We start from the raw sequence: 72,089 nt of genomic DNA, 5'->3' as shown, positions 1-72,089 counted from the left end.
CCGGGTGATCAGCTGATCGCTCACAGCAGCCGGCCGCCGGGTGATCAGCTGATCGTTCGGCCGCCGAGAATGTATGAGGGGTGCGGGGTGGGTGGAGCCGAGCGGGGCCATGGCGCTGAGGACGTCAGTGCCTCGGGGACTGCATGGCTGGGGACAGGTGAGTGTGTGTGTGTGTACATGTGTGACGCCCTGGACTAGCCAGGTAGTCACAGTTAGAGTCCCGCACAACACCTGTCCCTAACTAGGTGTCAGCAGCCAAACACTTTAAACCCTATTCACCCCCTCAGGGCTTGATAGGCACACCAGGGGGCGGAGCCAGGTGATTGGCCCCACCCACCGAGGAGTCCAGAGAGCCTGAGGTGGGAAAAACATCAGTTGGTAGTTAGTAGATGAGTTGTTAGGAGTGAAGGAGAGTGGAAGCAGGCCTGTGCCCAGGTCTGCAGCAGTCTGACAGGTGCCAGGGTTGGAGCCCGGGCACCTTTGCCTAGGAAGCATACGGAGGCCTCTGCCTGCAGGAGCCGGGAAGACGGCTCGGAGGAACCATGGTGGACCAGGACAGGGTAGTGGCCCGCTGGTACCGACCCGGGGAACCGACTGGAAACCGGAGCACAAAGGGGGGTACTCAGACTCTGAAACGAGGTCCAGAAGCTACTGGACTGAGTTAATTAACTGATTGCGGCCAGGAGTATAGGTCCTTTCCCACCCAAAGTCCCGACTGAAGACAACAGCCTAACGAGGGGGATAGAAAGCCACCGCTCAGGCAGAGAGATCCCACGGGCCAGCGTCTGCGGGCAAAGGGGTCCTCTGACATACACAAGCCGGTGAGCGGACTCCTGTATTGCAAGTTCAGGTAGTCCATCAACACTTAAAAAGGTGCAGGAGAAAGGCAAAGACCACCAACCGGGTGGGGGACCAGATTGCAGCCGACTGCGGACACCGACCACCATCATCTTGGTTTACCAGAGACTTGTGTGTGTTTCTAATCGTGAGTACACCAGTGCCCTCCGGCCGCCCATCTCCCTGCACCGCCCAACTACTCCCCCCCAACGGGTCCCGGGACCACCATCCCTACCCACGGAGGGGTTAACATCTTGCTGTGCAACATCTCCCCCGGTTGCCCCGTAACCGCAGCGGTGGTGTCCACCTTCACCACAACCCGTGGGTGGCGTCACGAACTTAACCACGGCTCCGGCCGTAAACCTACGTCCCCCAAAACGCCAGCCCCTTTCAGATCGGAGTGACCACAGGGCCCCCGGGTCCGGAGACGCTCGAACCACCCACCAGCGAGCCCGGATCCGGGCGGCTCGGTTGCAGCCGAGCCTGGGCCGTTCACATCGACTCTTCTGGCGTCACGAACAGGATACTTACCCATTCACTTACCTAGTGAAGTGCACCTTGAAGTGAAGTCAGCGGTGATCCGTTGTAAAAGTTTCAGAATTCGCCATCTTGCCGCCATCTTTTGGCGCGAAGATTCCCGCCAGAGTCTTCTTCCCCGCGAAAAGAACGCGAGAACTGAAGCCCCGCCCCCTGGGAACACGGCTGTGCCGAAAAGCCGGAAGTCGAAAAACGAAACTTGCCGGCCGAAGAAGAGAGTGTCGCGAAAAGACCAAGGGGGAGCAGATGGAGGATATCTGCTCCTGAACCCGATGCCGGCCCCGCGCCGACCGCTGGAGCGGCGGTGCCCGCGGGGGAAGCAGCCGGTGAGAAAGCTGCAGCTCCCGCTCCGATCGCAGCAGCGGCGGGCCCCGAGGTTCTGGTGGTGACTCCCCGTGCAGCAGCTGGCGGTGACCCGCCTGCCGCAGGAAGGATGTCGGCCCCGGCAGTCCGCCTGGCCATGACGGGAACTGCGCCCAGCTCAGAAGAGCTCCCGATAGCCAGCTCGGAGCCAGAGGGGGCGACCGACGAAGAGGCCGTGGCTCCCGCCCTGGATGCTGGAGCTGAGGCGGCATGGGATCGGTTGCTGCTGGGGACGGCGACGTGGTTGGAGAAGAAGCTGGCGCAGTTTTGTATCCAGGTACGGGTCAAGTCGATGCAGCAAGCTTTAGGTTGGAAGCAGAAGATGCAAAAGATGGTGGCTGTGGTGCGGGCAAACGAGAGGCCCGCCTCATGGAAGGCACCCCGGCAGGATAAGGCCATGCAAACCCTTCCAGACCCGCCGACCCGACGGGAGACAGGGCCCGCTCACGATGAAACCGGCGAACTCCAAATGTCCCAGCGCCCAGAAGAAACGGCGCCGCCAGTGGGGCTGCCCCAGATCTCCGTACAAGGCTTGGGTGTAAGGTGGGCATACATGGGTGCTCAGCTGCACGTCCGCCCCTCTCCGCCACCCTCTGACCATGAGGATGAAGAAAAAGAGTGAGGTAGCGGTTCCCGGCTACCATACTGCCCGTCCCCGTTGGGACTTTGTTGACTCCCCGTTTCAGTTTAACCCCCATTTACATACTGTATAGACATGGCTGAGAACTCGCAGGCCACCCAAAAACTTTTGGGCCTTGTAAATAATCCCGGACCACCCTTTCAGGTCCTACAGTTTCCGGAGAGGCTGGTTAGAGGAAGGGCCTGCGGCAGAGGAGGCCGGGGTCCCATCACCAAAGACACCGGTGACTACCCTCTGGGTCAGGGGTCCCCTGGACGTGGGGCCTCTGAGAGACTGCCGGGTAAGGAACTTATTATCCGGCCCGTGTGGGCAATACCCGGACCTGAACCCATTTCCTGGACTGGTTAAAAGGGGTGCTGACCTAGTTCTTAGAGGCAGCATCAGAGCTAGGTTTGCTTGGGTGGGCAAATGAAAGGACCCGGTTCCGTCCCGTTCCCGGTTAATAAAAATATTTTATTTTGGTAACGTTTAAGCAAAATGCCTCCCGTAAGGAATGAATACACAGCCTTCTTGATGTAAATATGTTAGTATACTTGTACATGTTTTAAAACGTTTTATTTTTTTCAGAAAAAAAATAAATGGTGGTGGTTGGACAGCCCGTGGACGGTCTACAGTTATCCAAGGGGGAGTGTGACGCCCTGGACTAGCCAGGTAGTCACAGTTAGAGCCCTGCACAACACCTGTCCCTAACTAGGTGTCATCAGCCAAACACTTTACACCCTAGTCACCCCCCTCAGGGCTTGATGGGAACACCAGGGGGTGGAGCCATGCAGTTGGCCCCGCCCACCGAGGAGTCCAGAGAGCCTGAGGTGGGAAAAACTTCAGTTGGTAGTTAGTAGATGAGTTGTTAGGAGTGAAGGAGAGTGGAAGCAGGCCTGTGCACAGGTCTGCAGAAGTCTGACAGGTGCCAGGGTTGGAGCCCGGGCACCTTTGGCTAGGAGGCATACAGAGGCCTCTGCCTGCAGGAGCCGGGAAGTCAGCTCGGTGGAACCGTGGTGGACCGGGACAGGGTAGTGGCCCGCCGGTACCGGTCCGGGGAACCGACTGGAAACCGTAGCACAAAGGGGGGTACTCAGACTCTGAAACGAGGTCCAGATGCTACTGGACTGAGTTAATTAACTTATTGCGGCCAGGACTATAGGTCCTTTCCCACCCAAAGTCCCGACTGAAGAAAACAGCCCAACGAGGGGGGATAGAAAGCCACCGCTCAGGCAGAGAGATCCCACGGGCCAGCGTCTGCGGGCAAGGGGCTCCTCCGACATACAGAAGCCGGGGAGCGGACTCCTGTATTACAAGTTCAGGTAGTCCATCAACACTTAAAAAGGTGCAGGAGAAAGGCAAAGACCACCAACCGGGTGGGGGACCAGACTGCAGCCGGCTGTGGGCACCGACCACCATCATCTTGGTTTACCAGAGACTTGTGTGTGTTTCTAATTGTGAGTACACCAGTGCCCTCCGGCCGCCCATCTTCCTGCACCGCCCAACTACTCCCCCCAATGGGTCCCGGGGCCACCATCCCTACCCACGGAGGGGTTAACATCTTGCTGTGCAACATCTCCCCCAGGTGCACCGTAACCGCAGCGGTGGTGTCCACCTTCACCACAACCCGTGGGTGGCGTCACGAACTTAACCACGGCTCCGGCCGTAAACCTACGTCCCCCAAAACGCCAGCCTTTTTCAGAGTGACCACAGGGCCCCTGGGTCCGGAGACGCTCGAGCCACCCACCAGCGAGCCCGGATCCGAGTGGCTCGGTTGCAGCCGAGCCCGGGGCGGTACACATGCGGACTGCGGGAGGGGGCGGAGTCGAGCGGGGAAGTGTCGAGCTCCCTGAACACGTAGCCAGGGTAAATATCGGGTAACTAAGCAAAGCACTTTGCTTGGTTACCCGATATTTACCTTGGTTACCAGCGTACACCGCGTAGCGCTGGCTCCTTGCACCCGTAGCCAGGGTAAATATTGGGCAACTAGGCAAAGCGCATTGCTTAGTAACCCGATGTGTACCCTGGTTACGAGTGCAGGGAGCCATACAGAGCATGTGCAGCGAAATCCAACGGATTGCGCTGCTCAAAAAACATTACATGCTGCGTTCCTTCAGCCCGGTGGAAGCAATGCAGCGTCGCCCAGCGGAAGCAACGTAGGTACTTCACTCGCAATCCGTCGTCCATACAAGTCTTTGGGAAGCAGCGGAATCCGTTAACAGATTCCGCTGTTTTCCAAAACGGCGGATTGCAACTGAAGGAAAACAACGCAAGTTTGCAAGTACCCTTACTTGACCTCAAACAGGAGCTGACATGTTCACTGAAGGATCAATATGACATATTACATGGCTAAATTTATCTAAATTATATGTACTGGGCTGTTTATGAATACAAATATATGAGAACAGCGCCACACCTTTCCACGGTATATATATGGTATTACAGTTCAGCCACACTGACTAAAATGGAGCTGAGCTGTAATACCTGACACAATACATTGACAGGTATGGCACTGCCAAAAAGCCGCTATGTTTTTCTTTTCCTAGACAGCCCCTTTTATGTCCTGTTTCACAGAAAATAAGCCCTAGCATAATTTTCCAGGATTTTTGGAGAATGCTTGAAATATTAGCCCTACTCCAAAAACAAGCCCTAGTTACAGTCAGGGTTCATGTTAAAGGGGAGTCAAACTGTGCAATTTCTCAGGGACCCCACTTTCGTAGGCACCCCAGCAGTTGTATTCCGAGGTTTAGGCTGTTTAAGGACCTTTGATGACTTCAAAGTCATGTGACATGAAGTAATCAAAGGTTTCTTAATTGCATGAGTGTAAAAGAATTTAACAGGAGACAGGCTAGTATGCAGGACTGGCATTAGGTGGAAAAGGAGCGCAACTAGGCAATTTCAGAGGGCCCCCATTCTCTTAGGGGCCCCAGCGTTTATATCCTGAGGATAGGACTGCTTAAAGACCTTTGTGACATCACATCATGTGACCAAAGCTCTTAATTGCAGGAGTCTAAAGCTGAATCGGAGACAGGCTAGTGTGTGTGTGTACATACATAGATATATACACATACATGTTACACAGGGTTTGGAGAGTTATGTTAATGTTCCAGAATGGAATATGAATATGTTTAAACTATATTTAAATAAATGTTGATTTTTTTGTTCAAGAATAAATTTGGATTGTTGTTCATGAGAAAACAATAAGACATCTCCTGAAAATAAGCCCTAGCCCATCTTTCGGAGCAAAAAGTAATGACACCTTGTCTTATTTTCCAGGAAACACAGTAGTTAGTCTCGTTCCATGTTGGTGTCATTCATGGTTGCCATGATGGATTTACCGGTAATGTCAATCAATATGTTAAATTTGGATTCCCCCCCCCCCCCTTTGTTTAAAAAAAAAAAAAAAAATATATGACCAGACCATTTTTCCCCATTCATGACTAGGGACAATTTTTTTTCATACATAAGATTTTAAAGGGAATCTGTCAGCAGGTTTTGCTAGCTCATCTGAGAGCAGCATGATGTAGGCAAAGAGATCCTGAAGCCAACAATGTATCACTTAGATTACGGAATGAAGCAGTTGTAACATAATCAGAGATTTTAGATTTAGCAATGCAGCACTACTGTGGATAAGTAGTTCATACTTTTTCCCGTGTGTCCTCCTTGTGTCTTCCTTTAGCATTTAGTGGGGCTGGCGAAAATCTCATCCCATCCATTCCCTATTTAGGGTCCAGCACTAGCGATACCTAGGGTCAGGTATCCCGTTCGGCACACAGGTGTAAAACCTATCTAGGGTGGTGTGGCACCAGTGGTAGGTTTGGTCAGGGATCACCATGTCCCCCTTTTCTATACACAGGGGTTCCCATCCCTTACCTTTTGCTGCTTGCTTGGTACTTCCCCATATCTAGTGTGACACAAGTAGCGTGTTCTGAACTACAGTTAGGTCCAGAAATATTTGGAAGGTGACCGAATTTTTGTGATCTTGGCTCTGCATGCCACTATTTTTTATTCAAAATGATGAAACTAAGATGCAATTGAAGTGTAGACTTTCAGGCTTAATTAACCCTTTCATCACCTGGCGATTCTCCATTTTTCGCTTTCACTTTTTCCTATATAGCCATATGATGGCTTGTTTTTTTGAGGGACGAGTTGTACTTTTGAATGACACCATTTATTCTGCAATATATTGTACTGGAAAAAGGGAAATAAATTGCATTAAAAATGTCATCCGATGTTCAGTTTTGCATTCACTGGGTGTCATGGCAGCGTCGGACTCTATTCACACCACAGAGTCTGACATAGAACCTGAGATCTCTTAGTTGCGTAGCCTGACTTGGGCATCGGCTGTATTAGCTTCACTGCTCTCCAGTCTAGCAGGAGTTAATTCATGCTGGTTTTGTGAACTGCTGTTAGGAGCTTAGGGGTGCTTCACACACAGCGAGCTCGCTGCCGAGATCGCTGCTGAGTCACGCTTTTTGTGACGCAGCAGTGACCTCATTAGCGATCTCGCTGTGTGTGACAATGAGCAGCGATCTGGCCCCTGCTGCGAGATCGCTGCTCGTTACACACAGCCCTGGTTCGTTTTCTTCAAAGGCGCTCTCCCACTGTGACACACAGATCGCTGTGTGTGACAGCGAGAGAGCGACAAATGAAGCGAGCAGGGAACAGGAGCCGGCGTCTGACAGCTGAGGTAAGCTTGTAACCAAGATAAACATCGGGTAACCAAGGTGGTTACCCGATATTTACCTTAGTTACCAGCCTCTGCAGCTCTCACGCTGCCTGTGCTGCCGGCTCCGGCTCTCTGCACATGTAGCTGCTGTACACGTCGGGTTAATTAACCCGATGTGTACTGTAGCTAGGAGAGCAAGGAGCCAGCGCTCAGTGTGCGCGGCTCCCTGCTCCCTGCACACACAGCTAAGCGGTGTGCGCTGGTAACTAATGTAAACATCGGGTAACCATACCCGATGTTTACCTTAGTTACCAGTCTCCGCAGCTTCCAGACGGCGGCTCCGTGCAAGCGCAGCGTCGCTTGCACGTCGCTGCTGGCTGGGGGCTGTTCACTGGTCGCTGGTGAGATCTGCCTGTTTGACAGCTCACCAGCGACCATGTAGCGATGCAGCAGCGATCCTGACCAGGTCAGATCGCTGGTCGGATCGCTGCTGCATCGCTAAGTGTGAAGGTACCCTTAGACTGCTTTGACCACTCACAGCCATCTTCACTCCTTATAATTTCCTGGACCCGGTTGCTGCTTGCTGAATATAGCTTAGCGTTGCTATGGCGATACCGGTCCCTATTGTGGTGATCTGTCATGTGCTTTCCTGTATGGTGTGGAAATATTCCTGTTAGTTTATCTCCTACCTGGGTTTGTATTGTCTCTCCCTTGTGTCTGATTGCAGTTTGTATGTGTTTTGTTTTTTCCCCTGTGTATTTGTGGGGTTTTCTTCTCTTGTCCAGGCCCTCTCTTGGGATGGGAGAGAGAGGTGTTAGTTCAGGGTTCAGACAGGAGTTAGGGTCACACTGGTGGTCCAGACCTGGCTACCATCAAACCTACCTCTTGGATAAGGGACAGCACAGGGTCCCTAGCAGGGCCAGGTTAGAGGCCCCTGCTCCAGTTACTCCTACACTCCCGTGACAAAAAAATGCAATTCAATATTTTGTTTTGTTTTTTGCATCCCTCCAATCTATCCTAAACTCTGCGTCCCACTTAATCCACCTCTCTCTCTCTATTCCCCAGCCTCGCCACTCTGCCAATCCCTTCACTGGCTTCCCATCACCCAACGACTCCAGTTCAAAACATTAACCATGACATACAAAGCCATCCACAACCTGTCTCCTCCCTACATCTGTGACCTAGTCTCCCGGTACCTACCTGCACGCAACCTCAGATCCTCACAAGATCTCCTTCTCTACTCCTCTCTTATCTCCTCTTCCCACAATCGCGTACAAGATTTCTCCCGTGCCTTCCCCATACTCTGGAACGCTTTACCTCAGCATATCAGACTCTCCCCTACCGTGGAAAGCTTCAAGAGGAACCTCAAGACCCACCTCTTCCAACAAGCCTTCAACCTACAATAGTCCTCAGTCCAGTACACCACTGCGCAACCAGCTCTGTCCTCACCTATTGTACCATCACCTATTCCCTGTAGACTGTGAGCCCTCGCGGGCAGGGTCCTCTCTCCTCCTGTACCAGTCTGTTTTGTACTGTTAATGATTGTTGTACTTATACCCTCTTTCACTTGTAAAGCGCCATGGAATAAATGGCGCTTTAATAATAAATAATAATAATAATAATAATAATAATGTTCACTATATGTTACGAGTTCATAGATACCAGATATGCATTGTTTTTTTTATTTACGTGGTGATAAAATTCAGAAATTTGGCAAAAAAATGAATAGTGCTTTTGTTGCCATTTTCTGAGATCCCTAGTTTTTTCATTTTTCGGGATCTGGAACTGTGTGATGACTTATTTTTTGTGTCTTGAGCTGTCGTTTTTAATTATACCATTTTGGGTAGATGTGATGTTTTGATTGCCTCTTATTTCAATTTATTGAAGTGTTGAGGCGACCATTAAAACGTAATTCTGGTATTTTGCTTTATTTTCTCGTAACGCTATATACAGATCAGGTTTATTTTATATTTTTGATAGATTGGGCATTTCTGAAAGCGGAGATTCCAAATATGTTGTTTTTTTTAATTATTTTCTTTTTAATGAGGCAAAAAGGGGTAATTTCAAATTTTGTGGGTTTTTTAAATTTTTTCAGAATTTGAAAAACTTTTTTTTACACTTTTTATTGTTTTTGCTAGTCCCTAAGGGGACTAGAAACTGATATGGTCCAATCGCTTCTGCTGTACAGAGCAAGGCATCAGCTTCACCACCACTCTGAACAGCAGAATTGCTGATCTCTTGTCACTTTCACAGGAACTATGTCATGACAATCCAGCAGCACGCATGATCACATCATAGGGCAGCCGATCAGGGCGGGGAATGACGCGCTTCCCGCTGGCACACATCATAGATTGACAACCGGATGTAACTGGTTAACAGATAAGCCTTTAAACCAGTTCCCTTTAAACCAGTATGCAGTGACCTTCTCAGCTCCCTCTAGTGGTGGCTCCTTACTGTCAGATCTTTATCCTAACAGCTGATCTCTATGAAGATTATTTGGAGCTCTGTATAAACACATTTGTGATTCCTAGAAATATTTATTAAGAAATTCAGAACTGAATATTGGTCCTTAAAATGCTGTCCTGATATTGACATTCAGTGTAAAGTCATTCTGATACACTGTGCTCTGCTGAGTGCTACCACACTTGTGGTACATGCTGCTTGTTAGGGGTTCTTGTCCTGTTGGAAGATCTTGCATGTTAGAGTAGCAATCCCTGTTGCTTCAAGGGATACCCATTGTAAGTTGCCACTGATCTAGGGTGTTAGAAATGGTTGGCAGCACTAGAGGTCTTCTTGGCATCTGACAATTCTAACCAGTTATAGACTTGGTAAAAGAAAATCCCACAAATATGTCAGTCAGATGTGGAAGAATGATGGTGAGGATTTCATAATTGGACGGATGACTCTTCCTGTGGTTGTTTACTCTTGATTAAAAAGATTGTACATCCTAAACTTGTCTGCCAAAGAAGCCGTCCTCATCACAGATAGAGCACGCTCATGTACGAACATGTGAGAACACACAATTAATAATACCATGTAGACAGCATGTCTGCTTCCATGACTCAGGCTTCTGGACTAGAAGAAACTACTGAAGGCTGTAGTTCCATCTGCACGGAATCATGTGTAATTTTTCAATAATGAAAAATTAGGTCAGAGCTCAGCAATCGCAAAATTTGGGACCTAGTCCTGGTCATGTGATGTCTTGTAAATGGATGACAATGATTAGTTGTGATTGAGGTGTAATAACCTGCAGGTAACGGGATACGCAAGGACTGCACGGAACCACGGGGGTTAATCAATGCAAATTTAATAATGTATTGCACAACACAGGTGGAGGAAAAGTGAGGGAAGGGAGCACAGCAGTAGAGATAATGCAATATACATACAACTACTTTGAATAACTTGTCAAGGGTAGGAAGCCTCAGATTGTACTCCCAAAAGCAAAACGCAGAAATCCTTATTAAACAAAAAAACGCAGAGTCCTTGTTACCTTACTTGCATAACACAATGCAGAGTCTTTTCCTATCTGTCCCTAACTAAAGTAGTGTGCACACTTAACTGCAGGTTTCAGCGTGGGGTACCTCGTCACCGTTGGGGCCCGTATTCCGCCGGCAGACACCTCTAAAGTTCAGTCTTTGTCCCGGATCTGTAACTCGCACGTGCTGCCTGACTCCTCGCTCTCCACATCCAGCCTCTTTGGATCGGTAATTTGCACGTGCTGTCTGGCTCCTCGCTCCACATCCAGCCTCTTTGGATCTGTGTCTTGGGGGGGGGCACCACGCAACACTCTAAGGTACTTGGACCTCGGAAAACAGGGCAGACTGAGGCCTTCTATCTTACAGCCCACTCCAGAAAACTCCACTCTGCAAAACACAGCCACAAGTAGACTCCTCCTCCTCCTGTTCCAGACTCAACCAGTCACTCGAGCAGTAGGACTTTTTGCCCGCTGTTCTCTGTTTTGACAGCAGGTGGCAGCATAACACAAGGAAGTCCATCAAACAGTCTTTTAACCTGTATATATATAAATGTTAACAGGTCTTACATTTACCCCCCTCTTTAACCTCGGCCGCCCCGGCCGATACACTCTTGAGGCACTCTGCAAAGGGGCACATGGTGGCAACTCCTGCCCTGCTTCACAACCTGTTGCTTGGGAGCCAATGTCGTAAAACAGGATTCAGTGACAGAACACACAAATTCATCTGCCAAGTACCGATCAGGGGGAATACCAGCATTAGCCCGCTCAGCCCGGCGTGGCACCACGGCTAACTCACCAGACGTCGGCACCGTATCAGGGAGTACAGTATTCCCGTCCCCATCTCTGGAGATTAGTGACTCCTGCTCTGCAGGGGTGGCACCTGTGTCTTGAAAGGATGGGGGTGTGGATCTCTCCCAGTCTGCTGGGTTGGTCGGGGCCCGCCACCATTCTTCATCGTCAGAGCCCTCTTCGAAGGTAACAGGAACAGGCACGGGCACCGTCTCCGAGGTACTTTGTCTGGTCCTGTCTTCTGAATAGCAGGGCCTCAGCATATTACGATGCAGGATGAGGGTGCCGCCTCTTTGCTCGCCTCTCACTTCGTATACTGATCCGTGGGGAGAGATTCTTCTAATCACAATGTACGGCTCTGTTTTCCAGCGCTCACTCAACTTGTGTCTCGGGTGTTTCTCTGCAACTAGTACTCGGTCTCCTGGCAAGAACGGGGCTTCACACACAGGTTTCCGCTGCGGGTGTGTCTTTTCTTGCAACCGCTTGGTGACAATTCGATGGATAGTCTCCAGCCGCCGACGGTGACAGTCAACCCAGGAACCTACGCTCTGACCTTCACTGATCTCGGGGGGAGCCAGGTTGAGCTCTTCTATGCCTTTTCCGGCTCTTCCAAACAGTAGTACGTATGGGGTGTACCCAGTGGTGGAGTTGACACGATTATTGTACGCCCACACGAGTTCTGCGAGATAGCCGGGCCAGTGATTCTTACGATCATCCTCCAACGTGCGTAGCATTTGTAGGAGGGTCCGGTTAAATCTCTCGCAGGCTCCGTTGCCCTGTGGATGATAAGGCGTAGTCCTTGACTTCTGCATTCCGTAAATCCTTTGCAGCTCTCTCATGACACCGCCTTGAAAGCAAGCCCCTTGGTCGGAATGTATTCTTTTGGGGCAGCCGTACACCCGGATAAAGTCATCACTGATGGCTCGAGCCGCTGATTCAGCTGTCTGATCTCTGGTGGGCGTCACCACCTCAAATTTGGAGAAGTGATCTGTCATCACAAGGCAGAACTGATAGCCCCGGTGGGAGTGGCCAATCTTCAGATAATCGATCATGAGTACTTCCAACGGCTCTTTGGTTACAATAGTCTGTACTGGTGCTTGCTGTGGGGGAGCCTTACTTAACTCGCAGGAACGGCAGAGTTTACAGGCCTTCTCTACCGCCCGAAGCATCTGAGGACAGTATACTATTCTTTGCAACCACTGGTAAGTCTTGTCCGGTCCGAAATGGGCTCCCTTCTCATGCGCCTCTCTGGCCAGTGGTACTGCCATCTTCTGGGGTATCACTACTTGCCACCGTACTTCCAACTCTGTAGCTAGGTGCACCTTCCGATACAGCATCCCTTCTTGCACCGACAGCTTATCCCACTGGCTGAGAATCTGGAGGGCCACGTGCGACAGCGTGGCCCGTATTTCCTTTCTAGGCTTGCGCTGCTGGATCACCCACTCTTTCACTTGAAGCAGTTCTGGGTCAGATGACTGAATTTTCACCCATTCCTCTCTGGTTTGGCCAAGCAGGCGTGATGTCGTGCCCGACGTAATTTCAAGCATACGAGCCTCTACCACTTGAGCGGTGAATTTACTGAAGTCCGGAATTTCATCTTCCTCCAACTGTTCATCTCTCTCCCCCACTGGGGCTTCGGTGGTAACACGAGAAAGGGCATCCGCATTCTGATTTTCATGCTTAGAGCGGTATTGCACATGATAATTGTATCTGGAGAGTCGTGCCAGCCACCTCTGTTCCATTGCTCCCAGTTTGGCGGTGGAGATGTGAGCCAGGGGGTTATTATCCGTATAGACTTCAATTTTAGCTCCCGTGAGATATTCCGAGAACCTTTCGGTTATCGCCCATACTAGTGCCAGTAACTCCAGCCGAAAGGAACTGTAATTCTCGGGATTGCGCTCGGCTTCTCGCAACGTCCGACTTCCATATGCAATCACCCGTTCAGTACCATTCTGTACCTGGGCCAGTACTGCACCCAGGCCGTAGAGGCTCGCGTCTGTATACAACCGAAAGGGGAGGTTATAGTCTGCATAGGCAAGCACAGGGGCGCGAACCAAGGCCTCTTTCAATCGGTGTAAGGCTTTTGCTTGTCTTGGTCCCCAGCAAATTTTCTGTGCTTTTGGTCCTTTCGCAGTACATCGGAGCAATTCATGCAAAGGTTCTGCCTCCTTCGCGAAATCTTTGATAAAGCGACGGTAATATCCGGCTAGCCCCAGGAAAGCTCGAACCTCCCGCACTGTGCTGGGTGTGGGCCATTGTAGCACTGCTCTCACTTTCCCATCGGAGGGCTGTACGCCGGCTTCCGACACCTTGTGTCCGAGATATTCAATCTCTTCCTGAAAGATCCGGCATTTTTTTGGTTTTAGTTTAAGCCCATGGGCCCGTAACCGCTGAAACACTTGGCCCAGGTTTTCTAGATGTTTCTCAAAGGTTGCAGAATACACTACTATGTTGTCCAGGTAAATCAATGTGGCCTCGAAGTTCATGTCTCCAAGGCAACTTTCCATGAGGCGCTGAAAAGTTCCTGGGGCATTATTTAGTCCAAACGGCATGCGATTGAACTCGAAGAGTCCCATGGGTACAATAAATGCGGTCTTGGCCTTGTCTTTCTCTGCCACAGGGACCTGCCAATATCCGCTGGCCAGATCGAGGGAGGAGAAGTAACGTGCCTTTCCCAACGCCGACAGGGACTCCTCTATCCGGGGCAGAGGGTAGGAATCACGAACCGTGCATCCATTAAGCTTGCGGTAGTCAACACAGAAGCGGGTAGACCCATCCTTTTTCTTGACCAGCACGATTGGGGCAGCCCATGGACTCTGACTTTCTCTTACCACCCCGCTCTTCAGCATCTGCGCCAAAAGCTCTTTTACCTCTTGGTAGTACTTTGGGGGTATTTGCCTGTACCTTTCCCTGATCGGTGGGGCATCTCCCGTGGGTATTTCGTGCTGAATCTTGTCAGTACAGCCGAAATCTTCTGCGTGACGGGAGAACGTGGCTTGATTCTCCCAAATAAAGTCCTCTATGGCTTGGGCTTGCTCCGAAGCGAAGGGGCTCAGGTCCACTCCCATCTGCCCTAAGATGACGCGACTGTTCCATTGATCAGTGGGTTTCTCTTTTCTTTCCATAGAAAGAGTCCAAGTCCAGGCTTCCCCTGCCATGGGCTGCAATTCAATCGATTCTGCGGCCGCCACCTCTTCAGGCGCCAGGTAGACATGGGCCAGAACAACTCCCGAGGTCAAGGTGTAGGCCTGTTCACCGGTGTTCACGCAACGGAAAGGGACCCTTCCATTTCTTACTGTTGCTAAAGTGCGAGCCACCAACGGTTCGTCTCCGTTCTCTTCACCACGATAAGGCTCCACCAACACCTCCATCCCCTCGAGTGTATGGTGGGCCCCGACTGGCAAGGTGAGGACTGTCTCACGATTTGGAGGTAGAGTAATTGTTGTCTGTCTTGGGACTCGAACCCTCCCCACCGGGTAGCGGCTCCCACCATTCTTCCACAGTCCTCGGGCACGGATAAGGTGTTGGAAGACCTTCTGGGCAGGCCGGTTAGCAACTGTCGTCTTCCAGTAATCACAGCCCCCCGTGTCGAAGAGCAACTGGTCTAATTCTTTCAAGATGTTCATGCCCACGATAGCTGGCACCTCTCTGTCGTACCGGCCCTCCGTTAACACAATCCCTTTTTTGCCTAAGTTCTGGCCACAGGCACGTATGTTCATCCACACGACCCCTACAACCGGAATGGGAAGATTGTTTGCAGCCCTCAGTTTGATATGTGCCCCTCTGTCAATGGATACAGTTTGTCCAAAATGTTGGTAGAAGAACTGTTCTGGCATGGTGGTCACTTGGGACCCAGTATCCATCAGGCATCTTACTTCTTTCCCTTCAAATTCGGCCATGATCGTCGGCGTGCTGGCTGCTATATCTTCAGGGCGTTGGTTTTCTCTAAGCTCAGTTGGTCTCCCCGCCATGTGCCCATCCATGGAGGGAGGCACTAGTTTAACGGCGGTCTTTCTTGAGACATCTTCCTCTCCGGACAGTGTCGGAATAAATGGTTCCGATTTCCACAGTTCCAACATTGGTAGTCTCCAGCGGGTCTCGGTCGTCTCTGCTCGATCTGTCCCCTCTCTTCTTGATAGGTATGCGTGCGGGTATTTGGCCGCGGTGCTGTAGTTCCTACTTCTGACGCCGGGGCTTGCATATTCTTCAGCAACTCTTGTAGAGCAGTAACAGTCTCTTGTAACTGATCCACTTTAGCCTCAAGCTGGCTCGGTTCTCGGTTTTTCTCACCCGGGACTACCTTATGCATACAAACTTCACCCCAGGCGTTCTGCGGGTCGTAATTTTCAGTTTGTGTGCGGGAGACTGCTTCTTCCAATATCTCCTGGAAAGTTAGTTTTTTTTCTACCCTGAGCCGTTCACGGAGGGCACCTTTGATCTTGGGGTTATGTAACCCACGGAGGAATTGATCTCGTAGGGTACGGTCAGCATAACCGGGGGTTTGTGCTAGCTCTGGCTCTGCTGTAAGCATTTGTCTCATTATTCTCTGGAGTGCATACTGTGGCAGACCTTCTTCTTCACCCTGCAGCCTGTAGAACAGTTGCGCCTGTAAATCTCCTGCTTCTGGTTTCCCGCCATACACTCTCTCAAGAATCTTCACCACCTGCTCTAACGTCTTTCGTTCACTCTCAGGGCGCAATAAAATGGTCTCTTGAGCATGGCCTTCAAGGGCAATCAACAATATCTCCCCTTGATTTTCTGCAGTCACTCCTGCTACTCTCAACATGCCCCTCACTCTCTGCGCCCAGTCATGGAGAGGTACATTGCTGCCAGTAAATTTTGGTATATGGGTCAGCATAGCCCCCAGGGACAGTTGCCTTGCTGGTATTCCCCCATAAGGTTGTATTAGAACACCTCCATCAGCGACACCCCCCTGTCCGTCCATGGTTCCGTATCAGCCTGCGTATCCTGCCGACTACGCCAAATGTAATAACCTGCAGGTAACGGGATACGCAAGGACTGCACGGAACCACGGGGGTTAATCAATGCAAATTTAATAATGTATTGCACAACACAGGTGGAGGAAAAGTGAGGGAAGGGAGCACAGCAGTAGAGATAATGCAATATACATACAACTACTTTGAATAACTTGTCAAGGGTAGGAAGCCTCAGATTGTACTCCCAAAAGCAAAACACAGAAATCCTTATTAAACAAAAAAACGCAGAGTCCTTGTTACCTTACTTGCATAACACAATGCAGAGTCTTTTCCTATCTGTCCCAAACTAAAGTAGTGTGCACACTTAACTGCAGGTTTCAGCGTGGGGTACCTCGTCACCGTTGGGGCCCGTATTCCGCCGGCAGACACCTCTAAAGTTCAGTCTTTGTCCCGGATCTGTAACTCGCACGTGCTGCCTGACTCCTCGCTCTCCACATCCAGCCTCTTTGGATCGGTAATTTGCACGTGCTGTCTGGCTCCTCGCTCCACATCCAGCCTCTTTGGATCTGTGTCTTGGGGGGGGACACCACGCAACACTCTAAGGTACTTGGACCTCGGAAAACAGGGCAGACTGAGGCCTTCTATCTTACAGCCCACTCCAGCAAACTCCACTCTGCAAAACACAGCCACATGTAGACTCCTCCTCCTCCTGTTCCAGACTCAACCAGTCACTCGAGCAGTAGGACTTTTTGCCCGCTGTTCTCTGTTTTGACAGCAGGTGGCAGCATAACACAAGGAAGTCCATCAAACAGTCTTTTAACCTATATATATATATATAAATGTTAACAGGTCTTACAGAGGGACAACCCTTTAACTTCTAGACAGCTCCACTCTTTGGACAAAAGTATTTGGACACAGCTCTTAATCACTGAATTCAGGTTTTTCCTTCAGTCTCATTGCAGCAGATATATCAAATCCAGCCCCTCACCATGCAGTCTGTCTTTATTAACATATGTGATAGAATGACTTGTACCAAAGAGATCACTGATACCAGTGCGGTACTATGTTTTGAGCCACCAGTGGAACAAATAAGTTCATGACTGCACTATTGAAGATGCGTCCTCCCCGTCTTTAACCAAACTCCCCCTCCCTCCTAACTTTAACCATTTTTTCCCACGAGTTCTCCCCCCAATAAACACAGGACACCAGCTTGGATAAATCGGCCAAATCGGCCTTTGTTAACAAAACAACTGTAAATAATTTTCTTTTAGCGAGGAGGGTTCTTGGAGCCCCAAAACAATCTGGTGGACATTCCAATAATATTGCCCCCAGCCGCAACCACCAGCTCGGGGACACCACTTTCTGGAAAAACATTTCCCTAACACCGACTTTTCCCATTCTTTCCCACTGTTAACCCCTCGTAGCCCTCCAAAGTGAGTCAAGGATCACTTTGCCCAAGGCTCTGCTGTGGGCTCCATTCAGTCTTGATATTTATTCCATAATTCCTTTGGCATTAGTGTGAGAGTGCTGATATTGCTGATACTCCAGCTGCAGTGTCTCCTCCTGTCCACCAGAGGGATGTCTGCTCAGTCCTAGAGGAGGATTCTGTGAGGAGAAAAGGACAGGAAGTAAGAAGTAGTGGGGGAGAGAGAGACACTAAAGTGTAGTGGCTGCCTGTCCCTCCGTTGGTCTCAAGTCCCTGGACTGCTGAAAACAGCCTGCTAATTGCTGTGTGAAGAAAGGCCATGCAGCTAAGTGCCTATGTTCGTAGACTGTTGCCAGGGAGAGGCAAAACTGTGATTGAAGCTGATCTGCATCTGAGGCTTTCCTTTGAGACTGTGTCACTTGAGCCTGAGGAGGACTGTGCCTGTGATTGTTGGTGCCAGAGAGAACTGCTGCGCAGCGAAGCCCTTCAGTGATATGTCCCCGTGATTGCTGGTGCTATAGAGGACAGTTGCGGAGCCGTACCCCTTTGCCCGGAGACCTTCCTAAATAAATACGTGTAACAGTGAGTCCTGAGCTCAGGCCTAGCCTATATCTTTTTGTTGTAGAGGACAAGTGTGCACACTAACTTGGTAGTGGTTTTGGCGCCAAACCAGGACTAATATTTATATATATATATATATATATATATATGTCGCGGGCGGCGGGGCGCTGCGCTCACCACGCTCGGGTCCGGCGCTGCTGCTGCTCCGTGGCTTGAGCGGTGGGCCGGATCCAGGGACTCGAGCGGCGCTCCTTGCCCGTGAGTGAAAGGGGGGTAGTTCGGTTTCGGGATTTGGTCCGTGATGCCACCCACGGGTTGTGGTGAGGTTGGGCACCACCGCTGCTATTGACGGGGATCCCGGGAGTGATGGTAGGGAGCAGCTGGGATGTTTCTCTCCCCTCCGTGGGTAGGGGGTTGGTGGTCCCAGGCCCGGTGAGGTGTCGGGGAGGCAGGGTTGGCAAGGTGCAGGGTCGCTTGGACTGTGCAGCGCGGTGCCGGATGGCACGGTAGTACTCACTCAGCCACAAATGGATGCAAAGTCTCTGGTAAACTAAACGGCTGGATGGACGGGTCCCGCAGCCAGCTGCTGTGGTTTCTCCCGGACGGTTGGTGGTGGCTGCCTTTCCCTGCACCTTTGTGTATGTTCGGTCCTGATGGCTTCCCACCGGTAACCCGCTCCCCAGCGTGTATATGTGCCGGAGGAGCCCTTTTGCCCGCAGGCTCTGGCCCTTCAAACTCTAGCTGTGGCGGTAGCTGTATTTCCTTTTGCTGGTTGGACGGTTGCCTTTAATCGGGTCTTGGCTGTTAGGAAACCCCTGGGGTTCCGGTCACTGACGGATTTGACCTACTTAACGGTGACTCCAAGCCTGGTCGGGGTCCGCAGGCCCTGCCGGTTTGTGCTGGCTTCACTTCGCTCCCCAGTTCGGTACCGGCGGGCCACCGCCCGTCCCCGGTCCTACGGTTCCGCGTTGATCTGCCTCACCTGCAGACGGCCACCACTGTCTGCCAACTTTGATCTCGGTGCCCGGGCCACGTACCCGGACACAGTCAGTTTGCTCCTCTACTCCCACTTTGCTCCTCACTCTTCCACTTCCCTAGCTGATCTCTACTCACTTCCTTTTCCTGCCTCCAGGACTGTGAACTCTTCAGTGGGTGGGGCCAACTGCCTGGCTCCACCCCACTTGGTGTGGACATCAGCCCCTGGAGGGAGGCAACAAGGATTTTGTGTCTGGCTGATGTGCCTATCTCGGGGTGGGGGTGCATGTTGTAGTACCTGTGACGACCTGGCTAGTCCAGGGCGCCACATTCCCCCTAAATGCAGATCGTCCGCGGGCTGCCCGTCCATCACTGGTTTTATTTTTCAACTGCAAAAGATATAAAACATGTGAAAACATTCAACAAAAGCACATTTATAAATCTTCCCTTAACGGGAGGCACGGTACTTTAACGTTACAAACACATTTTTATTAATAACGGTCGGCTTCCGCTCTCCCACCCAAACAACCTGGCCCTGATACTGCCCCTAAGAAGTGGCAGCACCCCTTGACCCCAGTCCAGATCCAGGCTGCCCGAGCGGGAGCGGGTATGGTGTCTCGCACCCCACTCACTTCAGGGGACCCCACGTCCATGGGGGACCCCTGACCCCCGGAGGATCACCACCGGTTGAGATAGTGGCGGGCCTGGGCCATCACTTTCCTCCAGGCCCATCCTCCAAATCAGCCTCTACGGAGGTGGCAACGGAAATATGCCCAACATATTTACATTTCCACCAGTTTGTGGGTGCCCTGCAAGTTCTCAGGCATGTCCATAAGCAGTTTCTTATGCAACGGTACAAAGGGTCCCTACGGGGACTACTTGCCGGCAACGGCCAGATCAATCACAGTGCCAATCAGGTAAAACTTCGGTTGATTACTTTCATTTAACAGGTAGCGGTACTGGTGGTCCCAACGGGGACAACGGTGCAACGGAGGGACCGCTGACTTCACTGCTCACTTTCATACTCCTCACCCGGCCCCAGGTGAAGAAACACGGGTACCAGCCCCTCCAGCGCACGGCAGGCGCGACGGGGAAGGGCCGCCCGATATCCATTATTTCCGCTCCGTGGGATGTAAGTGGCCTCCATGTCATGCAAGCCGACGACTCCCTCCTCCTCCGAGACAGGCTCTGTGTCAGGCCCGGAGTCACTATCATCCGTTCCTGCGCCAGGCGGGTTGCCGCCAGCTGCCGCAGTCTCCGGGCTCGCTACTCTTTCGGCTGCCGCTGCAGGGGGGCGCAAGCCAGACGGATCAGCAGCGGCGGGACACGCGGGCAGGGAAGACGGAGGCAGTATGGGGGCCAGGGGCAGACCGGGTCCCTCAGCCGCAACGGCCGGTCCCTCAGGGACATAGGGGCGTGGGTCACTCACCAGCTCCTCCATCATGGCCTCCATCCCGTACACCCGGGCGACCGCAGCTAACTCCTCCACCTCCGCCGTCCACTGCTCCATCAGAAGACATATCTGATTCCGGTAGCGCTGACAGATCCCCGCCGTTCGGGCCCTGATCCATGCCGCTGTTCCGGGCACCGGCTCCAGGATCTCTGCGTGGCCGGACGGGGCGAACATGTTGGCAGCGGTATCTTCCATGAACCAAATGGTGGCAGACTCCTGGCGTCCCTGCTTTTATGGCCTCGGTTTACATGCGGCCGGACGCCATCCGTCCCCCCTTGGTCTTTTCTCGGCACCTCCTCTTCAGCGGCGGGGCTTCGGCTTTCGCGCCTTCACTGCTCGAGAAGACGCTCGAGCGGGAAAATCTTCACGCCCAAGATGGCGGATTCTGAAATTTTTCGGCCGGACACCGCCGGTGGGACACAAGGCGCACTTCTACCAGCCAGTAGAGCGGTAAGATCCTGTTCGTGATGCCAAGTTGTCGCGGGCGGCGGGGTGCTGCGCTCACCACGCTCGGGTCCGGCGCTGCTGCTGCTCCGTGGCTCGAGCGGTGGGCCGGACCTGGGGACTCGAGCGGCGCTTCTCGCCCGTGAGTGAAAGGGGGGTAGTTCGGTTTGGGGATTTGGTCCGTGATGCCACCCACGGGTTGTGGTGAGGTTGGGCACCACCGCTGCTATTGACGGGGATCCCGGGAGCGATGGTAGGGAGCAGCTGGGATGTTTCTCTCCCCTCCGTGGGTAGGGGGTTGGTGGTCCCGGGGCCCGGTAAGGTGTCGGGGAGGCAGGGTTGGCAAGGTGCAGGGTCGCTTGGACTGCGCAGCGCGGTGCCGGATGGCACGGTAGTACTCACTCAGCCACAAATGGATGTAAAGTCTCTGGTAAACCAAACGGCTGGATGGACGGGTCCCACAGCCGGCTGCTGTGGTTTCTCCCGGACGGTTGGTGGTGGCTGCCTTTCCCTGCACATTTGTGTATGTTTGGTCCCGATGGCTTCCCACCGGTAACCCGCTCCCCAGAGTGTATATGTGCCGGAGGAGCCCTTTTGCCCGCAGGCTCTGGCCCTTGGAACTCTAGCTGTGGCGGGAGCTGTATTTCCTTTTGCTGGTTGGACGGTTGCCTTCAATCGGGTCTTGGCTGTTAGGAAACCCCTGGGATTCCGGTCACTGACGGATTTGACCTATTTAACGGCGACTCCAAGCCTGGTCGGGGTCCGCAGGCCCTGCCGGTTTGTGCTGGCTTCACTTCGCTCCCCAGTTCAGTACCGGCGGGCCACCGCCCGTCCCCGGTCCTATGGTTCCACGTTGATCTGCCTCTCCTGCAGACGGCCACCACCGTCTGCCAACCTTGCTCTCGGTGCCCGAGCCACGTACCCAGACACAGTCAGTTTGCTCCTCTACTCCCACTTTACTCCTCACTCTTCCACTTCCCTAGCTGATCTCTACTCACTTCCTTTTCCCGCCTCCAGGACTGTGAACTCCTCAGTGGGTGGGGCCAACCGCCTGGCTCCACCCCACCTGGTGTGGACATCAGCCCCTGGAAGGAGGCAACAAGGATCTTGTGTCTGGCTGATGTGCCTATCTCGGGGTGGGGGTGCATGTTGTAGTACCTGTGACGACCTGGCTAGTCCAGGGCGCCACATATATATATATATATATATATATACACACACCACGCAGCGGTCACTGCTGCACTACTGAATTTTACTGCTTGTGCATCTCTGCTAGCAGTTTTTAACCCCTGGTTCACTTTCCTGTATTGCTCACATGTGTTAGGGAAGGGCGGGTAATTAGAGTTTCGGTTAAGATTGTTAATCGGTGTGCTAGTCCAGAGACAGCTCCTTCATACACCCAGTAATTTACACTTTCTAGTGCTTCCAGAAGTTCCTTGTTAGGTAAATTGTTCCTGCTGATTCCTGTCTCACTGGAGTCGGTCTCTGGCCCAGCACACAGATCCTGGTTTGGTAACCAGGTGTTTGTACATTTATTGGTGTCTATATTCCCTTTGCATATTGAGGTTCACCTCCTGTTTCTCTTACTGGGGTATAAAGAGTTTGCAGTTAAACTTAGTCTGGTCTCGTTTCTTGTTTCGTGACCTGCTGTATCCTGGGAGTAACCTCTCGGTATCACATTAGCATCAACCCAGAAACTGTGCACCATGGGTGGCTTTATCGCATTTGTTTCCATGGCTAAAAGCAGCCTGTAAGTCTTACATCACCAAGCACAATACCAAGCATCAGATGGAGTGGTATAAAGCAAGTTACAGACTCTGGAACAATATCTCCTGTAGAATCATGCTGCCCTATCTAGCAGTCTGGGTTTGTAAGATGACAGGGCCTTGTTACCGCCTGACTCCAATTTACCAGCTAGGAGTCAGGAGGGATAATGCTATGGGGTGTTTTTTCAGACGTCTAGATCCCTGAGTTCTAGTGAAGGAAATCCTTACAGACGTTGTCCACCTTTGGTGAAATCTTCAGAAATAGCTCCTGCTTCTCGTATCCCAACTGTGTGTAATGCACACTATTAGGATTCAGCTCTGTTTTTCGGTTTCACCAGTCATCAAGTGATCACAAGTACGTGATTTGCTTATTTGTAGTCATATTTCAGCATGATTGTGTCCTAGTGCTCAAATCAAAGTCCATAACGGCATGGTTGAGGGAGTATGCTGTGGAAGAACATGACCGGCCGCAAAGGGCCTTGACCTCAATTCCATCCAACACCTTTGCGATTATTTAGAATGGATATGAATGGAGTGACCCCTGCCCTCATTTATCAAAAGCTGACCTCACAAATGTTCTCCTGGATAAATGGGCAAAACCTCCACAGACCTTCAAAATGTTGGAGAAAGCCGCCTTCCCAGAAAGGAGGAAGATGTTCTAGATGCAAAACTGGGGACCAACTCCATATTAATACCTAGGGATTTAAAATTAATGAAATGTTTGGAATGTAGATCTGATCTTTCCATTCAAATATAGAGATGTTTTGCGAAGTGTAGGAATAGGGGTGCAGTCAATCTTAGGAACACTCAATGTATATGTGTTTGATGTATACACATTCCTATTGGCTACTAAAGTGCCAGAAGATCTTATGATGATTCCAGGTTCCCACACAATAATGGTCCAGCAGTAAACTTCCCTATTTGAAGGTAACTTTGGAACCACAATGGTCTATTTCCTAGTGATTAATTCACAAACATTATACTAGACCTTAACCCCTTCACTGCCCCTGCCTGTTTTCACCTTCCTAACCAGGCCAAATTTTGAAATTCTGACCAGTGTCACTTTATCTGTTAATAACTCTAAAATGCTTTAATATTCCCACTGATTCTGAGACTATTGATATGCGTTGCATTTTTTTTAATGAAAATAATTAAATTTCGTCAAAAAATTCAAAAATTTTGCAATTTTTGTACTTAACATTTTTATGTCCTTAAACCAGAGAATTATATCACACAAAATCATTAACAAATAACATTTGCCACATGTCTACTTTACATAGGCACCCTTTTTAAATATATATTTTTTGGGGGGCAAAAAGTTAGGATTGAAATATAAATTTACAAAACCATAGTTTTTAGGGACCTCATCACATTTGAAGTGACTTTGATGGGCCTATATGACAGAAAATACCTAAAAGTGACACCATTTTAAAAACTGCACCCTCACACTGCTCAAAACCACATTCAAAAAGTTTATCAACTATTTATGTGCTTCACAGGACCTAAAGCAATCTGGAAGGAAAAAATGAAAATTTTAAATTTTTCCCACAAAAATATTTCTTTTGCCCTAAATTTTTCATTTTTACTAAGGTAACAGGAGAAAATGGACTATACAGTTTCTCCTGAGTACGCTGATACCACATATGTGATGGAAACTACTGTTTGGGTGCCAAAGAGGGCTTGGAAGGGAAGGAGCGCTGTTTGAATTTTTTAGTACAAAATTGTCTGGAACAAATAGAAGATGCCATTTCGCAATTACAGAGCCCCATGAGGTACCTAAACAGTGAACCTCCCCCACAAGTGACCCCATTTTGGAAACTACACCCCACAAGGAGTTTCTCTAGAGATGTGGTGAGCACCTTGAATCCCTTGGTGCTTCACAGAATTTTAAGACATTGAGCCATGAAAAAAATACATTTTAACCACAAAAATGTTGCTTTAATGTTAATTTTTTGTTCCAAGGGTAACTGGTGATAATAGACCATAGAATTTGTTGTGTAATTTTTCCTGAATACACCGATACCCCAGATGTGGTGGAAAACTACAGTTTGGGCACACGGCAGGGCATGGAAGGGAAGGAGCGTTATTTGAATTTTGGAGCACCATTTTGGCTGGAATAAAGAGCAGACACTAATGTTGTGTTTGCAGATCACCAGATATGCATCTTGAACTTACAGGTGCTTCACAGAATTTTAGAATGTTGAGCTGTGAACATGAAAAAAAAATAAATCAAAACTGTTCCGCTAACCCCAAATTTTTTCATTTTCCCAAGGGTAACATTGGAAAATGGAACATAAAATTAGTTTTACACTGTCTCCTGAGTACAGGGACACCATATATGTGGTGGAAAACTACTATTTGAGTGCATGGCAGGGCCCGGAAGAGAAGGAGCATTATTTGAATTTTGGAGCACCATTTTGTCTGGAATAGATTGCAGACCCCATGTCACATTTGAAGATCTCCTGACATGCCAAAACAGCACAAACCCTCCAAAAGTGAACCATTCTTGAAACTACACTTCTCCAGGAATTCATCTTGCGGTGTAGTGAGCAAATATAATCCTCAGGTAATTTATTTATTCAGTTTTTTCAATTGAAATGTTGCTTTGGCCCCAAAGATTTATTTTCATAAACAGTAATAGGAGAAAATGGACTGCACAATTTGTTATACAATTTCTCCTGAATTGGCCAATACTCTGTATGTGGTTGAAAACTGCTTTAGAGGCACCGTGCAAAGCTCTGAAGGGGAGGAGTGTCATATTGGACTTCAAATATTGCAGGATTGGTTTGAAAATCTCATGTCACATTGGCAGAGCCCCTGAAGTGTCAAAATAGCATGATCCCCCCACAAGTGACCTTATTTTAAATACTGCACCCCTTAATAAATTCATCTAGGAGTGCAACGAGCATATTAATGTGTCGCCCAGGGTTATGGGGTACTCGGTCCCAGGTGGTGTATAACTGGGTAATGTCACTTTGGTGGCCGTTGCCCGGTCCCGTGCCCTGGGTGCTTTTTAAAAAGGGGGGATATTTACAGGGGATTTGAATAATGTTCACACGTGACGCCACTTGCGGTGTTGCGGCTATGAGGATGGAGCCGCTGCACAGTTTTCACTACTGGGGCTGATGTTAGTGGCAACCTGGATGTTAGTCCCTCCGCAACCAGGGCCAGGGCCCCAAAGGATAGGTGATGCAGATGAGTGTTGAAAGAAGGTAGGCCACACAAAGGGTTTCAGTGTAACTGGTTCTTTTACTCACTGCAAGCTGGTAACTGGTCACCCGAGGCTGGCTGGTCTTAACTGCAGGTCCCCGTAGTCCCAGTGCTGGTTTAGTGACCTGGTGGTTTCTTTCCCCTGCACCTGTCTTTGGTTGGTGGGTGCCCATGGCGTAGAGCGGCTGGGGGCTCCTCCTGGTTGTTTTCTTCAGCAGTCCGTATTATGGTAGCGTGAACCCTGTGGGGTTGGAGTCTCTGGTCCCGTCCCCGGTTCTCCCTTTGCTACTGAGTCCCGAACTTCAAGGTCAGTAAGGTTCTTGATGGTCCCCTCACTGTGCAGGTGTTATCAGGTCTGCCTGGAGCTGTTGCCTGACCTAGGTTTCTGTACCCCGTTGAAGCGTAGTTGCGGGAGTACTCCACCATACTCCACCGGCAACTAACTGCCTGGGCCCTCAGTTCACTGTTCCCTCCTGTCAGTACGTCTGCTCACTTTTACTGTCACTGCTCAACTCCTCACTCTCCACTGTCTGACTGTCCACAGTCTGCCCCTCCCACCTGGTCAACTAGTGGACTGGACTGGCTTCACCTCTAGGCAGCCATCCATTGGTCCAACCCTAGCCTGGTACCATTCTATGGGGGAATGTTGGGGAAAACTGGGATTTTCTGAAGTTTTGGTGTGTTACCGGCACTGATCTTCTGGGTCCCTAGGGGGTAGGCCCTGCATCCTGGTGAGGGATGCAGTACCTTGTAGCTCCCTGATGGGTTCAGGGGCGCTACATTAAGAACACAGGTATGTCACTGAATTTTACACCATTGGGCAGTGAAGAAAGAATTTTTTTTTCACTAAAATGTTGTTTTAGCCCCAAGTTTTTAATTTGTAAAAGGACTGATAAGAAAAAAAATGTACCACACCATTTGTTGTGTATTTTTTCCTGAGTGCGCAAATTGCCTCTGTTACACCATCGGCGCCCCCTGCACTGTGTGGCATGGGCACCGATGCTCCCTGCCTGTTGTTTCCTCGCCTTCTGGGTCCCTAAGCCCACACCTGTGCAGCAGGGCTCTTGGGAGCACCCTTACAATGTGGCCGCGCTTCTTTCTCTTTTCTTAAATGGCCAGCATAACCTAACCCAGAAGTGCTGCTCAGCCAGTTGCTGAGAGGCACCGTGTATATAAGGCATCCTCCCCCTTTAGGAGGTTCCTTTTCAATGTTTCTCTGTAGTTGTTCTGCTCATGCTAGTTGTCAGGTCCCTGTGCTTCTTCCCTCACTCCATATATTGTCTAGTAGCTCTATTTCTGTTTCCAACTATTTATGTTGGTGTGCCTGCCTGCACCCATTCAGAACCCGCCTGTTTCGGCGAGCAACCATCTACCAACCTGTGTTCTCCAGTACTAGCCTGCACCTGTCCGCACCATCCTCTATCTCATCTGTACCAGTAACCGGTATTCGTCCTGTGGCCCTGACTTCCAAGGTAGCAAGATACCTACCAGCGTACCTACCTCCTGTGACTGTAGTGATTCATTCTCCCCTTGTCCAGTTCGCTAGGCGGGACATCCTACATATAATTGTGAACTACTTTTGAGGTACAGTGCAAAGCTGAAAAGGGAAGGAGCGCCATATAGGACTTTAGAATTTGTTGGAATGGTTTGCAAGTGCCATGACACATTGGCAGATCCCCTATGGTGCCAGAACAACAGAAAGCCCTCACAAGAAAAAATAATTACATTTCTACCACTAAAGTGGTTTAGCTCCAAATGTCCAATTTGGAGGGAGGAGCAAGAGACAGAGTGAGGCGCTCTGTCTCTTGCTACTCCCTCTGCCTCTAGATCATCCCTCTACCTCTAGTACTTCCCTTTACCTCTAGCTCCTCCCTCTGCCTCTAGCTCCTCCCTCTGCCTCTAGATCCTCCCTCTACCTCTAGTACTTCCCTTTACCTCTAGCACTTCAATCTGTCTCTAACTCCTCCCTCTGCCTCTAGCTCCTCCCTCTGTCTTTAGCTTCTCTCTCTGCCTCTATCTTCTCTCTACAATACTGTACAGTCACATATGGGGTATTGCCTTGTTCAGGAGAAATTGTGTAACACATCATTGGGCCTGTTTTATTCATTCCCCTTGTGAAAATTGGGTAAAGGGAAGTGCTTGAGGCAGAGGGAGGAGCTAGAGGCAAATGGAGGAGCTAGATGCAGAGAGGGGAGCTTCAGGTAAAGGGAAGTGCTAGAGGTGGAGAGAGGATCTAGAAGCAGAGGGAAGAGTTAAAGGTAGAGGTAAATGCTAGAGGCTGACTGAGGAGCTAGAGGCAGAGGGAGGAGCTAGAGGCAGAGGGAGGAGCTAGAGGCAGAGGGAGGAGCTAGAGGCAGAGGGAGGAGCTAGAGCCAGAGGGAGGAGTTAGAGCCAGAGGTAGGAGCTATAGGAAGAGGGAGGAGCTAGAGGAAGAGGGAAGAGCTAGAGGCAGAGGGAGGAGCTAGAGGCAGAGGGAGGAGCTAGAGGTAGAGAGAGGAGTTAGAGGCAGAGCTCTGTTCCCTCCTCCCTCTTCAATTTACAAAGAATCCCATCAGTAATAACTGCCATCTCCTACAGTCATATTAAAAAGTTTGGGCACCCCTATTAATGTTAACCTTTTTTCTTTATAACAAATTGGGTTTTTGCAACAGCTATTTCAGTTTCATATATCTAATAACTGATGGACTGAGTAATATTTCTGGATTGAAATGAGGTTTATTGTAGTAACAGAAAATGGGCAATCCGCATTTAAACAAAATTTGACTGGTGCAAAAGTATGGGCACCCATATCAATTTCTTGATTTGAACACTCCTAACTACTTTTTACTGACTTACTAAAGCACTAAATTGGTTTTGTAACCTCATTGGGCTTTGAACATCATAGGCAGGTGTATCCAATAATGAGAAAAGGTATTTAAGGTGGCCACTTGCAAGTTGTTCTCTTATTTGAATCTCCTATGAAGAGTGGCATCATGGGCTCCTCAAAACAACTCTCAAATGATCTGAAAACAAAGATTATTCAACATAGTTGTTCAAGGGTTAGATACAAAAAGTTGTCTCAGAGATTTAAACTGTCAGTTTCCACTGTGAGGAACATAGTAAGGAAATGGAAGAACACAGGTACAGTTCTTGTTAAGCCCAGAAGTGGCAGGCCAAGAAAAATATCAGAAAGGCAGAGAAGAAGAATCGTGAGAACAGTCAAGGACAATCCACAGACTACCTCCAAAGACCTGCATCTTCATCTTGCTGCAGATGGTGTCAATGTGCAACGGTCAACAATACAGCGTACGTTGCACAAGGAGAAGCTGTATGAGAGAGTGATGCGAAAGAAGCCGTTTCTGCAAGCACGCCACAAACAGAGTCACCTGAGGTATGCAAAAGCACATTTGGAGAAGCCAGTTTGTAATACTATTGTATGTTTTGAGGATTTCGATAGCGTTAGGGCAATGACAGCCAGAGACGAGTTTGTGGTACAAGATGTTTATGATATGTAAACACGGTAGATACACAACGGAAATACACAGTATAACAAACACATAAAAATACCTTTCCGAAACGGAGTGAAGGGGATTCCCGGGGCCACGCACCGGACTCCCCCAGGGAGACCACCAGAGCGAACCCCTATACAGGGACTGTCCGGCAATCAACCCCGGAAGGCCTAAATGCGCCGCAGCCGGGACACAAGGGGCAAGCGGTAAAGTCCAGAAGTGTCCGTACGGGATGAAAGTCCAGAATGGTTATGAACCGGAAGAAACCGGGCAGACGTGCTGACCAAAGACGGCAGACGGAGTCCGGGCACAGTTTGAAGAAACCGGGTGTGGTCCAGAGTCGGTCGGTAGATTTTCAGGAGGATCCAAAGGTAATCAAGTAGCAGCAGCAGCAAAGCAGGAGCACACAGCAAGCAGTATACTCAGGCACTGGACTAGGCTTAGAGGCGGCCTTTTAAGCAGCTGGACAGGAAGTAGGGCAACAGAACATAAAACTCCATGTTAACCGAGGGCAAGCTCTTTCAAAAGAGGACTGGAAAACCCGGAAACCTGACATTACTCCCCCCCCAGAAACGGCCTCAGGACGGGTCAGGGCCCGGCTTGTCCGGGTACCGTCGATGAAACTGAGCGATCTTCCGGGGTGCTCGAATGTTACCCACCGGTTCCCAGGAATCGTCCTCGGGGCCGTACCCCTGCCAACGTACCAGATACTGAAGCCGACGACGATGGAGCCGGGAGTCAATAATGTCCTCAACCACGAACTGCTCCTCGCCGTCGACCATCACAGGCGGAGGAGGAGGCACGACACGACCATGAAACGTATTGGGAGAGACGGATTTGAGGAGAGAAACATGAAAGACCGGGTGTACCTTTAGATGGTGCGGTAACCGCAGCCGACAGGCCATAGGGCTCACGATCCCGGTGATCTTGAACGGACCGATGAATTTTTGTCCCAGCTTCTGCGAAGGGACACCCAATCTCAGGTTCTTGGTGGATAACCATACAGAGTCCCCTACCTTATACATGGGTGCCGGTTTCCGGTGAGCATCTGCCGACCTCTTGTAACGCTCCTGAGCTGTAGCCACAGTGTCCTTCAGAACCTCCAGATTTTGTCGTAGCTCTGTCAATCTGTCCTCCACCGCAGGCACTGAGACCGCAACCGGTGACCTAGGCAAAATAGTCGGATGGTAACCCAAGTTAGCAAAGAAGGGCGTTACCTTAGTGGAGCTGCTCTGAGTGTTGTTATACGAGAACTCCGCCAACGGAAGCATCTTCAACCAATCGTCCTGCAGATGGCTGACATAACAGCGAAGGTATTGTTCCAGGGTTTGATTGGTCCGTTCGGTTTGCCCATTTGTCTGAGGATGGTATGCAGAAGACAAACAGACATCAATCTGGAGTGCCGTACAAAACCCCTTCCAGAACCTAGACGTGAACTGCACGCCCCGGTCAGAGATGATCTCGTCTGGTACCCCATGCAATCGGAATACGTTCTGGATAACCAGATCCACTGTCTCTGCGGCTGAGGGAAGACCGGCACACGGAATAAAGTGAGCAGCTTTAGTCAACCGATCCACCACCACTAAAATGGTATTGTGACCGTCTGAGACGGGCAACTCCACAATAAAATCCATTGAGATAGACCCCCAAGGGCGAGATGGCACGGTTAACGGTTGGAGGAGTCCTGTAGGAGCCACACGAGGGACCTTGCACCGGGCACAAACCACACATGAGTGGACATAGTCCTTTACGTCCTTTAAACAGGTAGGCCACCAGAAAAAACGGTTCAGAAATTCCTGCGTCTTCTGTACCCCCCTATGACCAGCCAACACGGAGTCATGGACCAACTTGAGAACCCGAAGTCTTACGGCCTCCGGGACATAAATGCGTCGCTCTCTCAACCACACACCATTCCGAAGAACAAGAGTTACATCATTCGGGGGGGCAGCAAGAAATACGTCACCATCATAGGCCAGCTTGATGTCCTTCCACAAGTCCTGGTCCTGGATTACTCCAACGAAATTGGCATCCGATAACACGGTCTGAGACGGGGTTCCAGGCACGGAGTCCACGGCGTGGATTCGGGACAAGGCATCGGCTTTCCCATTACGTGAACCTGGACGGTATGTAACGACAAAATTGAACTGGTTAAGGAATAGGCTCCAACGGGCTTGCCGTGGAGACAGGCACCTGGCAGACTTAAGAAATTCCAGATTACGATGATCTGTGAGTACTATCACTTGCTGCGCGGCTCCCTGTAAGTGGTGTCTCCATTCCTTGAAAGCGGAAATAATCGCTAACAATTCTTTGTCCGCAATGTCATAGTTCCTTTCTGCAGGGGACAACCGGCGGGAAAAGAAAGCACACGGATGTAAGAGACTCTTGTCCCCAGTCCTTTGAGAAAGGATGGCCCCTAATGCGTAGTCGGAAGCGTCGACTTCCACGATAAAGGGAAGTGCGGGATTCGGATGTACCAATATAGGCGCTGAGGTAAAACAAACCTTGAGACGATGGAAGGCTTCCTGGGCCTGGGCGGACCACACAAACTTCTGTCCTTTCTTGGTTAACAGAGTGATGGGACGAACGATCTCTGAAAAATTACGGATAAAACGTCGGTAAAAGTTGGCAAAACAGACAAAGCGTTGTACCTCTTTGATGTTTCCCGGTTCCGGCCAGTCTAGAATTGCTTGTATTTTGCCAGACTCCATGTTCAGTCCCTGAGGAGAGATGACATAACCTAAGAATTGTATCTGTGAGCAATGGAATTCGCATTTCTCCAGTTTGATGTACAGGTGGTTTTCCCTCAGCCGGGTAAGTACGGTCTTGACGTGCTCCTGGTGTTCCTGTAGGGAATCAGAAAAGATTAGGATATCGTCCAGATAAATCACCATGAATTGGTCCATGATATCCCTAAAAATATCGTTAACTAGATGTTGGAAAGCCGCGGGAGCGTTACAAAGTCCAAAAGGCATCACTAGGTACTCAAAATGTCCATACCGACATCGGAACGCGGTCTTCCACTCGTCTCCGGGACGTATGCGGAGTAGATTGTATGCCCCACGGAGGTCCAATTTGGTGAATATTTTTGCCTGTTGGACCCTCTCCAATAGCTCAGGAATCAATGGTAACGGATACCGGTTCCGGATGGTTATTTTATTCAGTTCCCGGTAGTCAATACAGGGTCTTAGAGTCCCCTCTTTCTTTTTCACAAAAAAGATGGGTGCCCCTGCTGGTGAGGTAGACGGACGAATAAATCCCTTAGCTAGACTTTCATCAATGTAGTTTTTTAGTGCTTCTAGCTCAGGTGCCGCCAACGGGTAGACATGACCAAACGGGATCTCCGCCCCTGGGAGTAAGTCTATGGGGCAATCATACGGTCTATGCGGGGGAAGCCGATCGGCTTTTCTTTTGTCGCATATGTCCGCAAAGTCGTTATACACCGGGGGTAGAACAGGTACCTGTACAGTGCCCTCCGCATTCGGTGTTACTGGAACCGGAACAGTTGGACTAATGGTCGGAATACTCTGCGGTGGGAAGGATATTTCCTTAGTTTCCCAATCGATGACCGGATTTGTAGACCGTAGCCACGGAATACCTAAAATAATCGGAAAATGAGGAGAAGAAATTAGCATGAAAACAAGGGTCTCCTGCTGACCTGGCTTCATGACGCATTCTAGCGGTACGGTTTCCCGATCAACTGGTCCAGAGATTAACGGAGATCCGTCTACCGTCTCCATGGTAACCGGTGAGGCTCTTTGCTGAGTCCGGATATCGTGTTTCCTGGCAAAAGAGGAGTCCATGAAATTTCCCCCTGCCCCAGAATCTATCATTGCAGAGGTAGGTATTAGCTGTCCCTCCCACCGGATCTGAATGGGGAGCGAGCAATGGGTATATTTCCCTTCCGAGTCCTTCGGTGAGGTTGACATTACAGTCAAGGGAAATACCGCATCCAAGTGTCCACTTGCCTCAGAGATATCGGACTCTGCGTCCGTGTTGTCACACTCTGCCATGGCTGCCAATACCTTATTTGGGCGATTCGGACGTTTCGGGCAGTCGATCAAGAAATGGTCCGATTGACCGCAATAGAAACACAAACGCTCACGGAGCCGGTGTTCGCGACGTTCATTGGTCTCTCGCTTTTGCAGAGAGTCCACTTGCATAGGAACGTCCTCGGCCTCCCGTGGCGTCCTGAGAGCGGGTTCTCTGGAAGGAAATGCAAAGTTGTTTACACGGTTTACAGCTGCCCATTTTTCCTGTCTACGTTCCGTCAAGCGGGTATCAATACGCACACAGTGCTGGAGAAACAGTTCAAAATCCCCTGGAGATTCAGAACGAGCTAACTCGTCCTTGATGGTACCGGACAACCCCTTTCTGAAAACAGACAATAATGCATTGTTTCCCCAGTCGGTGTCTACCACTAACCTCTTAAATTCAGTGGCGTATTCAACGACAGAACGCTTTCCCTGACGTAAGGAAAGGAGAGCCGATTCAGCGGTAGCACGGCGATTCGGATCATCAAACATCTGCGCCATTGCGGTCAGAAAATCATCTAGGTGATTTAAACGGATGTCCCGGTTCTCTATCATAGGATTAGCCCAAGCCAGTGCTCGTGAGGTTAATAACATAATTATACATAACACTTTGGACCGGTCAGAACGGTAATAATCGGCATGTACATCAAAAAACAGTATACATTGGTTCACAAATCCACGAAACTGACTACGGTCACCATTGAAACGGAATGGGGGTAACCTAGGCATACCGGCAGCTGATACGGACGCAGTGGGGCCGGCTTCCTGAGCCTCCACTCTGACTTGCAAGTCCTGTATAGCCGGACCCAGTACCTGGTGATCATGGCCCAGCTGTGCCTCCACATCTCTAAGTTTAGTCTGCACCACCTCCATCTCCTGCTGCAAGGAGTTAATCATAGAAAAGAGCTGATCTACTCCTCGTGTCTCAGTCATTGCCCCAGCGAAATCCTCTTATGGCCTGAGTATAATGTAATACTATTGTATGTTTTGAGGATTTCGATAGCGTTAGGGCAATGACAGCCAGAGACGAGTTTGTGGTACAAGATGTTTATGATATGTAACCACGGTAGATACACAACGGAAATACACAGTATAACAAACACATAAAAATACCTTTCCGAAACGGAGCGAAGGGGATTCCCGGGGCCACGCACCGGACTCCCCCAGGGAGACCACCAGAGCGAACCCCTATACAGGGACTGTCCGGCAATCAACCCCGGAAGGCCTAAATGCGCCGCAGCCGGGACACAAGGGGCAAGCGGTAAAGTCCAGAAGTGTCCGTACGGGATGAAAGTCCAGAATGGTTATGAACCGGAAGAAACCGGGCAGACGTGCTGACCAAAGACGGCAGATGGAGTCCGGGCACAGTTTGAAGAAACCGGGTGTGGTCCAGAGTCGGTCGGTAGATTTTCAGGAGGATCCAAAGGTAATCAAGTAGCAGCAGCAGCAAAGCAGGAGCACACAGCAAGCAGTATACTCAGGCACTGGACTAGGCTTAGAGGCGGCCTTTTAAGCAGCTGGACAGGAAGTAGGGCAACAGAACATAAAACTCCATGTTAACCGAGGGCAAGCTCTTTCAAAAGAGGACTGGAAAACCCGGAAACCTGACACAGTTACATTTTGGAAGAAGGTCCTGTGGACTGATGAAACAAAGATTGAGTTGTTTGGTCATACAAAAAGGCGTTATGCATGGAGGCAAAAAAACCACGGCATTCCAAGAAAAGCACTTGCTACCCACAGTAAAATTTGGTGGAGGTTCCATCATGCTTTGGGGCTGTGTGGCCAATGCCGGCACCGGGAATCTTGTTAAAGTTGAGGGTCGCATGGATTCAACTCAGTATCAGCAGATTATTGACAATAATGTGCAAGAATCAGTGACGAAGTTGAAGTTACGCAGGGGATGGATATTTCAGCAAGACAATGATCCAAAACACCGCTCCAAATCTACTCAGGCATTCATGCAGAGGAACAATTACAATGTTCTGGAATGGCCATCCCAGTCCCCAGACCTAAATATCATTGAAAATCTGTGGGATGATTTGAAGCGTGTTGTCCATGCTCGGCGACCATCAAACTCAACTGAACTGGAATTGTTTTGTAAATAGAAATGGTCAAATATACCTTCATCCAGGATCCAGGAACTCATTAAAAGCTACAGAAAGCGACTAGAGGCTGTTATTTTTGCAAAACGAGGATCTACAAAATATTAATGTCACTTTTAGTTTGAGGTGCCCATACTTTTGCACCGGTCAAATTTTGTTTAAATGCGGATTGCACATTTTCTGTTAGTACAATAAACCTCATTTCAATCCAGAAATATTACTCAGTCCATCATTTATTAGATGTTATTAGAGTTGTTTTGAGGAGCCCATGATGCCACTCTTCATAGGAGATTCAAATAGGAGAACAACTTCCAAGTGGCCATCTTAAATACCTTTTCTCATGATTGGATACACTTGCCTATGAAGTTCAAAGCTCAATGAGGTTACAAAACCAATTTAGTGCTTTAGTAAGTCAGTAAAAAGTAGTTAGGAGTGTTCAAATCAAGAAATTGATAAGGGTGCCCATACTTTTGCACCAGTCAAATTTTGTTTAAATGGAGATTGCCCATTTTCTGTTAGTACAATAAACCTCATTTCAATCCAGAAATATTACTGAGTCCATCAGTTATTAGATATATGAAACTGAAATAGCTGTTGCAAAAACCCGAATTGTTATAAAGAAAAAAGGTTAACATTAATAGGGGTGCCCAAACTTTTTCATATGACTGTATCTCAGTAATGGGAAAGTCATTACTGAATACAGATTTTACCTCATAATTGAGAATGTAAATAATGACTGATCAATTCTGACAGAGAAAGAAGCAAATTTGTCTGATAAGATACAAAGTTGCTTATTTTCATGTGTACTATTGATTTATGAAATAAAAATTAAAACGATGATTACACTTTAAAGGAGTATTCCAATGTCAATAAGTTACATAGTTACATATGTTGAAAAAAGATTTAGGTCCATCTAGTTCAACCTTCCTCCAGCAATTTAGTGATGATAGATATGACAAAGATATACCCTCCCTTATTGAATGCTGGGGATCCGACCTTTGGGAATCTCACATCTCCTGACAATGAAGCTCTGCATCCTTGTGACTCAGTTCCGGGGTGGTCTGCCCAGGATATAATGTACCGTGGATGAGGAATGAGACCAAATAGTGCAGAGAACTTTTAGGCCTTGTGCGCATGCTGCATTTTTTGCTGCATTTTTTGGGTGCAGTTTTGGTCCAAAAACTGCATGCATTTCCTTCCCCAGCAAAGTCTATGAGATTTCAATTTTTCTTTCTGCAGCTTTTTTTGGCTACGTCTTTGTGGTGACCACACAGATGCAGCATGTCAATTCTTTCTGCATTTTTGCTGGCGTTTTTGAGCCCTTCCAGTCAATAGATTTGACTTAAAAAACGCACTAGGCAAAAACAAAGTAAAACGTGGCAAAAAATGCGTGCCGAGGGTGCGTTTTTTTGGGACCAATGCAGTGTGTGCACATGTCTTACTTTACAAAGGGTGTAGCAGAAAGTTCTATGGATCCTACACAATAACATAAAGTGAAATATTACACACTCAGAAGTGACCAAGACCCCTGTGCTGAACAAGCGACATGGACCTGAAATGTCCCAGGTGATAACGCAGCGATTTACTTTACATGGTACAGCAGCCAAAGAAATCATCTATGAGGAACCATATAAATCAATGAGTGCACTAGCTGGCCTTTCGATGGTGCAGCACAGAGGTTTACAAACTTATTTTGATTTCTATCCCGCTCTTTTACCTCCGCCCAAGGAGTCAATTCATATAGAGATACGATTGAGAGAGGAGGTGAATAAACTCTATTACTATGAGCACTTTGCTTGTGGAAGCAAAGTCCTGTCCTCTTAGACTCTGGACCTAATTAACTACTCTTGGCGCCAAACTCTAGGTTTGTATATACATACTCATCGAAATCTCTGTGGTGGGAAAGGTCGTAGTTGTACGGTCAACTGTTAATTGGATTAATGAGGAAGCGGTGATATCTGGCACACAGAGAGCGGATTGTAGGTCAAGTCTTCCTCGTGGGTCACTCAGGGAATCTTCTGGGGAATTCAACTCTGCATTCAACCGAAGTCATCCCTGAAAAGGCAATCTTCTTAGGCAAATGTCTCTGGAACTTGACAGGCCTCTACAACTCTTCGAACAGTCATGGAACTTTAGGATACGGAGTACTTGAGATTTGGACCAAGCTCACTCTCGAACGTTCTCACACTTTTGAATGTCCTTGAGAACTAACTGTGCCACCAGATCTACCAAAGAGTATTTTCGGCAGTGCCAACAGAGACCTCTGGTGGATGGAAGCCAACACTGCCGGGTAGCCTCCACCTTCTCATCCCATTGACAGTTTTTTTCTGTAGAAGGCTGTGTGCACACAGGTATTTGGTGCTGTAATTTCTGCACTATTTCTGCATCTCTTGGCAGGAAAAATTCTACATAAAATAGGCACGTTTTTATGTGATTTTTACATGTGTTTTGGTGCAGTTTTTTCCACACTTTTTAGTATGAGCGGAATCTTCAGTGAAGACCCTGAAATAATTGATATGCTGCCGATTTAAATGTGCTAGGAAATAATAGGCAATGAGTGGATGAGTTTTCTGGATTCTCATTCACTTTGGTGGCGTCAGGAAACCCTTCAGGTTTTATGACAAATCCGCGCAGAATAAAATCTGACAGATCTACGTCAAATCTGCAAAGTGTGCACAGGCCCTAATGCTGTTTGCTGCCTTTCGGCTATGCCAGACATAACAGTTAACCCATTTACTTGAATGGAATTGTGCTGTAGCTGGTGTCCAGGGCAAAAATTGTGAAGGGGAAGCAACGCTGGCATCTCTAGTCTTATCATCAGTTGAGGTCCCAGAGAAAAGACCCCCAGTGATCGCATGTCATAGCAATATATCATCCCTTATTGAGATGTGAATAACCCTTTAGTGATGATGGACATGCTCTTGTGCGCCCAAGAAACTCCAAGTCTGACACTGTATCTTTAAGAATCACAGTTTTTGGAACAGGGGAATATTTTCTGGCCATTATGACAATGGTCATTACTAAGATCCAACAACCTTGATCATATAATAGTAAAAGTATTTACCCCCTCTACCTCGCTGATTCATTTGTAAAACGTACTTCTTTCCCATATCTGGCTTTTCTAAACCGAATCTTCTCTTCTCCTTCCCAGAATATTCAGATCAGCCAAACCGCACAGCTGCATCATGCAAAGTGAGCGCATCACGTGGCCACATTGTGCAGCAAATGATGTTCTTGGCTTGTATTCAACATCCGTTCTGAGTTAGCAAATTGGCGATCCATTCCTCACGGGTTAATAACGCACTCCTGCATTTCTTTTGTTCACACGTCTGCAGTTATAAAACCATATAATAAAAAATTCAGGAGCGAGGGCCGCTGTGCGCATGGCGTTGTCAATAAAACCTGCAGAATCCTGTCTCTAATGTACATTAAGAGAGAATTATACTATAGTTTCAACTTGTCCAATGCGAAAACTATTACACTGAAGTTGCAGGCTGCTCCATTTGGCACGAGCGCTGTTTATAATATTATATTATTAATGCTGCTGCAGTGTTAAATCTCTGCTGAGGTTGCAACCTTATCTACAAGATACACATTGCCCCGCACCGCTAAAATGACAAATGCTACCATACAGTCACAGGAGGGGGGGGGGGGTATTGATTTTACTGTTTTCTGTTATATAAAGCGAATTCTAACATCTCCTTATAATCTGAGTTCCCTCACCCCCATAAATGCCCGATTAAGTCCAATTTGGAAAGAGATCTAATGGGCTGAAGCTGGTAGTGAAATGATTTTCTACATCTGCATCATTTTGTAACCAGAGCTATAATTAAAAGCTTGTATGTAACATAAAAAGGGCAAATTATATTAAAGTATTTTGTTATGTAATTGAACACTGGGTGGAATTGACAAATTATTATTATTTATTTATGGAACACCATTAATTCTATGGTGCTGTACATGAGAGGGGTTAGAAGACAAAATACAGATATAAAATACAGTAAACCAACTAATAAGGAGAAAGGGTCCTGCTCTTATGGGCTTACAGTGTACAGGATAATTGGGAGGAGATAGTAGGTTGGGGGGTTGCGGCAGCTCCAGTGGTGGTAAGGTGGCAGCTTCAGTGGTGGTAAGGTGGCAACTCCGGTGGTGGTAAGATGGCAGCTTCGGTGGTGGTAAGGTGGCAGCTCCGGTGGTTGTAAGGAGGCAGCTCCGGTGGGGATGAGCTGGCAGCTCCGGTGGTGATGATGTGGCAGCGCGGTCATACCAGGCTGTAAACTTTCTTGAAGAGATGAGTTTTCAAGTTCCATCTGTAGGTTCCGACCAGTCAGGCATCGTGGCAGGACACAGGAGCCCGTGGCCATAGGAGACCTCATGATTTTTTCGTGAATTACAATACTCCTTATAGGGATTGTCTCATCACAGGCAATTTGTTTCACCAAAATCCACTGTGTGTCCAGTTGCGGAGGATGATGCAGCTTTGTGTTAATTTTCCCTACTTAGATATCTGCTGGAAAAATGAATTCATTCAGATGAGGAGTGGTGATAATACATTAATAAGTCAAGTAGGTCAGGGTGAATTCCACTGATTGGCCTGATGGGACTCCCCCTTTCAAAATTTTCAGTAAAAATGATAAAATGTTTACTTAAACGAGTTCTAATTTAAAATTGTTTAATTGTCCAGTATGAAGCCATGCTACTTAAACAATAAAACGAGATATACTCACCATCGAAATCCACTCCCTATTCCAGCACTGACACTCTACTGATGGTTTTAATGTCCGAATTTCAAAAGATACTATTCTACTGACCCAAAGCACAAAAATGAATGCCCCTCTGCTCAAAACCGTATAAAGAAGTCAAAGATGTTTTAGGATTCAGTTTTCTAGAACAAATCAAAACATCTATTTTTTGGGGGGAAATGATTAATGGTATATCTGAAGGAAAAATAATGAAGAGTATGCTGAAAAGAACCTCCTGCCTACAGTGAAGCATGACATAGTCTTGGTGATACCTACGGTGAACCATGCCGATGCTTTGGTGATGCCTACAGTGAAGCATGGTGGTGGCTTAGTGATGCTTACAGTGACCCAGTGAATGCTGTTGGTTGAGCTCTGGAGCTGCTTTGATTTCAATCAGGAGGGACTTTGATAGCCTGTATAAAAGAACACACAAGGAGTGTAGTAGGCATTTTGTGGTGAATTTGGATAGTGAGGGGACGTCACAGCTCAGCAATAGAGATAGGGTGAGAAATCCATAATACACTAAATAAACATTACTGATTCTAGTAAGGCTATATTTGCATGACAGAGCTTACAAAAATTGGATGTAGCCTTAGATGGCCTCAGAGTATCATTCATGTCATTTCAGAGCAATTCAACTATTTGCAATTTGTTGTAAATCAATTTTTTTTTTTAAAAAATTTGGTGAACAAGAGAAATTTGACTCTCAAAAGTTTCACTCATCTCTAGGATATACTCAGTTCTATTGAAATTAAAATATGATTGTCACAGTGTCACTGCAAGAGAGTGAGGGACAGGGGGCGCCTATGCTGTCCTTCGTGTTAGGGATGCCAAAGCTATCCCTAGTGTCAGGGTTACTCCTAATGGTAGATATGCCTGAGACTGAGACCCATTCCTGGCTATTCTCCTGATCAGATCTAATCTGTTACCCCCCAGGGAAGGAAGGGGCAGGAGTGAGATGGTAACACAAATTAAGACAGACAGGTGAAAACCAAAACTCAGACACACTGCAAACTCAGAGGAACAAACAGTAAGAGACTGAAGAGAAAATCAAGAGCGGGAAGGTAACAACAAAAACACAAAAAGGGTTAACACCTCAACTGCTCACAGCAATAAAGCACAAAAACCACCAGTAAGTCTGGATCACAGCACCTCACCAGACCAGTATAGGTAAACTATAGCTGGCATTCATAAAATAGTCCAGATAGCATATATAGGAGGGGAGCGAACGTGATTGGCTCCTCCACAGCATGTAATCAAAGACACTAACAAGCAGCCCAGCAGAGATTTACTCTTGCTAGCTTGCTGAAGCCTGTGGGTCGACGCTTGCGTCTCCCTGCACTGTTCACAGACCTCTGAGAAGTTTGGCAAAGTGCCAGAAGCTGTAGTTTCCACAGATCCTGACGCCGCCATAACAGTTGACGATACCGGCAAAAATCTCTTTGTGACAGTAATAATAAAATTCATATAAGTTGTTAGCATGGCCTGGGTCTCTTTAGAGTTATCGTATTAGTGGATATATTAACCAAGAAGGTTAATGAATGTTCTGCAAGGATTGAGAGAAAGCGTCTGAGACTCAGTGATTATTTAGCTACTGTAGGTCATCTACTATCCATTTTGTGGAGTGATCACTTAATTCTTTCAATTAGATGTACTATTTTCAGAGTGAATCTCATATTTAGGTGAAAACAGCATAAACAATGAAGAGACAGAATGCCATGATGAAAGACAATCCAAGATGAGATAATTGTGATATATTTCTGCATGTTTCGGTGATCCTTCTCCTTTTTCAGGAAATATCACATACATATGAGAATTTCCTGATGAAGGAGAGGGATATCCGAAATGCGTAGAAATAAATCACAATTATATCATCTTGGATTGTGTTTTATCACGGCGGCATGGCATTATACCTTGTGTGTTCATCGCTTATACTCTGCTTCCACACGGGGCTGCAGCAGCCGTGTATCTAGGCCTATCCAGTTAGTTGTGACTCTCACAACCCCACTAAGGTGAGCCTCTCCAGTGTTTTCACCTTCATATAACCTCTGGATAAGACCCCATTTTGCGCTCCTTTGTCCTCCAACACTGCTCATACATTTAGGTGAAAGAGATTTCATGTAAGTACTTTTTAAAGACATCTTCATAAGTGCACATCTGTTGACTCATCTCCATATATGAATGGAAAGCTATCTACATACCATTTAGGTTGACATGGGCCATACCGCATGCCTCATAGCTCATTGCCAAATTACATGGTTAATTTATTAAGGTCAGATTTGTCTCTCTTGTTAAAAATTGACTGTTGGGGGTATATAAAGCACACTAAATGTGTTTTGTGTGGACTCTGATCACCACATGGGGGTTGTATTTAGGAAGCTTTACTGGAAAGGTCTATGTTGAGGTGTTATATAAGGGCATTAGTCATACCCCATTACAGTACCGATGACTATGATGACCATCAGTATTATTATCAAGGCCTGTAAGGGTTAATGTTTTACTATTTGACTTCAGGTGTTTTAAGTAAGGGCATGCACAGTCTTAGAAGTTTATAGGTAATTTAACTTGCGGGATTTTTGCATTGCAGGCTACCCTATGACTCCTATAAAAATCTATTTGGAGGCTGTTTCTAATAAACATTAAAGCATTTTCTCATGCCCCTGCAGTCCTATACTCTTCTACTCATTAATCCTAATTGTGCCAGGTTTTCCTAGCAAACAACATAAAAGTCCCATTTAAAAGAAACTGGATAAAGTTTTTGGTTTAATCAACCCAATGCTTATGCTTAGATTTGCCTAACCGTGAGAAAAAATGTGCAAGTACTGTGCGTCGAGCCGTCAGTTACAAATTACGGTAAATTCAATGTTACCGTATTTTATAGCCTCTATTTATCTTATTAGACACGTTATGATTGATAGAATGAGGATTGTGGGTAAGTAAAAAGATTCTATATCAATTTGTTTTAAAAATTAGCTTGTCATGTACTTTAAAGGGTTTTCAAAGTTTATTATATACTTATATAGTATTATCATATTCCGCAGCGTTTTACACACATCACCATTACTTTCCCCATATACTAAATTCCCTATCAGATATCTTTGGAGTGTGGGAAGAAAACGCAGAATCTGGAGGAAATCAACGCGCAAACATGGAGAGAACATACAAACTCCTTGTACAAGTTATACATGGTGACATGGTGGGATTTGAACCTAGGACCCCTGCATTTTGGGCAAACCCTTTGACAGAAAGTCTCCAAATAATAAGTTCATTACAGGGTGTCCTGCAGCTGCTGAGACCCTAAATGATCAGGTGTAATCTTTATAGGGAACCTGTCATCAGCTTTTTCCCCATATAAAGTAGGGCCAGCACCTATAAGCCCTAAAATAGAGCATTCTGGAATGCCGTATATGCTGTATGTCCCCAATCTGCTCTACAACGCAATAAAAAAGACCTTTTATTATACTCAGGTACGGGGGGTGCTTGGGCATTGCTCTTCATGATCTGGCATTTCCTCTCTTCTTACGATTGCTCTCCTCCTGCTCTGCTTCATGTGGATGTGCATTCTACATCATTTATTGTGCCAGTGTTCTTTGGCCTTTCCCGCATGTGCACTACAGTATCATGCTCTGTGCTGGGCAGGGCAGAGAGAGGTACGCACACCCAGGAGCGCAATATAATACACTATGTGTTTGACATAGGGCATGTTATCCACATGAAGCAGGGCAGGAGGACGATAATCGTAAGATCAGAGGAGGTGTCGGATGAAGCCCAGCTACGTCTATTGAATTGGATGACCCCGTAAGTGAGTATGATAAAAGGTCTTTTTTTTTGCCTTGCAGAATGGATTGGGGACATATATACACTTATACAGTATTTTAGAATGATGTTTATGAGGGCTTTTAGGAGCTGGTCACAGGTTCCCTTTAAAGGGAATGTGTCAGGTCCAATATGCGCCCAGAACCATGACCAGTTCTGGGTACATATTGCTAATCCCTGCCTAGCTGTCCCTGTATCTGGTAGCATAGATAAAGAGATCTTTAGAAATAGTATTTCGAAAGATCTTATATCGTATGCTAATGAGCGAGAGGACTAGTCCCCCTGGGCGTTAGTTCCCCTGGCTAGTCGGCTCCATTATCATGTTAGTATGCCCCCTGTGGGTGTGCGAACATGCTAATGAATGCACAGCGTCAGCAGATGATCTCACTCACCTCTCCGGCTGCCATCGCTGCCCGACACTGGATTTGGCTCAGTGAGCATAACCCCAGAGTTCCGGTCATGCACACTATCAAGCCGGTGTACGCATGCTGGCTTCAACCTGAAGTAGTGCGCATAACCGAAAGTCCAGGGTCATGCGCACATGAGCACTAGTCCCCTCGCTCATTAGCAAACGATAAAAAAATCTTTTGAAATACTTTCCTAAAGATATCTTTATCTATGCCAGTGTATACAGGGACTGTTAGGCAGGGATTAGCAATATGCACCCAGAACTGCTTATATTGGACCTGACAGGTTCCCTTTAAGAGTTCCCAGTAAGAGGGCTGCAACTGGCACTAAATGTTCTCCAGACTGCTTCCTGATTCTCTAAGATGATGTAAGGCAATCCATCATCAATGCAGAGCGCTGACGTTTACACACTGCTTGTGACATGCATGCTGCTGCACAGGACAGCCTTTCTTGCATACTATAAGTGTCTCTCAAAACACCCTGCTCATTCTTCAGAATGGTCTATGTAATCATAGAGGTGAGCTAAATGGAAGCACACTGCTATATCCTACATTAGATTACGCCATAATTGCCTACTCTATTGGAACATCTGGGATTGTCCCAAAGACATGTCGCACCTTATAGGCTCTCAAAACACTTGGTAAACCTCCCACGAGCCATAAAAAACTCCAGAAGCCTTCAGGAATATCCAGGAAAACAGTACTTTTGGAAGTTCGGTTCTGTTACAAATTGAGAGGATGTAGAAGATGTATGGAGGGAGCAAGAAGAAAACATGGCCTGAAGTCAATATACTAATAATAATACTACTGGGAGAGCTTCCCTAAAAGTTGGCAAGTATGGAATAATGGTTGTGGCAGGTGTGTAATTAGCAGGCAAGGCAGGGCACATAGCCAGGTTCTGGTTTGTCAAGAAGGTGCCAACAAACCAATTTTTGATACAGCCAGAGTAAGAACTTAATCCTTGTCATCTGCAATAGAATGCCTATCTGCAACTCTGGATGGTGTCGAGAACGATAAGAAGTGTTTACTGGAGTTTCTCTTTAAAGTACAATGCCCATAGAAAGCCTTTCTGTAAATTTAATGATACTTATTTTGAGATCGAGCCAACAATCATACAGTGATCACCTGAAGTAGTACGTAAGGAGTAATAAGAAATTACTTGCTTCTTGAGGAAATTTCTGGAGAAGTAGAAAATGTGTTTATTGAATGTAGCACCTTCATGGTCAGATGTCATAGTTTTTCAAGTAGGAACTTATTTAATTCCGTGTCTCCTGTCCCGTTCCTATATGATCGAATCATATTCAGGTCATACTATTAGAAAGCTTGAAAGTTCAGTGACCCTTATTAATTTCTGCATCAAATCAGGTTTAACATCTGAGTAATCTTTCAACTGAATGTGCAGTCATCTGATTTCAAGCTTCAAAAAGACATTTCATGATTTTTCTGATTGCTTCTATACATGTTGCAGCTCTGGCTTTTCTCAAGATATGACCACATAAGATAGACTTTTATTCTATTTTAGTTATAGTGGGTGTAAGATGATAGCTGGACACGTCATAGAGGGGAGCTCTAGAGGTGGTTATCCTCTGTGAAGCCTGGAAACTAGCTCCAGTACATGTAGTACTGAGAGTATTAATAGATAGAGTTGAGCGCGGTTCGCGGTTCTCCAGTTCGCGGTTCGAGTGATTTTGGGGCTGTTCTAGATCAAACTAGAACTCGAGCTTTTTTGCTAAAATTCGATAGTTCTAAATACGTTCGAGAACGGTTCTAGCAGCAAAAAGCAGGGCTTTTTACAGCTACAGTGTGCAGGAGCCATCGCTGGCAGCCTGCCACAAGCTGGTAACCAAGATAAACATCGGGTATCCAAGCAAAGCGCTTTGGTTAGTAACCTGATGTTTATCCTAGTTACGTGCAGGAAGCCCACACTTGCCCGCTCAGCTCGCTCCACCCCCTCCTGCCCGCGGCATGTACACACGTACACACACACACACACACACTCTGCACACACACACACACACACTCTGCACACATGGTCCCGCTCGGCTTACCTGCGGTGATGAAGTCCCGCCATCCCGACCTCAGCACTGTCACTGTCCTCCATGGCCGCCGCTTGTCACATCACCTTCTCTCGCTTCCGACCCGAGACTGACTAGCGGTGACGTCACGGGCCTCTCGCGATACTTGGCTGTGAAGGCGTCGGTCATTGAACTCAGTGACAGGTGCTGTCAGTGTGCTGGAGATCAGCGCAGGTAATGTACCTCGCTGACAGCAGCACTTGTCATCCCCTGCAGTGACCTGGGCTGACCCATTGATGTTAGCTCAGGTCACTGCACTGCTCTCCTAGACAATGGGGAACATCCTGCTCTTCATTGACTGGGACAGTGTGGATCGTCATGGCAACCCCTTGGATTACACCAGACCTGGATTTGTTTTTCTTTCTAATAAATTGGTTAAAGAGGGAATGTTTTGGGGAGTGTTTTTTCAAATAAAAATGTGTTTGTCGTCTATTTTTTTTTATTACTGACTGGGTTGGTGATGTCGGGTATCTGATAGACGCCTGACCTCACCAACCCCAGGGCTTGATGCCATGTGACATTACACATCTGGTATTAACCCCATATATTACCTCGTTTGCCACCGCACCAGGGCGCGGGATGAGCTGGGGCGAAGCACCAGGATTGGCGCATCTAATGGATGCGCCACTTCTGGGGCGGCTGCGGCCTGCTATTTTTAAACTGGGGAGATAACCAATAACCATGGACCTCCCTAGTCTGAGAATATCAGACCCCAGCTGTCTGCTTTACCTTGGCTGGTGATCCGATTTTGGGGGGACCCCTACGTGTTTTTTTTTAAAATTATTTATTTAATTTAAAATAACAGCGTGGGGTGCCCTCAGTTTTGGATTACCAGCCAAGGTGAAGCTGCCAGCTGTGGTCTGCAGGCTGCAGTCGTCTACTTTACCCTAGCTGGCTATCAAACATAGGGGGAGCCCCACGTCATTTTTTTTTTCATTTTTTTGGCTAAATACAAAGCTAAGCACCCCTTAGTGCCACATGAAAGGCACCAAAGGGTGCAAAATTACAAAATGCAGGAGAGTGGGACATTATGTGTCTTTCTGCCATTATAATGACAGAAAAGACTGATATGAAGTGCATAAGCACAAGAAAATCACCAGAGCGCTCTACACTGTGAAAAGCAGTAGAAAATGGCACTGGAGTGAACATGTGACCGCCTCATGTAGGATGAAGCTATGGATCCTGGGTAAATTTATGCATTTACCCTCCTTCAGTTTTTTTGCAGTACACAAAAAAAACGGAAGGCACACGGATGACAAACAGATGACATACGGACCGTCTACGGAACGGAAACGGATGCCACACGGATGCACCCGTGAAAAAAAACGGACTGTTTTTTGCAGACCGCAAAAATGGATCGGTCGTGTTAATGTAGCCTTATTCTGATCTGCCATTTATAAACAGCAGGCAGAAATAAGTGAATAACGCCCCCCAGCGTCAGAAAATCTCCGGGGTTTCAGGGCTAGCTGAGACCCTGGAGATCATGACTCAGGACGTTTTTTCCGGTCCCCGCTCACGTGATCACCGGTATACACCGTACACCGATGATCACGTTACAGTAAATGACAGCGCCGGTAAAAAATTATTTATCTCCCATCTGGCATGAACAAACACTTCTTCTCCACTTCTTCTCCACTTCTTCTCCACTTCTTCTCCACTTTCTCTCCACTTTTTCTCCACTTTTTCTCCACTTTTTCTCCACTTTTTCTCCACTTCTTCTCCACCTATTCTCCACCTTTTCTCCACTTTTTCTCCACTTTTTCTCCACTTTTTCTACATTTTTTCTCCACTTTTTCTCCACTTTTTCTCCACTTTTTCTCCACTTCTTCTCCACTTCTCCACTTTTTCTCCACCTTTTCTCCACTTTTTCTCCACTTTTTCTCCACTTTTTCTCCACTTTTTCTCCACTTTTTCTCCATTCTTTTTCTATGGTCGGTCTACCCATTAGCTCTGCCATGCATAGTATAGCTCTACACCTACTGCACGTTACTTTATGATTGACATCTCTTTCGTACCAGAGCTGTCTAAGCCTACTCTGACCCCATATTTGTCATTACTATATTGTCCTTGTACTGTATTATGACATTTGTATCATGTGTTTCATTTCTTGCTGTGTTGCAATTATTTTGCTGCATCCCAATTGTAGCTCTACATTACATTACATACATGTTCGAGTTTATGTTATTGTTCTCTCACTCTTATGTGATACTGATTATTGTCATTTTTCATGATTACATGCAGATAAGTCCAATCTGACGAAGGCTCAGGCCGAAACGTCATTTGTAACTTGTTTTGGACAAAAATATATATGCTTATGAAAAATTTTTTTTTCTTAATACGGACCAATAAAGAGTGATTTTGCATTACTATCCGTTGTGACTTACTGACTTAGTCTGGGAGATTTAGAGTGCCGAGGTTACTCACTAATTTTATCTATTATTACCTCTGAGCACCTATATACCAGTGAGCAGAGCTTCCTCTACAGTAGTTCTCCTGATTAGGCATGCCCTTACCTCATGAGCAGGGCATTGCAGCTTTGGTAGCAACCATTACGACATGGACTCTGCTGCTGTGGACCCGGGGAGAGTGAGTGCAGATTCATTGCACCCACACTCCTCACATGAAGGGTCCGCACTGCTAGAAAATGGGGGATACGTTCCCTGAGTGTCTCCCCCCCATATTCTAGACGGTCGAGAGTCGTCGTGGGACCCCTTTATTTTTTTTCTTACAATAAATTGGTGAAAGAGGAAATGTTTTGGGGACTGTTTTTCCAAATAAATTTCTTTTGTCGACTTTTTTTTTTTGTTAGTACTGACAGTTTATGATGTTGGGTATCTAATAGATGCCATGACATCACAAACTGCTGGGCTTGATCTCAGGTGACTTTACAGCTAGTATCAACCCGATTTATTACCCCGTTTGCCACTGCACCAGGGCACGGGATGAGCTGGGGTGAAGCGCCAGGATTGGCGCATCTAGTGGATGCGCCACGTCTGGGGTGCCTGCGGCCTGCTATTTTTAGGCTGTGAAGGCCCAATAACTATGGACCTTCCCACCCTGAGAATACCAGACCACAGCTATCCGCTTTACCTTGGCTGGTGATCCAATTTGGGGGGGACCCTACTTTTATTGTGTAATTATTAATATTTATAAAATAATTATAAAAAAGAGCCTGAGGGGACCTCCACATTGGATCCCCAACCACGGTAAAGCTGCCAGCTGTGGTTTTCAGGCTACAGCCGTCTGCTTTACCCTAGCTGGCTATCAAAAATGGGGGGACCCAACGTCATTTTTTTTTTTAACTATTTTTAAATAGAAAAAATTAATGGGCTTCCCTGTATTTTGATTGCCAACCAAGGTAACGGCAGGCAGATGGGCGTGGCAACCCATAGCTGTCTGCTTTATCTGCGCTGAGAATCAAAAATACCGCGGAGCGCTACGTCATTTTTTTTAAAGATTTATTTTTACAGCACTGTGATGTCCAGCAATCAAAATACAGAAATACAGTCCTGGATGGAGTATGCTGAGCCTTGTAGTTCTGCAGCTGCTGTCTGTCTGTATGGAGAAGAGCAGACAGCAGCTGCAGAACTACAAGGCTCAGCATACTCCATCCAGGACTGTATGCAGAAGTTTTTTGCCGACCAAAAAAATGACGTGGGCTTCGCCATATTTTTGTATGCTAGCCAGGTACAGCAGGCAGCCACGGGCTTCCTCCAACCCCCAGTTGCCTATTTGTACCCGGCTGGGAACCAAAAATATAGAGAAGCCCTTTTTTTTTAATTATTTCACTTATTTCATGAAATAATTAAAAAACTAATGACGTGGGCTTCGCCCCATATTTTGTGTCCAGCCAGGTACAACTAGGCAGCTGGGGATTGGAATCCGCAGCACAGGTTAGCCCGAGGTTTCTGGGCGCCTCTGCTGCGAATTGCAGTCTGCAGCCGCTCCAGAAAATGGCGCTCTCATAGAAGCGCCATCATCTGGCGCTGTATCCAACTCTTCCAACAGCCCTGGAGCCGGGTGGCTTGTTGGGTAATCATGAGTTAATACTGGCTTTGTTTTACTAGCCAGTATTAAGCCAGAGATTCTTAATGTCAGGCACGTTTGACCCGGCCATTAAGAATCTCCAATAAAGGGTTAAAAAAAAGACACCACACAGAGAAAAAATACTTTAATAGAAATAAATACACAGACACATTAGAGACTCCATCTTTATTACCCCCTGTCAGCCCTCCACGATCCTGCTCTTCTGTCTTTCTCGTTCAACAAATGCAGCTCTGCTACATCACTGCTGCATGGGGGAAGATGCTGCTTCCCGTGGAGCATTCACTCCGTGAAAGCTGCACGAGAAGCAGCGTGCAGCCTTCACTCCGTGAGTGATCAGTGTTGCTAGCGGTAACAGCGGTAACGCTGACAGACGCGTTACCATAGCAACGGTGCTCCCGGAGCCGCGGTTAGCGGTGACGTCACCGCTAACTGCGTTGCTATGGCAACGGTGATCTCCGTTAATGACCAGCTGTGTCAGCCGGTCCCTAACGGAACGGGGAGTCGACCGTGTGCTAGAGCATGTCGCCAGTACACGGCGATACACAAATGTGCACCGTGTACCGGAGAGATGCACTCGCAGGTCCTACATGACGCGTCATAGTCATGTGACCAGTCTGTAGCCAATGAGATAATAGCCACGTGACTGGTCACATGGCTATTTTGACGTCACGATAGGTCCTGCATCTCTGCTGGCAGTATCGGTCACCGGGAGGATTCAGCGATCATCGGATGGAATAGCGGCAGGAGACAGAGTGCAGGAGGGATCGCGGGGACCGGTAAGTGTTATGGCAATGTTTATTAACTGTATGTGTACATTTATAATGCATTTTTATGTGTTTTGTGATTGACTCCCATTATAGCCTATTGGTTCGAGTTCGGTTCGTCGAACGTTCGATGAACCGAACTCGAACGGGAGCTCCGTTCGGCGAACCGACCTCGAGCCGAACCGCGATCGGTTCGCTCATCTCTATTAATAGGGCTGACAAGGGCCAGGTTTATGAGTAGAAAGAGAGATGGATGGAACTGACTGCTGTATATCCCCACCCCGGATTGTGGATGGTGGAAATAAGAAAGTCCTGGTGGATTTATTAGGTGACTGTGTACCGCCCTGAGAGGGGCTCATCTGCTCCCTGCCGGGTTGAGCCGCTCGAGGTCCAGGCTCGGGTTGTCAGTGTCTCGAGCGCCTCCGGACCGGGGGCCACGTCGCTCTGTTAAGGGGAGGCAGTGGGGGCTGGCGGTGTAGGACGGGGTTCGCAGCCGGGAGGCCGCGTTGTTACTGGATGAGTCGTGACGCCATCCACGGGTTGTGGTGACGGGATGCACCACCGCTGCGGCTGGAGTGAAGGGGGCTCCCGGGAGCGGTGTTGTGGCCTCAGCCTAGATGTTAGCCCCTCCGTGGGTAGGGGCGGTGTGTCCCGGGGCCCGGTGGGGGAATGACGATGATGTCGGGTGCAGGGTGCCGTGCTGCGGTACGGTGCCGTGCCCAGATGGCACTGGTGTACTCACTATTAATTCACACTCAGAGTCACTGGTAAACCAAAGTTCGGGGATGGTCGGGTCCCGCAGCCGGCTGCTTGTGTCCCTTGTGAGGTTGATGGTGGTCCCTTTCCCTTGCACCTTCTGTTTCTCGGTTGTTGGCTCCCCTGCCTGGGCAGTGGTAGCCCGCTCCCCGGCGTTTAGCTGCCGGAGGAGTCCTCGGTTGCCCGCAGGCGCTGGCCCGTCGGATGTTTGGCCCTTGGCAGTGACACTCACCCAGTATCGGTGGGTTTTTGCCTCTTTTCGGGACTTTGGGTGAGAATGAACCCGTGAGGTCCAGACTGCAATCAGTGAATTTGCCTAAATTCAGTGGCTTCTAAGCTAGGACGGGGTCTGAATACTTGGTTGCTGGTGCTCCAGATAGCTGTTGACTCCCCAGTTCAGGTCCGGCGGGCTCCAACCCTGACCCGGTCCTTACGGTTCCGCCGGTCGCTACACCGGTACTCCTGCAGGCGGCCACCACCGTCTACCTGCCTGACGTTACGGGGATCCCAGGCTCCAACAGCCCCTGACAGCTTTACTCCTTCACTTCACCTAACCACAAACCCCACTGTATTTCCTGCCTCAGGACAGTAGTCTCCTCGGTGGGCGTGCCTTTCCGCCTGACTCTGCCCACCTGGTGTGCCCCACTAGCCCTGAGGGAGGCATCAGGTCTCCCTTTCGGGTGACGGGTGAGTCCTCACAAGGGATGGGGGTGTGTGTGTGTGATGTGGTGGGTGTTGTTACCTGTGACCCCTGGGGTCCAGGGCGTGACAACTGTATGTGGAGGTGTGCAGATCTCCAGTGTGTTTTTCCTTGCTAATGAATGAGAACTGGACATTAACCTGAGTGGTCTGTTGTACGCACTATTTGCTTTGATATTTTCAGTTTGTGCTAGAAAAGGCTGTTTTTGGTTTGGTTATCCTGAATGGTTTATGACGTCTAAATAAACCAACGTGGACATTTTACTCAAAAAAACCCTCCCTACCTCAAAATGCAACCAAGTGAGCTGTCTACTGTTGGTGCAGAAGTATGGGCACGAATTCCGAGGGGCACTTCTGACTGCCCTAGGAAACAGCATGTTGTGGGTAAAAGCTTCAGCTGGAGTGAAAACAGACAACATGGAGGCACTGATAAAGCAGCTGCTGCAGGCTGATCTGCAACACCAGCATCAGACAGGAACAGAAACAGCAACAACAATGGCAGTAATAAGGGCAGGAGCATCAGGAACAGCAATGTCAACGGCAACAACAATGGCAGAAGCCACTGAAAGCCCAGCAGGAAATCAATAAACTGCTTATGCAACAGTTCCAGCTGCAGCAAGAACAGATACAGCAGAAGCAATGGCAATACCAGCAGCAGATGATGATCCTGGCTGAGACGCTCCGCCCCAGGGAAGCAGAACCACCCCGGAGTCAACGTGATGATTCACATGTGTGAAAGATGGTTAGGAGAGACTTGCAAAAGATGACATTGAGTAATGATGTTGAGGCATTCTTGATTGTTTTAGAAAGGGTGGCAGAATGGGAGAAATTACCTCTGGAATAGTAGGTGAAGATGCTGGAGCAATGAGTAATGGGGGAACCGCAAAAGGTCTAATATGATCTGGCTCTGCAGGATGCAAATGAGTATACCAAGTTGAAAACAGAGATCGTGGCACACTTAGGAGGAAACCTGACTGTCAGTGCGCAGAAGGTACACACTGGGGCTATTGCGGTGACAAACATCCCTGGTCCCAAATGTTTGAATTGCTAAATATGGTTCAAAAGTTGTTGCAACCAGAATCTTCCTCCCTAGTGCAGATGGTGGAAAAGGTCATCGTGGACACATTCATCCACTCCCTTCCGAGGGGAGTTCACTCAGTGGTTACCCAAGGAGATCCCTGGAATGCCGATGACTTGGTGGGCATGGTAGAAAGCTACCAAGTGGTTGAGAGGTCCTTGGGGAAACAAGAGTCAGTAGCTTCTCCATACTGGGGTTACCAAGGGGAGGCTGACACCCAAAAGAAGGGAACTAGAGCTGCATATGGAGGCGATTAGATTCCCAAGGGCATCTGAGTTATTGCTGAATGCTTCAGCTAATAGCATGATTTGTTGGAGGTGTAATCACCCAGGTCACATAGCCACCCTTTGCCTCATGACCGCCAATAGACTGTACCATGGGTCAGCATTGCTCCTATTATGCATACCCTGCTTGCAGTCCTGACTCTGAACCTGGTGAGGGGCCACAGGCATGTCCCTTGTCAGTGACTGTTCTGCTGGGCTTAGGGAGTTTGGTGATCCTAATAAGGGCCACACTCTCTCACTGGCTGATTCCTGGAAAGATGGTAAGCATCTGCTGTATCCACAGGAACACAAAGGGCTACTCTATGCCTTGGGTGGACATAAAGACAAACTTTGAAACTAAGTCCCTTAAGGCTGGCGTAGTCAAGGACTTATTACACCCTATTATAATAGAGCAGGATTCCTCAAGAGCCCGTGGACGACACCAGATATCCATACATTGCTATAAATGGGGAGTTATTGCATCATGTCAGTAAGGTGAGCTATTAGAAGAGTTGTTGATACCAGGACCCTACAGGCGTAGAGTGTTAGACATAACAAAGCCCATACTCATGTCTTAGGTAACCATATGGGGGTAGACAAAACTAAGCCTCCAGAGGTTCCACTGGCCCGGTTGTCACCAAGAGATATTGAATTATTGTAGGGTCTGTCCCACATGCAGATTAACCATCCCAGTTGCTCTCTTCCCTAGCTCCTTAGTGCCATTACCAATCATTGAGGTCCTGTTCGTTCGCATAGTGAAGGATTTAGATAGACCCCTGGTCAAGTCCTCCAGAAGGTATCAGTATATCCTAGTGGTCATGTATTATGCTACTTGGTGCCAAGAGGCAGTACCATTGAAAAATTCCTCAGCAAAAAGTATAGCTAAAAAACTAGTCCAGATATTTTCCTGAACTGGACAGCTGAAACAGATTCTGATGGACCAAGGGACCCCATTCTTTTCAAAGGTCATTAGGGAATTATGCAAAGACCTGCGGATCACACAACTTTGTACCGTGTTATATCACCCGCAGCCAGATAGACACATGGAACAGTTTAATAAAATGTTGAAGGCCATGCTAAAGAAGGTTGTGGAAAAAGGAAGGCCGAGACTGGGACTGTTTACTGCCATACCTGTTGTTCTCCATCAGAGAACTACCACAGTCCTCTACAGGGTTTTTCCCGTTTGAACTGTTGTATAGCCAACACCCTTATGGATTGCTGGATATAGTGAAAGAGAGCTCGGAATCTCTCCCTACAAGAGCGTAACCCTGCAAGAGCTACATCCTACAAGAGTGTAATTGAGCATATGGCCCAAATGCAAGAGAGAATTGCTGAAGTGATGCCCATTATGAGACAGCACCTTCTCCAGGCACAAAGTGCCCAGATGAAGCCATACAATCTCAGTCAGGATGAGATACTTCAGCCTGGGAGATCTTGTACTGGTGCTCGTACCACGGTGGAAAGAAAATATCTTGCCAAGTAGCAAAGCCCCTATTAAATGGTCAAAAAGTTGGGTAAAGTTAATTATAAAATCTGCTAACCAGAGAGAAGGAAGCCCTACCAGGTGTACCATGTCTATCTCAACAAACCATGGCAAGATAAGGAACCCATGGAAGCCCTGTGTTTGGTGGCTATGTGTTAGGTCCTGGTGGTGTTGGATCCTCTGGGCCGTGCACCGGACTCCCCCAGTGAGGCAACCCGGAGCGAACCCCTATACAGGGACTGTCCAGTCACCCCACCAGAGGGCCTAGGTGCACGGTAGCCGGAGTACTAGCGGAGCAAGGATAGCGTCCTTCAGGAGACAGTTAGAACGAAGTTTCTGGAGCCACAGAGTTCCTGACGGCAATTACTAGGGACCGGTACAGGTGCCGGGTATGGACCTCGGGTGGGATCCGGGTTTAGCTGGGCGTGCTGGTAGAGGTTGACGGACGAAGTCGGGTTTCCGAGACAGGCACAGGCAGATGAAACAGTGATGGTACTCCCCGCCGACAGTCCTCGGAGAACCTCTAGGCAATCCCGGAATCAGGAACCGGATACGGAGGCAGGACAGGCTCTACGGAAAAGACAGGATTAATATCCACAAGGCACAAGGAGACCTGGACTTCTAGCTTAGTGAAACTCGACGAACAGGCACCGCCCACATGTAAGGAACCTCCTAATATACCTTATAGCTGAAGTAGGCAATATCCTTGTTTCGGGGACGCTGGCCCTTTAAGAGGAGGGCAATGACCGCGCGCGCGCCCTAATGCGCATGCGCGAAGCCCGAGTGCCGGAGTCCAGAGCAGGAAGCGGTGCCGAGGATGCAGGAGCGCCTGTCAGTGTGTCCTGGGTCGCAGAGGAACGCCGGGAGCGGGGAACCGGACGCAGGGGGGATGCAGAGGGAGAAGAGGGAGCTGTGTAGCCGCTGGCAGGAGGATCGGGGACCGGAGCGGTGAGTAAGGAATAGCGTCGGGCCCCGGGGAGCGTGACAGTACCCCTTCCCACACGCCCCCCTCCCCGCAACCGGGACAGGAAGTCACAAATCAGGGGGGTGCCAACATTCTCCCGGGGTTCCCAGGACCTGTCCTCGGGGCCATAACCCGCCCAGTCCACAAGGAAGAATTGCTTACCCCTCACGGTCTTCATGGCTACAATATCCCTTACCGCATAGATGTCGTCATCAGCAATAGGAAGAGGAGGAGTACTGGTGTCAGTGGAGAAGGGACCAAGGACAACAGGCTTGAGTAAGGAGACATGGAAGGAGTTGGGTATCCGCATCGTGGCCGGGAGCTGCAGTTTGTAGGAGACCTCATTGATCCTTCCGATAACCTTGAAGGGACCGATATATCGTGGACCCAACTTGTACGAAGGCATCTTCAATCAGACGTATTTGGATGCAAGCCAGACCAGATCGCCCGGAGAGAAGCACGGAGGGTCCAGGTGTCTCTTGTCCGCGTGTCTCTTCATCTGTAGGGAAGCGCGTTCAAGGGAAGTCTTGACAGAGTTCCATATAGCAGAGAAATCTCTGGCCAGGGCGTCAGCAGCGGGGACATCGGAAGCCGAGGATACCGGTAACGGAACGGATGGTTGGAGTCCATAGACAACATGGAAAGGAGAGCAGGAGGTGGTCTCGCTGACATGGTGGTTCTGAGAGAACTCTGCCCAAGGAAGAAGCGTGAACCAGTTGTCATGATGTACGTTGACATAGTGGCGTAGGAATGAAGTCAGGACCTGGTTGACCCGTTCCACTTGGCCGTTTGACTGGGGGTGGTAAGCCAAGGAAAGTCCAGAGACACGCCCGGATGTTTGCAGAGAGACCTCCAGAAACGCGAGGTGAACTGCGTTCCTCTGTCCGACACAATGTGTGCGGGAAAGCCGTGCAGCCGGAAGATATGCTGGATGAAGGCGTCAGCGAGCTCCAGGGCAGAGGGTAATCCGACCATGGGAACGAAATGAGCCATTTTTGAGAACCGATCCACCACGACCCAGATGACCGTATGGCCGGAGGACAAGGGCAAGTCCGTCACGAAGTCCATGGTGATGTGTAACCACGGAACTGAGGGGATCGGCAGAGGCAGAAGACGACCATAGGGCAGGTGCTTAGGCAACTTGTTCCGGGCACAGGAGGGACAAGTGGAGACGAAGGACATGAAATCCTTACGAAGAGACGGCCACCAATAGTGACGAACGATGGCGCCCCAGGTTTTCTTCTGACCAGCATGGCCGGCCACTTTCGAGGAATGTCCCCACTGAAGGACCTTGAGTCTGTCGGTCTCTGTGACGAAGGTCTTCCCAGGAGGTATCTGTGCCAGTGTGACGGGAGTCACCGGTATGACTTTACTCGGACAGATGATGGGTTGATTAGTTTCTTCCTCTTGCTCCACCGGAGCAAAGGACCGGGACAGGGCATCAGCCCGTACGTTTTTATCCGCGGGCTGGAAATGTAGTTGGAAGTCAAACCGGGCAAAGAATAGAGACCAACGGGCTTGGCATGGGTTCAGCCTTTGAGCGGACCGCAGATATTCCAGGTTCTTTTGGTCTGTGTAAATGATCACTGGGTAAACTGCCCCCTCCAAGAGGTAACGCCACTCCTCCAATGCCATCTTGACAGCCAGGAGCTCTCGATCACCAATGGTGTAGTTGCGTTCAGGTGCAGAGAAGGTCTTGGAAAAGAATCCGCAGGTGACCATCTTCCCGGTGGAGGACTTCTGCATAAGCACGGCCCCGGCCCCTGAGGAGGAGGTGTCTACCTCCAAGGTTAATTGGCGGTTCAGCTCTGGTCGGTGGAGAACGGGAGAGGAAGAAAAGGCCTGCTTCAGGGAGAAGAACGCGGCGTTGGTCTCAGGTGACCAGTCCTTCGGGTTGGCCCCCTTCTTGGTCAAGGCGGAGAGGGCGCAGTCAGGGCAGAGAAGTGAGGGATGAACTGGCGGTAGTAGTTGGCAAAGCCAAGAAAGCGTTGAATGGCCTTCAGTCCGGAGGGAGAGGGCCAGTTGAGGATAGCAGAGACCTTCCCGGGATCCATCTGCAGACCAGTATCGGAGATCACATAGCCCAGGAAGGGGAGAGACGATTGTTCAAACACACACTTCTCGTACTTGGCGTATAGGCGATTCTCCCTAAGCCTTTGCAGCACGAGCTGCACATTTTCTCTGTGGGTCTGTAGGTCCGGGGAATAGACCAGGATGTCGTCCAGGTATACGACCACACAGACGTAGAGGAGGTCCCTGAACACGTCGTTTACCAGCTCCTGGAAGACAGCCGGGGCGTTGCAAAGACCAAAGGGCATCACACAATACTCGTAGAGCCCATCACGGGTGTTGAAGGCGGTTTTCCATTCGTCCCCGGAGCGAATACGAACCAGGTTGTAGGCCCCACGGAGGTCCAACTTGGTGAATACACGAGCCCCTCTGAGCCGATCGAAGAGTTCAGGGATAAGAGGCAGGGGATATTTGTTCTTCATGGTGATCTGATTCAGACCCCGATAATCGATACAGGGGCGTAGGTCGCCTTCTTTCTTCTTGACGAAGAAGAAACCTGCTCCAGCCGGAGACGAGGATCTTCGAATGAATCCCCTTACCAGGTTCTCGGTGATATAGTCAGACATGGCCCGGGTTTCAGCAGGAGACAAAGGGTATATCTGACCCCGAGGAGGAGTGGTTCCAGGCAGTAGGTCGATGGCACAGTCGTAGGGACGATGTGGTGGTAATACCTCCGACTCCTTCTTATCGAACACGTCCACGAAGGACCAGTAGGCGGAAGGCAGTCCTGGTAGGGTTTCCGGGGCCGGAGGTCGATGGACGGGCTGGACAGACTGCATGCAATTTTCGTGACAAGATGGCCCCCATCTCCACAGTAAAAGCAGAGGCCCTTGGCGAGCCGTTCCGCTCGGCGTTGTTTGGACTGTCTCAGCCGGTCTATCTGCATAGGTTCGTGGGAGGAGGTGCCAGAAGGCGCTGACAGAGGAATGGTAGGCTTTAGTGGAGGAGAGGAGTGTCTTATTGGACGTCTCTCACAGGACACCTCCTTGGACCTTTCCTGAAAGCGAAGATCCACTCGGGTTGCTAGAGTGATCAGGGCATCCAGGGTGGAAGGAACATCGCGGCCCGCTAACTCGTCCTTGATGCAATCGGAGAGTTCCTCCCAGAAGGCGGCAGTCAAGGCCTCGTTATTCCACCCTAACTCCGAAGTCAGTGTACGGAACCGGATGGCGTACTGGCCAACCGTCAAAGTCCCTTGGCGTAGCCTGAGGAGTGATGAGGAGGACGAAGAGGCGCGTCCGGGTTCGTCAAATGTGGTACGGAAGGCTTGCAGGAAGTCCCGGATGTTGTTGGTTACTGGATCTTCCTTCTCCCACAAGGGGTTCATCCAAGCCATTGCTTCACCCCCTAGATGAGACATTACAAAGGCTACCTTGGCTTGGTCAGAAGCGAAGAGGTGCGGAAGCAGCAGCTTGAAGTGCAGCGAGCACTGGTTCAAAAACCCCCTGCAGGTCTTGGGGTCCCCGGCATACCGAGGCGGAGAGGCTAGTCGAGTTTAGAGGATTCAGAAGAAGCCCCTACGGGAGCCGTGGACGTGGCGGGAGTGGACAGGGACGTGGCTGTTGCTTGCAGTGTGTTTAGGCGGGTGTCCACTGACGTCATGAAGGCCTGCATATGGGATTAGGTCTCTCGCTGACGTACCAGCTCCTGCTGCAATCCAGCCAGCTGGGACGCTAGTGCTTCGGCGGGATCCATGGCCTGTTCATTCTGTTAGGTCCTGGTGGTGGTGGATCCTCTGGGCCGTGCACCGGACTCCCCCAGTGAGGCAACCCGGAGCGAACCCCTATACAGGGACTGTCCAGTCACCCCACCAGAGGGCCTAGGTGCACGGTAGCCGGAGTACTAGCGGAGCAAGGATAGCGTCCTTCAGGAGACAGTTAGAACGAAGTCTCTGGAGCCACAGAGTTTCTGACGGCAATTACTAGGGACCGGTACAGGTGCCGGGTATGGACCTCGGGTGGGATCCGGGTTTAGCTGGGCGTGCTGGTAGAGGTTGCTCGACGAAGTTGGAGTTCCGAGACAGGCACAGGCAGATGAAACGGTGATGTTACTCCCCGCCGACAGTCCTCGGAGAACCTCTAGGCAATCCCGGAATCAGGAACCGGATACGGAGGCAGGACAGGCTCTACGGAAAAGACAGGATTAATATCCACAAGGCACAAGGAGACCTGGACTTCTAGCTTAGTGAAACTCAACGAACAGGCACCGCCCACATGTAAGGAACCTCCTAATATACCTTATAGCTGAAGTAGGCAATATCCTGTTTCAGGGACGCTGGCCCTTTAAGAGGAGGTCAATGATCGTGCGCGCCCTAATGCACATGCGCGAGGCCCGAGTGCCGGAGGCCAGAGCAGGAAGCAGTGCCGAGGATGCAGGAGCGCCTGTCAGTGTGTCCTGGGTCGCAGAGGAACGCCGGGAGCGGGGAACCGGACGCATGGGGGACGCAGAGGGAGAAGAGGGAGCTGTGTAGCCGCGGGCAGGAGGACCAGGGACCAGAGCGGTGAGTAAGGAGCGGCAAGTAAGGAGCGGCGAGTAAGGAGCGGCGTCGGGCCCCGGGGAGCGTGACACTATGTAAGAAGCCAATTTATCAAGGTAGCAGATATGCTGTCACCTGCCCAAACCACACGCCTAGAGGTAATCTCTAAAGAGCTGAGGTGGATCTTGGACCTAGGAGTGATTGAGGAGTCCAAGAATGGCTGGACCAGTTCCATTGTATCAGTGCCAAAACCGCATGGAGAATGGTGCAATGACTATAGGAAGCAGAATGAGGTTTCCAAGTTTGCACATATCCAATAACCCATGTTGATGAGTTAATCGAGAACCTAAAGCCAGCCAGCTACATCACAACCCTGGACTTCATGAAAGGGGGAGTTTCCAGCATTTCCGGATGCCAGTTGGGATGCAAGCAGCTTCAGCCACTTTCCAGAGAACCATGGACCGAATCTTAGCTCCCCACAAGAATTATGCAGTGGCTTACCTGGATGACATCGTGATCTTCAGCCAAGATTGGGGAAGCCATCTGGGCAAGGTCCAGGAGATAGATGATGTTTAAGGAGGGCGGGGTTTTTCATCAAGATATAGGGGAGGTTATATGAAGTAATAGGAGGGGATATAGCGGAGGTTATATGGAGTAATAGGAGTAGATACAGGGAACTTATATGGTGTAATAGGCGGAGATATAGGGAGGTTATATGGAATAATAGGAGGAGATATAGGGAGGTTATATGGAGTAATAGGAGGAGATATAGGGAGGTTATATGGAGTAATAGGAGGAGATATAGGGAGGTTATATGGAGTAATAGGAGGATAAATAGGGAGGTTACATGGAGTAATAGGAGGAGATATAGGGAGGTTATTCAAGTAATAAATGTAGATTTAAAGGGGTAGGTTGAATAGAATAATAGTGGTAACTGTTTTTTGGATCAACATGGAGCGTTATACTTAGTTTTATTATTATTGTTAATATTTAAAGAAACAAGTCCCTGGTGTCCCCACTTACTGCACATAACTCTCTTACCTCATTTATCTTTTCTTACAATAAGCAAATCATGGATTAAGTGAACGTTTCCCACTTTAAGCACATAATCCTCTTATAACATCTAAATACTTAATAACACAGAGTAATTACATTGTTAACCTTTTAATGTGTGCAGCAGGATATTAGCCACATTCCTGAAAATTTACATCCCTTGGATGTGGCACTGAATGCCATGGATTGGCTATGTCTACCATTTCAGTTGAAAGAAATTTGTGAATTGAAATTCCTCATTTCCAGACTTGGCACACTTTTAAACATTTACATTTTGGAGATTTTTGGTTTCAGTAGACGACGGAAGAGCTTGTAATTGAAAAGGTTTACTTCATAATGTGAAAAATCTACAGGAGCTTTGATGTAGTAAACCACAATCAGCTCATTGGAAATAGCCAGCCACATATTTTCTAGTAATCCCTAATGATTGTAATCATATTGTCCCGATTTATACAGAACATTTTGTATGTAAATTCTTTGGGTTACTAGAATTAGAGGATTTCCACTACAATATAGCTCAGATAATCAATCAGACCCAACCTTACCAGTAGTTACACCGCACCATGAGAACAATGATGGAGAACATGTGAAATAAATCACTTAGCAGAACTATGTTTGGGGTGTTTTGGTGTAGTACATGGTGCCTGAGCCCCTTCTTGTTTGAAAATTTGTTTTTTGCAGATTATGGAACCAAACTAAAGGCTGCTTTACACGCAGCAACATCGCTAGCGATGTCGCTAGCGATAGCACCCGCCCCCGTCATTTGTGCGTCACAGGCAAATCGCTGCCCGTAGCGAACAATATCGCCGGTACGCGTCACAACAATTTACCTTCCTAACGACGTTGCTATGGCCGGCGAACAACCTCTTTTTTAAGGGGGCAGTTCGTGTGGCGTCACAGCGACGTCACACAGCAGGCCACTAATAGAAGCAAAGGGGCGGAGAGCAGCCACATGGACGTCACTCCCACCTTGTTGCCGGAGGACGCAGGAACGCTGTTGTTCGTCGTTCCCTGGGTGTCACACATAGCGATGTGTGCTGCCTCAGGAATGACGAACAACCTGCGTCCAGAACGAGCAACAATATTTTGAAAATGAACGACGTGTCAACAATCAACGATTTGGTGAGTATTTGGGATCGCTAGCGGTCGCTCGTAAGTGTCACACGCAACGATGTCACTAACGAGGCCGGATGTGCGTCACGAATTCCATGACCCCAGCAACATCTCGTTAGCGATGTCGTTGCGTGTAACGGGGCCTTAAAGGGGTGGTTCACCCATATTTTTTATTGTCTAGATCGATATTATATTGAGAAACAATGTTTCTCTCAAATACCTTGTGTTGGCAATAGTGCCTGTGAGAGGCACTATTGCAGACCGCTGTTCCCCGTCCAGTGACGTACCCGTCCAATGCTGCCACGTCACATCCGTGCAGCCGGCTACAGTCTTCCAGACTCTGAGCTGTGAGCGGTGCTTCACCGCTGTCACAGCCCGTCTGCTCCCTCCTCCCTCCTCCCTCCTAGCACAGCACGGCGCGTCTCCTGCTCCCCCCTCCCTCCTCCCTCCTCGCAGAACGCTGCAAGCAAGAGACGTGCTGTGAGGGAGGAGGGAGGAGGAGCAGGGAGCAGATGGGCTCAGAATGCAGCCAGCTGCACGGATGTGACGAGGCAGCATTGGACGGGTACGTCATTGGACGGGGAGCAGCGGTCTGCAATAGCGCCTCTCACAGGCACTATTGACAACACAAGGTATTTGAGAGAAACATTGTTTCTCAATATAATATCGATCTAGACAATAAAAAATATGGGTGAACCACCCCTTTAAGAGTATTTGTCTGATAAATGAAGCATATATAGCTTTTGCAGGGATCCTAAAAAATAAGTCCCATGGTTGGTCAACCTAAGGCCGGTTTCAGACTTCCATGTTTACAAAGTAACATAGTTTGTAAGGCGGAAGGAAGACATTATGCCCATATAGTTCAGCCTATTTTTAGTGCAGCTGTTCTGCAGTGTTGAACCAGGGGAAGGTAAAAACCCACAGAGTAGGAGCCAATTTTCTTCATAGGGAAAATACTCTTTCCCGACTCCTAAGCTGGGTCAACTATCTACCTGTATTATGTTATTCATAACCTTCTATACTGTTTCTTTCATGAAAAGCATCCATTCCTCTCTTAAATTCATTCAGTGAGTTGGCCATCACCACTTCCCCAGGAAGAGAGTTCCAGAGCCTCACTGCTCTTACCGTGAAGAACCCTCTTCTATGCTGATGTAGAAATTTTCTTTCCTCCAATCGAAGAGAATGCCGCCTTGTTCTTGTCATAGTCCTTGGTAGAAACAGATCATGGAAGAGATCTCTATATTGCCCTCTGATATACTTGTACATATTTATTAGGTCTCCCCTAAGTCTTCTCTTTTCTAGAGTAAATAGACCTAATTTGGATAACCTTTCTGGGTATTGTAATGCACCCACTCCATTTATTATTTTAGTAGCCCGCCTCTGAACCCTTTCAAGTTCAGTAATGTCTTTCTTGAGCACTGGCGCCCAAAATTGCACACAATACTCCAAGTGTCGTCTGACGAGTGATTTGTACAGAGGGAGAATGATGTTTTCATCTCGTGCCCCCGGACTTCTTCTAATGCATCCCATCACCCTATTTGCTTTGGTGGCAGCTGCCTGACACTGGGCACTCCAATTTAGCTTCTTATTGAATAAGATGCCTAAGGCGGGCTTTGCACACTATGACATCGCAGGTGCGATGTCGGTGGGGTCAAATTGAAAGTGATGCACATCCTGCATCGCATGCGACATCGCAGTGTGTAAAGCCTAGATGATACGATTAACGAGCGCAAAAGCGTCGTAATCGTATCATCGGTGCAGCGTCGGCGTAATCCATAATTACGCTGACGCGACGGTCCGATGTTGTTCCTCGCTCCTGCGGCAGCACACATCGCTGTGTGTGAAGTCGCAGGAGCGAGGAACATCTCCTACCGGCGTCACCGCGGCTTCCGTAGGATTTGCGGAAGGAAGGAGGTGGGCGGGATGTTTACATCCTGCTCATCTCCGCCCCTCCGCTTCTATTGGCCGCCTGCCGTGTGACGTCGCAGTGACGCCGCACGACCCGCCCCCTTAATAAGGAGGCGGGTCGCCGGCCAGAGTGACGGTCGCAGGGCAGGTGAGTGAATGTGAAGCCGGCGTAGCGATAATTTTCGCTACGCCAGCTTTCACAAGATATTGTACCTGCGACGGGGGCGGGGACTATCGCGTGCGACATCGCAGCATCGGCTTGTGATGTCGCAACGTGCAAAGCCCGCCTTAGTCTTTTTCCATGTCTGATTTCCCCAGCAGTTTCCCATTTAGTAAGTAATTGTAGCATCTGTTTCTCCTTCCCATGTGCATTACATTTATCAGTGTTAAACCTCATTTGCCATTTTTCAGCCCAATTCTCCAATTTACTCAAATCCATCTGTAGTTGCAAACTGTCCTCCTTTGTGTTAACTACCTTACATAGTTTTGTATCATCTGCAAATACTGATATTTTACTCTGTAAGCCATCCACCAGATCATTAATAAATATATTAAAAAGTAGAGGTCCCAGTACAGACCCCTGTGGTACCCCACTAGTAACCCTGGCCCAATCTGAGAATGCACCATTAATAACCACTCTTTGTTTTCTATCACTAAGCCAGCTACCTACCCATCTACACACATTTTCCCCGAGCCCAAGGTTTCTCATTTTACTTATCAATCTTTTATGTGGGACAGTGTCAAATGCTTTACTAAAGTCAAGATAAATGACATCCAATGATTCTCCTCGGTCCATGTGAGAGCTTACATCCTCATAGAAGCTGATCAGGTTAGTTTGACAGGAGCGATCCTTCATAAATCCATGCTGATATGGAGTTAAACATTTATTAACATTGAATCAGGTACAAGTCACACGCATGGTTATGGTCATACGTGTGTTATACGTGTGTCATACGTGTGTCACACGTGTCATGTGTATGTCACACGTGTGACACCCATCTTTGCATACGTGTGACATGTACCGGAGTAAACATGTGTCTGTGAAATAAAAAGATGTTCTATATTCACTTGTATCTAGTGGTGTTGTCTTCGGCTCTGCTGTCTCCCGCTCCTGATCCCCGCTCATTATCTTCATTGATTATTCACCGCACTCAGGACCTGGAAGCCGGAGCATCGGTGGGGACTTAAGTGACGGGGACCACATCGCTGGGGACAGCATCACGGGGACAGGTGAGTATTCACAAAGCAGTGTGTATGCAGTGACGTCCAGGAGGTCATTGGAGTTCCCAATGAACTGTAATGACATCCTGATAACACCCCCGCGACTCCCGCGCTACAGCGGGTGTCACCACTGTGACTTCACAGGTTCATCATGGTTGATTGGGAACTGATGAGTCCCCGATGCTGTGCCCGCGATGCTTCGGCATCCAGGTCCTCACTGCACGGACACACACACACACACGTATACACTGAGCACATATACGCATATAAGTATACATACATAGCAGACACACATGGATACACCGAGCACATACACACACATAGAGCACCTGCATGTATATACTGAACATAGACACACACATATGTCTACACACACACACACACACACACCTGGATACTCACCTGTCCCCAGCGGTGCTGTCACCGCGATGTTCCGGCTTTCAGCTCCTCAGTGCAGTGAATATTCAGTGAGTATAATGAGCGGGGGTCAGGAGCGGGAGGCAGCAGAGCCGGAGATAGCATTACTGGATACAGGTGAATATAGAAAATCTTTTTATTTAAAAGACCCATATATTCTCCGGTACGTGTCACACGGATCACATCAGTGTGCGATCCGTGTGACACCCGTGTTGTTCGAGAAAAAACGGACATGCCTGCGTGTGAGTGCAGGGTCATGAGAGGTCACACGACTGTGTGAGTACCAGTATAAGATAACATGTGTACGTGTGGCATCCATGTTAAAAACGGATGTCACACGTACCTGAAACATGGACGTCTAAAACCAGCCTAAAGCCCGCTACACACGCTTCAATATATCTCACAATCCGTCGTTGGGGTCAAGTTGTAAGTGACGCACATCCGGCATCGTTTGTGAGGTATCTGTGTGTGACATCTACGTGCGATCAGGATTGAACGCAAAACCGTTGATCGCAAACACATCGTATCTTTGTCTAGAATTGAGCGTTTTGTTGCACGAACCTAGTCAATTGTAACGTGTGACATCCCTCATACGATTGTGATGTCTGAGGCTATGTGCGCAGGTGTGCGCTCTGCACCACAGCTTAAAAAAAGTCCGCTTCAGAGCGCAGCTGAAAAGCTGCTTTCTGAAGCGCCTCACAATGTCTGTCATTCACTAATCTCTGTCAGTCGGTCACTATCTCTGTCCCTCACTCTCTGTCCATGTCAGTCTATCCCCCTCTCTCATACTCACCGATCCGCGGCGCTGTACGGCATTCACACTGCTCCGGCGGCTTTTACTGTTTTGAAAAAGCCGGCCGCCTATTAAACAATCTCGTATTCCCTGCTATCCCCGCCCACCGGCGCCTATGATTGGTTACAGTGAGACACGCCCCCACGCTGAGTGACAGGTGTCACACTGCACTCAATCACAGCAGCCGGTGGGCGTGTCTATACTGTGTAGTGAAATAAATAATTAAATAATTTAAAAAAATGGCGTGCGGTCCCCCCCAATTTTAAAACCAGCCAGATAAAGCCATACGGCTGAAGGCTGGTATTCTCAGGATGGGGAGCTCCACGTTATGGGGAGCCCCCCAGCCTAACCATATCAGCCAACAGCCGCCCAGAATTGCCGCATACATTAGATGCGACAGTTCTGGGACTGTACCCGGCTCTTCCCGATTTGCCCTGGTGCGTTGGCAAATCGGGGTAATAAGGAGTTATTGGCAGCCCATAGCTGACAATAAGTCCTAGATTAATCATGTCAGGCGTCTATGAGACACCTTCCATGATGAATCTGTAAATTACAGTAAATAAACACACACACCTGAAAAAATCCTTTATTAGAAATAAAAAACCCAAACATGTACCCTGGTTAACCACTTTAATCAGCCCCAAAAAAGCCCTCCATGTCCGGCGGAATCCAGGATGCTCCAGCGTCGCATCCAGCTCTGCTGCATGGAGGTGACCGGAGCTTGCGAATACACCGCCGCTGCTCCGGTCAGCTTCACACAGCAACTGAAGACAGCCGCGCGATCAGCTGAGCTGTCACTGAGGTTACCCGCTGTCACTGGATGCAGCGGTGGATGCAGTGGTGGCCGCGGGTAACCTCAGTGACAGCTCAGCTGATCGCGCTACTCACCTCAGTTGCTGCGTGGAGGTGAGAGGAGCGGCGGTGAGTAGCGCGATCAGCTGAGCTGTCACTGAGGTTACCCGCGGCCACCGCTGGATCCAGTGACAGCGGGTAACCTCAGTGACAGCTCAGCTGATCGCGCGGCTGTCTTCAGTTGCTGTGTGAAGCTGACCGGAGCAGCGGCGGTGTATTCTGCAGCTCCGGTCACCTCCATGCAGCAGAGCTGGAAGCGACGCTGGAGCATCCTGGATTACGCCGGACATGGAGGGCTTTTTTGGGCTGATTAAAGTGGTGACCAGGGTATATGTTTGTGTTTTTTATTTCTAATAAAGGATTTTTTCGGGTGTGTGTGTGTGTTTATTTACTGTAATTTACAGATTAATCATGGAAGGTGTCTCATAGACGCCTGACATGATTAATCTAGGACTTATTGTCAGCTATGGGCTGCCAATAACTTCTTATTACCCCGATTTGCCAACGCACCAGGGCAAATCGGGAAGAGCCGGGTACAGTCCCAGAACTGTCGCATCTAATGTATGCGGCAATTCTGGGCGGCTGTTGGCTGATATTGTTAGGCTGGGGGGCTCCCCATAACGTGGGGCTCCCCATCCTGAGAATACCAGCCTTCAGCCGTATGGCTTTATCTGGCTGGTTTTAAAATTGGGGGGGACCGCACGCCGTTTTTTTTAATTATTTAATTATTTATTTCACTACACAGTATAGACACGCCCACCGGCTGCTGTGATTGGGTGCAGTGTGACACCTGTCACTCAGCATGGGGGCGTGTCTCACTGTAACCAATCATAGGCGCCGGTGGGCGGGGAAAGCAGGGAATACGAGATTGTTTAATGGGCGGCCGGCTTTTTCAAAATAGTAAAAGCCGCCGGAGCAGTGTGAATGCCGTGCAGCGCCGGGGATCTGGGATCAGTGAGTATATGAGAGAGGGCTGCTCAATTCAGTTACTCAGGAGTTTAGCGGTCACCGGTGGGTCCTTCACTGGTGACCGCTAATCAGGACGCGACACAGACAGAGCCGCAGCATCACAATGAAGTCGGGTGAAGTTCACCCGAGTTCATTCTGACAGTGCGGCTCTGTCTGTGTCTGCTGTCATCTATCTGCTGCCATTCAGCTCTGCTATATGGCTGTCTGTGTTTGCTGTCAGCGGCCATGTAGCAGAGCTGAATGGCAGATGACATAGTAAAAACGCATCCCTACACATTACACACGCTTGTCAAGTCAATAAATAAAAAAAAAAAAAAAAAAAGGTGCCCAATGCATACGTCACAGAACACATGATCTAAAGCAGGGGTCTCAAACTCGTCAGAGTAAGTGGGCCGCACATAAAAAAAATTTAAGGCAGAGGGCCGCATTCCTTTCAAATTTAATACAATACAATATAATTGTTAATTAATTATTTCAACTGTTATAACAATGCTACATTAGTATGCGCTGAGAATCAAAAATACCGTGAAGCAAAACGTCATTTTTTTATATTATTTATTTGTCAAAGAGAGTGGGCATCTGTGATTGGCATCAGCATCAAAATGTATAAGCAGATTCCAGGTTATTCCAACAGCCAAGCAAAGACACTCATTCTCTGTCACAGCATTCAAAAAATTACATAGAGCTGCGCAGTATTTTTGATTCTCAGAGCAGATAAAGCGGACAGCTACGGGCTGCCACCCCCAGCTGCCTGGCTTTTACTTAGCTGGCAATCAAAATATAGGGAAACCCAATTTTTTTTAATTAAATAATGAAAAAAAAAATGCGTGGGCTCCCGCCATATTTTGATCACCAGCCAGGTAAAACCAGACAGCTGAGGGCTGGGATTCTCAGCGTGGTAAGGCCCAAGCATTTTGGGCCCCCCCGCAGCCCACAACCGCCCCTGGAAATGGCGCATTCATCACAGCGCCATTTCCAGGTGCTTTACCTGGCTCTTCCAGCATCCCTGGTGGCAGTGGCACGCTGGGTAATAATGGGGTTAATACCAGCTTTGTATTCTCAGCTGCTAGTAAACCCGAAATTCATGGTGTCATGTCAAATTAGATGTGACCACCATGAATTTTTAGTAAATAGTAAAAAAACACAACACAGAGAAAAATATTTTTATTAGAAATTATACAAAAAAACACATTTAGGGACTCCCATCTTTTTTAGAAAAAAAAAGCTTCCCTCTGACGTAGTCCAAAGTCAATGTCAGCTCAGCTTCATCGCTCTGAACAGATGAGCGTCTGTCCAGACCGACAAGAAGGCTGAGACTGAAAGTAACATTTTCCGGTCTTCCAGTCACCATCATCATCAAAATCATTTTTATTATCATCATGCACACACAGCCACCATCATCATCATACAAACACACATGGCAATCATCATCATCATTATACACACACACACACACACACAGCCAACATCATCATCATACACAGCCATCGTCATCATCATCATCGTCACTCACAAACAGCCACCACCACGATCATCATCAGTCACACACAGCCACCACCGCCATTATCATCAGTTGCACACAGTCACCACCACCATCAGTCACACACAGCCACTACCGCCATCATCATCATCAGTCACAAACAGCCACCAGCGCCATCATCAGTCACACACAGCCACCACTGCCATCATCATCATCATCATCAGTCGCACACAGCCACCATCACCATCATCATTAGTCACAAACAGCCACTACCGCCATCATCATCATCAGTCACACACAGCCACCACCGCCATCATCATCATCAGTCACACACAGCCACCACCGCCATCATCATCATCAGTCACACACAGCCACCACCACCATCATCATCATCAGTCGCACACAGCCACCACCTCCGTCATCATCATCAGTCACACACAGCCACCACCGCCATCATCATCATCATCAGTCACACACAGCCACTACCGCCATCATCATCATCAGTCACACACAGCCACCACCGCCATCATCATCATCATCAGTCACACACAGCCACCACCTCCATTATCATCATCAGCCGCACACAGCCACCACCGCCATCATCATCATCATCAGTCACACACAGCCACCACCGACATCATCATCATCAGTCACACACAGCCACCATCATCATCAGTCACACACAGCCACCACCGCCATCATCATCATCATCAGTCACACACAGCCACCACCTCCATTATCATCATCATCAGTCACACACAGCCACCACCGCCATCATCATCATCATCAGTCACACACAGCCACCACCGACATCATCATCATCAGTCGCACACAGCCACCATCATCATCAGTCACACACAGCCACCACTGCTATCAGAATCATCAGTCGCACACAGCCACCACTGCCGTCATCATGATCAGTCGCACACAGCCACCACCATCATCAGTCACACACAGCCAC

The sequence above is a fragment of the Anomaloglossus baeobatrachus genome, chromosome 5, assembly GCF_048569485.1.
Source record: "Anomaloglossus baeobatrachus isolate aAnoBae1 chromosome 5, aAnoBae1.hap1, whole genome shotgun sequence".
Taxonomy (NCBI): domain Eukaryota; kingdom Metazoa; phylum Chordata; class Amphibia; order Anura; family Aromobatidae; genus Anomaloglossus; species Anomaloglossus baeobatrachus.
This window is presented reverse-complemented; position numbering follows the sequence as displayed.